The sequence below is a fragment of the Phalangium opilio genome, unplaced genomic scaffold (genome assembly GCF_054372755.1).
Source record: "Phalangium opilio isolate 3A_F unplaced genomic scaffold, DU_Popi_V2 ptg000013l_1, whole genome shotgun sequence".
Classification (NCBI taxonomy): domain Eukaryota; kingdom Metazoa; phylum Arthropoda; class Arachnida; order Opiliones; family Phalangiidae; genus Phalangium; species Phalangium opilio.
Window position 1 is genome coordinate 12,278,213 of NW_028324148.1, and position 69,899 is coordinate 12,348,111.

The following is a 69,899-nucleotide window of genomic DNA, read 5'->3' on the forward strand; positions in this document are numbered from 1 at the left end:
TAATACAATGAATATCAAGGCACAAGAAAAACACAATTTGAGTATTAATATTAAGTAGATTATTATGCTAGACGAAGAGTTGTAAATATTCACAGGACCATCAACAGTGTAACCCAAAACATTTTATTAAAATTAATTTAACCCTTTGAGCTATCAGTTTTTATGGTGTGCTTTAATGAATCCTTAATTACTGTGTTCACTTATCCTGTATTTATTAGAAGGATTAATGTTTGATATAAATAATAAACTGTACAGAAAAGGCATCTCTGTTGACTTCTAACTGATGCATTTTGTTCTTAGTCTTACCCTGTCTACGAGTCATGACGTTATCTGTTTTTATGTATCAACGGTTTAGAGAAAGATATCAATTCTCGGTATTTTGGTCGTCTTTAAACTAAATTAAGCAAATTCTTTAAAGGTACTGTAAAGCAGGCATTGGCGGGTGGACAAACATCATTTGAAATACGTCAGTCACGTGACAGAGGATAAGCGGGGTTCAAAGAAGCTTAGTTTTATTTCGAAAACAAGCACTTCGATTAATTGGCGCTGCAATCTCGCGAAAAACAAGGACTAAGTGTCCAGTCCCATTCTCTATGGAGTCTTTGTATCTTGTTGTCACGTAGTGCCTGTGACGTATTTCAAATAATTTTTACCCGCCCGCCGATAGTTTCTTCGCAGTCCCTTTAAAGGCCAACTTCCATCGAAAAGAGTTCTAGCGAAATGAAAACCGAGCATCGAGACTAACAATGGAGCGACCGTTCCGATTTTCGAATCCCCGCTGGGTCAAAAGATGGAAGGGTTCTCGCTAACTGAAAGCCGTGCAATGTGGTTCTAGCGAACTGAAGATACACAATAGAGAATTTCCCTCAGGGGAAAGAAAAAAATCGAGAGGAAATAAATTTAAAAGGATTTCTATTGTTCATCTTCAGTTCGCTAGAACCACATTGCACGGCTTTCACTTAGCGAGAACCCTTCCAACTTTTGACCCAGCGGGGATTCGAAAATCGGAACGGTCTCGATGCTCGGTTTTCAGTTCGCTAGAACCCTTTTCGCTGGAAGTCGGCCTTTAAACGTATATTATTAATGAATATCTGACCTTGTCAGTGGTCCAGTAAGCGCCTTTAGTAGTGCAGTTCAAAAACTCATATATCGAGCGCTGTTCCACTTTCCCTCCTTTTTACGTAGCTTTAATTCAACGCAACACGTAAGTCGTTACTTTCTTCAGTTTGTATTTAACTTCTTTAAATCAATATCTATATCAAAGGGAGGATAAATTCAAAATACGAAATGTTACATTCAACAATTTCGAATAATGCTAAAAATTGGGGTTGGAGACAGGTTGGATCTAAACTTATACCAATTGGAACCACCCCTCAACCTGCCTCAGCCGTAGATGATCTCTTGTAAATGCAAAGACGTATGTGATTTGAAATGTGAATATATACAAAAAACAAATATACCAAATAATGCCAAATACTGATTATAATTATATTTCTTAAATTACTTTTATCAGTAGTAAATAAACAAGACATGTTAAAGAGGGTATTCAGACAGTGTGGCGAATGCTCTTGAGTGCAGTATGATCCGCTGTAGCTAGAAGGTAAATCTTCTAGTCGATTCGAAAGGCCATGTACGATATCTGGGAATTGAAATGTTTTTTGATTCACTATCACTTTTTCACTTTCGAAACGACTCTGGTCTTAGTGAAAATATCATAGCAACACCTAAATTGCCATATATCACACGAGGGTTTCGTGTGACTTTCTACGTGGTTAAGGCTGGTTTTCACTGGTCCAAAACGCGAGACAATCGGCGTACCGCGCAGTTTTTTCAGAGGTAACTGGGGGCATTTATTCCATACGAGAAACGTGGGCAATGGCCAAATGCGTGACGTCATAAAAGTGGTTTTGGTTAGCTCGCGAAAAGTTTTTTTCGACGAAATTTTTTGAAGTTTGGGTTGTTGAGTTAAATTTCTAAATGTAAAATCCATATGAATTTGTTGAAGAAGTTCTGTTTAATCGTTATTTGTATGATAACTTAAGATCATGTTAAGACTCAACGTTTTTATAAGGATAATGAAGTAAAACCAAACCGATAGGTTCCTACTGGTGCATTTTCAACGTGAAAGGTGAGCCACAATGATGATCGCGCTTTTCTGTATTACATGTTTTAGTGAAAGCAATTCACCGCCGTTTTTCGGAGCAATTTTTCGCAGAATTATTCACGATCTTTTGTTATTTATCGAATTTTGTTTGTGGGAAACAGCATTAAACTTTAATTAGATCTTGATGAAGTAATATAAGCGTGACGTCCACTTAATGAATAATTACACGCAATAAGAATCATAATAACAGAAGGTATGACCCTTAAAATAAAACCACTCCAATACTGCTATATCACTTAAGCAAGGTTACTTCCCAACTGCCCATCTTAAACATATGTGGGAGTTTTGCGTGAATACAAAATGGACATCGCAATTGTAAAGCCATATTACTCTTTGGTGTTTATAAAAGTTGACTCTGTTTCGCAATTGGTCTCTTTAAAGAAAGTTTTGACAACGGAAATCACGTTTCATTTGGAAACAGGGCTATATATTACTACATTTGACGATCATTCTTAATCTTGTTACGTTACTTATGACTCAGCTACGTGTCCCAGAAAGGAATATGAAGGGCGAGTGTTAGACGTTTTACGGCACGTCGAGTACGCACGTTCAGAGAGAAAAACGATTTTAATATTTTCTGTAGAAACGGTGACTTCAGAAAAGCTGCATTGAAATCAAGAGTTTGAATTAAATTTCTCAAATTTGTTGAAGAATTAGACTGATTTAATTAAATTTATATTAAATTGACTAAGCCGGATTTAAGTGTAGATTATTTAAGAGTGCAGTTTTCGAGACAAAATTAATTCGAAATGATTAAAAGTGCACCATACAGATTGGCAAGTTAAAAACAAATAATAAATACTTTTCCATGATAATTTGTAATGCGTTTCACGTTTTAGGACCTCGGAACAATGTCAGTTCCATGTGTTAATTACGCCAACGACAGGTACTCAAGAATTCCAGCCACTCTTCCATAATTTCATAAATATTAAAATTTTGATCAAGGGTTTTTTTTTTGAAAAAATATTTAAATTAGTCCGTTCACAATAATTAACTTCATTTAATCATTGTGAAGGGAATAAAAGCTGAAAAGGGACCACGGTATGAAAGCTCCCGTTTTAAAATTTTAATTTAAATAAAACCATTTAAGAACTCCACGAAGTAGAGGTGTCAATAAGCGAGATGGTCCAAGTGTTTAGCTTGACTTGGGTAGCTCGGCTTATTTACCGCCAGCCATTGGGCGAGTGCCGCGCGATAACGGCTCAATCCGATGAGCGCCAATACCATCGGACTTTGTTCGATTCTGTTTAATTATCATGTTTGCCTAATAAGCTAAGTTTCCGATTAAGCACAGCTCGGTTTCACCTCGTTTTATGGTGCAACCTAGCTGAATTTGGACTCAGCTCAATCTAACTTGGCCGAATGTAGCTCGAACTCAGAATCTCCGTTCGAACCGAGTGTGACTCACCGAGCCGAGCGAGTGATTTATAAATTACACAGTTACGATGTTTATTTATGTATTTTTACCTCTCCGAGTGACGTATGTCACGGAGAGGTTCTAATTTCGACGTGTGTGTGTGTCTGTCTGTGTGTTTGTCTGTTGTTACACCCACGTGACCGCGTTCGCAGTTTCCAAATTGGAGCAAACGTGTTCGCCATTTCCGAACTGCTTTCACAGTCACGGAAATGGCTCCTTTACTTGAGTTCTCACACCACCATCTTCTCGTCTTTGTCCATCCCACACGGACACCAGTCTGTACTTACTGGCTTCTAATCACCACCATCTTTTGGTCTTCGTCCATCCCACATGGACACCAGTCTGTATTCATTGGCTTCTAATCACCACCATCTTCGGGTCTTCGTCCATTCCACTTGGACACCAGTCTGTACATACTGGCTTCTAATCTCCACTATCTTTTGGTCTTCGTCCATCCCACATGGACACCAGTCTGTACATACTGGCTTCTAATCACCACCATCTTCTGGTCTTCGTCCATCCCACTTGGACACCAGTCTGTACATACTGGCTTCTAAACACCACCATCTACTGGTCTTCCGTCTATTCCACATAGACACCAATCTGTCTTATTGGCTTCTAACTCCATAGTCATCGTTTGGTTTAAGACATTCGCGGCGATCAGCTAGGGTTACGAGAAACGTCTAGCCTCCCTAGGGTGGGTTGTCCACCAAAGGTTTTCGCAATTGCGGTTGTTCTTGCTTTTAGCTGTAGTTCGACACCCTTATATACTACCTATTTGAGTAAGGTAATGCAACCGGCGTATGCTTCATTTCAAACGCCAAAATTAGTCAAGTCTCTCAAGAATGTCTAATTGTTCTTTATCAACGCGATGTAACGCTCTATAAGGCGAACAACTAACGAAGAAAATATTTAATATTAATTATATTTATTTTAATATTTAAGATAATCTAGTTTCTCAACTCAAAATTAAAACGGAAAGAGTTAAAAAGCAGCCTATGTTTTAGTCTGTGTGTGTCCGTCCGTTAGTGCACCGCGTTAGCAGTTCGCTTTGTTTTGTGGAAAGAAATCCTACAAAACCTTAATATTTGGTTTTCTCATAATATATTATTAATATATGGAAATATTTTTCGTAATTTCGATGCCTTTAGTGGTTTTGTAGCTATAAAGCTCTGTTTCATTCTGATATCCCAAGAATATTTTTTATTATTATTATTTGAAATCGATGTTTATATATTACTTAAGCTATACTACATCTGTTTATAGCATAATTCTTTCTAAAGTGATTTCAAGAAGAACGCAACTATATTGGGCAAATGAACTTTTATTTGTCATTAGGCCTAGTGAACCAAAAAGTAAACGCTTGGGTTTGGTTTTCGTTTCTGTAATACAGAGACATTAACGGTTCAGAGTGAGCCGAAAGTTAAATACACTTTTAAATAATTAGGCTTAGACTTTATAATCATGGTGGAAATCTGGGCCGCGTTCAGCAGAGCTCAGCGCTGTCAGGCGCTGTTAGCAGTGTCATCCAGAACGGGATTTTGTTATTGAATTTTGACGTCACGGTGCTCAGTGAGCCAGCGCGGTCTTCAAGGAAAATAGTCGGGTTTTTGGATAACGTGACGTAAAACGCGTAGTTCTCAGCTTGGCGAAAAAGCATGGAGGAATTAATACAAATAGCTCTTGCTGATTCTGATGGGACTATAGCTATTTAATTGGCGTGAAACAAGTTGATCACGCGAGAGCGGCGAGAAGTTTAAGAGACATGTTAGTTTCTATGTTTAATTATAAAAGTTGTTCTTATCTATCTCCATAAATATGTTATCATACAATTTTTGTTAAGCCTTTGTACCTTGCACGCTTTATTGCGCTAGCTTCATTTTTAAAAGACCGATGACCGGAGAAAAGCTATGACGACAGATCTCACCAGAAAACGTTTTCCAAAATCCGCTGTCTTTTTTGGTGAGCTCTGCTGAACGCAGCCCAGATCAGTGAAAGGTCTGATCGTAATCGGATTATAGCTTCGTGTGTTCATGCTTTTTATGGTGCGCATTTACCTTCAGTGTGTGTAGCCACAAATTAGCTTTGGTGTTATGTAACTTTAATCGTCATGTTGACAAACTAAGAAAATTGTTGAGGTGAAAGGAGAGGATAGTGTTTACATGGCAACCCTGTTGTGAATATGGCTTTGAACATAGAGGGTATACAGTTGAGGAGTAGCAAATTGGGCCTTTACAAATACGTAAAGGTAATATCCCTCCAAAGTTTTATCTCTTCATTTCCCGTTTTTCCCCCATCGGATGATTTTAATGTGTACAAGTATATCCTTATTGGATGTAAAATGTCGTCTGATTTACAGTATATTTGCTATGCTTTGTATACTGCTTTAATATTTCATAAATTTTAACTTCAGTATTTGTTCATAAAAAAAAGAAACATTTCCATAACTGGGTAAATAAGTTTGTAGGTAGTCCTTCTCTTGACTCGGAGAGGTAATATTTTGGTTTTCCCAACTTGTTATTTCATACTCTCAACTGTGGCGGTGAGGAATAATTTCCTCACCTCCGCTTGCGACCTTTTAAGCCAGTATTTTAGACAGATACATTGTTTTATGGTAGACGGAAGCATTTTCTGTCGTTTTGGTTCTAAAAGACTTGGCCCAAAGGAAAAAAAGGATTCAACTGGCACACCTGTGCCACTTACTGCGAGAACGTCCCTCGCCATTTTCGACAAATTAGGAAACCTGCTTTCGTGATCCTAGGGACATTCATGGTTTTTATCGCAATGTAACTATTGAAAAGGTTGCCCAATATCACCTTCCACCAGCCTAAGGCGCCGTCTTTTAAGGTGTCATGCTTAACTACCGGTTCGCTTAAATATATGTTCAACTCATCACTGTTGAGGACGCCAGGTGCACCTGATAATTGTAAAAAGAGGTCCAGGGGCTCGCTGTTTGTAATGTTACAACCTTTTTCTTTAGAAGCAGGTTCTTGCAGGGGTTTGTAGTGTTCCTCCCATTGTTTTTTGACCTTTCTATAATCGGTAAAATTATTTGTAAATTTTATATAGTCACGTTAATAAGACAATGCCAATTGCTGATAGTAAATGCCTCAAGACATCTTTCATTCCATTTAAAGACGTCTTTAGGCACTCTTCAACAAAATGCGAGACGACCGGCTTCGCGAAACGAAATTAGGATAACATTTTAATAAGACCTTAGATAGCTTTCAACAGTGACCTCAGGGTACTTCGCCAAACGGTACCAGCTCATCTTGCATCTTGGATCTAACACTGAAATAACATTCTCAATAATCAGAGTAGTTATAAGAGTACTTAATTTAGCACATGACATACCAGTGGCCAATACATAAGCCAAACCATCTGTTGATGGAAAATATTTGTTAAATTTTGCAAGACCCTTGGATACAGGCTCTTTCAGGTATAACAAGGTCTCTAAACTTGTACTTGAAGCTTCGTTGACCACGGTAGTAACATCTGGTATATATTTTTGCAAATGACAATAAATATGATTATAAACTAACGAACAAAAAGAAATGTTCGGATAGTCCTGCTTAGACATGAGTTCTGTCATGTCATCAAACGGCTGTAAAGTCAACAAAAGCTATTTACTCTCGTCCATGTAGGAAGGTTAGGTTAAGTTCCCGTTATTAATACCTGAAGTAGCACAATGATATGGTTAATGTGATGCCATTCCTCTTCTGTAAGAATCAACTTGGTTAATGCTTTTTCACTTCTCAGAGTCGAATCCAAAGGCTAAACATTTCAAAAAACATAGATGTACTTGTTATTTGTAAAACAGAAAATATATTTATGACCCTTCAAGACAATGTTCATTGGAACCATAACTAACGGCTGCTACACATTTCATAGTCATACCTTGCAAAGTATTACGGAGCTAAGCATACTGACTGAAAGTTACTCGCCTTATCCTATCACACGCTCGAAATAAATGCATGTATTTGACAAGGTCATGATGGCGTTCAATTATTTGTCATGTATTGGTGACATTTCGGACCCAAAATCCTTTACGCTGCGGAATATCATTGAAAGGCAGAGACGGAAATCCTTCTGGAAATTCTCTATGTATATTAAATGCAGCGACCCTCAAAATCAATATCAGTCTCTTTTTTTCTATGACACTCCGCGGCGGATTGGCTTTTACAATATAAATGAGATATCTTGCAAAATACCATTATATACGATTACGTCGTTGAATTTGCATGCCCTATGAACTAAGCTGTCGTACTGTATTTGGACTGGATATGTTGTAAAACGTGTTACATACGTCAAAGTACCATTTAAAGCGGTATAAATCATCTCATCTCAGCTCCTTCATGAATGTCACACATTGATATATATAACATAAACATAAATAGTTTGCAAAAAGTGAACTTGTAACCTCCTTTAAGGTATTTCCAAACGCTGTTTTGAAGGATCATTTTATGACATTACTTGTCTCATTTGAACAGCGCGTTTCAGCATGTTTAAGGTGGAATTCCACCGTATCTTAATGTCCCTAATTAGTTCACGATAATCAATTTCATATACTTCGCATTGCCGCTTGTATAACTGTCGTCTTTGTGGTGACGATCGAACACTTATAATGGCCTTGCGAAGCTAAATTAACATTTTATTTTACGTCCAAATTTATATCATAATATATCGGGTGAAAAGAAACGTACCCTTCCTAATATGCCGACAGGCTTTACACCTGATCTTCCGTAGGTCTTTTTACCCGTTTTTTTCAAGGTTTCATCAGGCTTGTGCTTACAATTGTTTGGTAATCTTCCATCGTCGGATTCTTCCCCTGAACTTTCATTGTCTGAATAATGTATGTTCTTGTCCTCTTCGTCAAAAGCATCAATAATTGTTTGACAAATTAAATTTAACACATGTGCCAAACATCTAACTCTATACTGAGATTGCGGTGCTTTTAAATCCTTGAGAACTGGATTATGTTTGAATGAGGAAAAAAATGTGTCCATATTGGACGCGTTGTCTGTTGTAACAGCAACTATTTTGCTTGCGGGGATTTCAAATTGCGTTAAAACATCCGCGAACGCTGCTGCTAGGTTTTTGCCAGAGTGTGATCCTTCCAGAAAGGTCAAGTCTAGTGCTATAGTGTATAACTGCCAACTTTCAGTAATCCATTGAACTATAACTCCTTGAAAAGGGTGCTGATTACTTGATGTCCAACAATCAACCACAAAAGCCAACTTCCCGGGGACCATCTAGTATGTAATACGTTAGAAAATACCGGAGTGCAGTGCACACTGAGGCAAACCTTTAGTTTTACTTTAAGATCATTCATCTCCTTGTCATACAAATCGTGAACATAGCGTGTAATCGAATTACGTGATGGGAGATTTGTATTTGGTCGTAAGTAACGAATAATATCGAGAAAGTGATCGTCTTCCGTTACATTAAACGGTTGGTCCTTTACGATTATGAATTTTACCACCCTGTCATTTAAGCCATCTTGTGCGAAGCTCTAAAAAGTACCAATGTAGATGATTTTCTTTCTGATAAATGTAAGTAGTGTAGTAAAGTGTATCAAGATACACGTTTCATCAAGCCCCCAAGAAAGACCTGAGAAAGTTCGAAGATAGCATTGAACTGTACTGGCGTAATACCCCTGCTATTTTTGATTCACAATTTCATCGCCACTATACTGGTAGACATATAAGGATGCAGTGCTTGCAATGACTATGCATACTTACTCAGATCTTATTTGGGCTCTTGGCTTCATATAATCTCGGTCAAGATTTAGTTCAAAGTAAGTTACACCCCTCCCCAATTAACGCACTGTTTCCAAATATCAAACGTGTTACCATCGATTCGTCAGTGACACACTTCGTTGTAGTGCCAGTAAGCAGTTTGTGTGCGGAGCGAACATGTCGTAACATGGAACTAGTGGTTCCATCTTTAGATTTCCTATATATCTTTCTGAAAATAACAATGATAAAACTAGTCTATAAAGAAAGAAGATGGATGCTTATATGGGGTAGAAGGGCACATTTTGGCACAATAATTATCTTATCTGAAAAGTATTTGACTTTGTTTGGCAAGAAGATTGTCACTAAAGCCTTACGTTATGCAGGAAAAAAACCCAATCGCCTGCTCTTTAAACAAAATTAAACCATCCAGTAAATCTACACACTATTACTGATATTGATCAAAAATTTGTTGAAGGTGTACGTTGACGTCATCGGGTAATGGTCTAAAAGTGACGTCATGCTCACCCTGAAAATCTAAGTCGTTGTCACTTGTAACAAGACAACAGGTGAATGCTATTCGCCAAAACCGAACCCCTTAGGGGAATTTTTATAATTTTTGAGTAACATCTTAAAAAATTCCGTCTGAAATAAGTAACCTAGGCCTTAAAAGACGGTGAATACTTATGTCTTAAAACAGTACTTGCTTGGGGGGTGATAGTTCCAACTGACGAATAATTGTGTCGGGGATATTTCGAGTTTAAAACTTCCGGCTAATAGTTAGGGGAATCTGTACCAAACTAGGCGAGACTGGTCAGTACACTTAAAGGGAGGGTGAAGTTGAAAATCAAGTGATTTTTAATCGATTCTTCTTCTAATTATAAGACCAGTCTGCATAGTGAAACATTCAGAAAATACTTCCGAATGATTTTAAAATTCAAATTTGGTTCCGATTTTAAGAATAATTTGAAGTATCCCCCTCCGACCAATCGCGTAACGCCCTGCCTTTTCGTTAACAAAATTCTCGTGGCACGCTCCATGTCTCGCGCCACGATTGTCACATCGCTCGCAAATTTTATCAAATATCGCGATAAATTCCATTCGACACGGAGCGTGCCACGAGAATTTTATTAATAAAAAGGCAGGGCGTTACGCAATTGGTCGGAGGGGGATGCTTCAAATTATTCTTAAAAAAGTAACCTAATTTGAATTTTAAAATCATTCGGAAGTATTTCTGAATGTTTCACTATGCAGACTGGTCTTATAATTAGAAGAAGAATCGATAAAAAATCACTTGATTTTCAACTTCACCCTCCCTTTAACCAATTTTTTTTGCATAAGAAAGTCTTTTAAAAACGGATTATCACGGTGATCGCATAACCAAATCTTTAACTGTTCAGTACAGAGACCCCTATTGTCGCGTGCAAGCTTGACTTCCGCCCCAATTTGTTTTTATTAGGCGTTGGTAAAAACAGTGTATTCTTGCAATATAAATAACAATGCTTCGCGTCTTTTACGTTACGAAATATTAAATTCGGTTCCGTATTCCAGAAAGGACTATTACAGACCACGTAGTGAATTTTGTTGCTTTACAAGTACCAATCGGAGTCAGACTGAATTAGTGTCGAAAATGCTTTAGTCATAGCGATGGGAAAAATTTGAAGAGCCATATTTTTGGTTATATTATTACTTATGGTATTTGAACAGAGCCATAAACGGTACTAAAATAATCTAAACCATCTGCTTTGCCTTGACGGCACTAAAGCGGATTATTTGCAGAATATTTGTTAAACAAGGTAATATGAGAGAAAAGCTAAACCATCCACTATCAAGCCCGGTTTCTGCTCCCTTAAAGAGAAAGGCCTCGACTAGTGACTTATTGGGGATGAACAGGAATAGGCCTGTATTTAGTATAAGGAATTTTAAATTGCGCCTAAGCAAATGGTATCAACAATTGAATAACCCTACTTAATTGTTATACGCTTTTACAAACGTCATTTTATATCTGACTAAGATATGTAGAATTGTCACTCACCCACACATTGTACAGGCAAATGTACACGCACTTCCGTTATATGTGAAATAGTTGTACACTTGCGAGGAACACTTTCTCTTTTTGTAGGGCAGAGAGAGTGAAGCATTTGACCCTGAAGAAACAGTAGATTGAATGTCATACTCGTAGTCTTGACCTTCACTAGCGATTGTTTCAGGTGTATCGCAATTCAAGTAACTTGCTGAAGCTTCTTCGACGTCCATGTTGACTTCACAGTATTAACTTATAAGCCACACTAATGGAAACATCAGTCGTTGACGCGTGTCGAAAGATATAAACGTTAATAATACTTCGCCAAAAATGTAACCACCGTAGTACGGGCAACTTGTAATAAATTATAATTAAACTCTGCCAATATTTGACCTCTATTACGCAGCAAATAGGTATAAGGCCTACATCACCTATTTTTAGTCAATGGAAATCATACAAAAGGTCTGGGTGACAGAGTCCAATGAGCTTAAAAATAGTACTTTGCTTACAATGCAGGGGTGCAAAATATAACACGTCATTGTAGTTAACGATTAATCCTAGTGGTAGGACCCCGCAAGCGTATTTTGTCTATAATTGACGGAAGGTTTTTTAATCGAGCGCTCGGGGGTCTCGCTCGAAAAAAACAACTCGACCTGAAACAGCTCGAAAGCAATAGGCCTACGTGCTGATTGTGTTTGCCAACACGAGATTGTTTCACCTCAATGGAAAGTTTCCGACACGCGGCTCGTCCGAATAAGAAACAGCCCAGCTAGTGAACCGGATCACTTTGCCGAAGTTTTATGAACCGGCTCATGAGCTGATCTTAGGTTTACGTAGCCCGAACTGAAACACGTTTCGTTGCTTTTGGTTCGGATTGATCCGGCAGCTCGCTCGGCTCGTGACGAGCGGTTCCGAACTGGTTCGACTTATTGACACCTCTAACTGGAACCGCCGAACTCCGAATTCAGATACATACCGCTTTCGAGTCTCACGAACGACACCACCAAGATGGAACTTCTTCGAAAAGTGTTAGTTTCGTTATTCTAAATTTATTCAGTTATTGAAATTGAATTAGTCAAATTTTCAGTGTGTTATTTAATTGGGAACACCTATACTTTCGCTGGACGACGCCTGAATCGAAGGCGCTGTTGGACCTCATTACTTGGAAAAAACCCGATCCGAAAGTCAAGTCGTTGAACTTCAGCACCGTTTCTCTGCCTTTCGAATATTGGGTCAAGGGGTTAGTCGTCTCTTGTGTCGTTGTGGCATTGGAGATTTTGTCAGCGTGCATGATCAAAGGAAAGGAAAAGAAGAAAATTAGCCCAAGCGTTCTGAATGATCAGTTCATTATGTAGTCAGGTTAAACAACGCTAGCTGTTCCCAATATCTGTTTAAATACGCATTGTGTTGAGAAATTGTAGAACTAAAACGTATTCATGGGAAACTGACCTTTCGATTCACCTTTTCGGGTGTATCTTGTATGAGCAATTTCCAGAAGAACAGTTTCAGTAATAGCAACCGCGATCCCATAAAATAGCAATGTTGCTCAAACCTGCTGTTTTAAAAAAAACGGCCGCTGTTTAAGAAATATCGGCTGTTGTTTTAGGAAATAGCAATTTTTAGCTAGAGCTTTGAACAATTTTTAAAACCTATACAGTTTACCTTATCTACAACAAGATCAAAGTACGCTAAACTAACCTTACCTGACCTAATACTATTCGGCTTGGAATATCAATACCTAGACTTACAATAATACTACAGGGGTTCAAATAACCTAACCTAACCAACTCAAACAAAACATCACCTATCCTCATGTAACCTAACGCAACCAAACCTACACCTTAAACGACTATCGTTTTTTCACTTCGCGGTTGTACTGCTCTTTTTGGAACTGCTATAACGGTACGCCGTGTTTACGAGAACCGCTGTTTAGGGAACTGCCGTTACGTAACGGGTTAACTACGTTTTCGGGAAACCGCTATTTGGGGAATCGCGGTTATGAGGACCGCTGCTATGAGATCCGATCATACGGGAATGCATACATAAGCCCCCACCCCTTAACAGGGAAAATGCACCACGCTTCTCAATCTATATCTATATAAATCAAAGTCCTGACTGACTGACTGATAATCAACGCCCTGCCCAAACCGCTTGCCCTAGAAGGCTGAAAATTTGCAGGAACATTACTCATTAGTAGTAGGCGCGTACTAAGAAAGATTTTTCTAATCCCCTGCCATCTTAAAAAATGGTGCCCAGAAATGCAAAAAATCTTCTCTATGCAACAAAGTCCATGCGTTTCAATCGATTTAGCAAAAATTTAGTACACTGGTTTCCTTTAACCTATAGACGGGCTGAATGGTCTTTTGGGTTCGATTTGTTGCCATCTTTTTAGATGGCGGCCAATAACCCTTCTTTATGGACTAATGTCCGCGTGAAAAGTAATAAAAAATGTCCCGACGGGCTGACGGGCAACGCCGAGTGTCTTCGCTCCAAGGGTGCTACAAAAATATTAGGCACCAATAAAATCTACCCATTCTTTATATAATTTTGATGGAGGTTTTTATTACACGCGAGCGAAACCGCGGGTAACAGCTAGTGGACCTATAAGTGGACAGTTTTTTTATTGAAAGTCTGAACACTGATGATTTTTAGCCACATCGTGTGATGACAGGGGTACTTTTGGTACCGGTGCACGACGCGGCAGCGCGTCTCCCCCTTGAATAACGTAATAATGGATATCAACATTGAGGCAAAAAAGTATGTCCGTGGCGAAGTATAAATTCAGCGGAAACTAATAGTGTTGAATCCAATTATACTAGCTAGCTGATAAACAGTTGTAAATATTCACAACATTACATTTTAAACATTTTATAAAAATTAATCAAACCTGTTTAACTTAATATCTTCGATTCTTATTTAACAAGCGTAGTTTATATGGAAATAAATATACTCTAATCTTAATATTAATGCTGGCAAATAATTGTTTTAATCATTCTATACGAAATAAGACAGGCCCATTATATTTACTATAAATATCAAGGCACAGGAAAAACATTAATTAATTATTATAAGATTTTTCCATACTATTATCTGGATTATTATATTAACCGATCAGTAGTAGCAAATATTCACAAAACCATCAACAGTGAAACAGTTTAATAAAATTAATCTAACCCCTTAATTAGATTCCTAGTTTAAATTTAAATGGAAGTTTAATAGATGTATTGGATGATGTTAATATTAATTCAATCATTTTATTCACAAGAAAAGCACTTACAATTTGAGTTAAAATTCATAATTACAAGTATTTTATTTTTTCAATAATATTAACTCTTATATTAATTATAATATCTTATAAACATACGGGAACAGGAATTCTGACAGATAATTGTTTTAATCACTTTATTTAAGATAAAGTACTAACTAACTATAAATATCAATTCATAAGAAAAGCACTTACAATTTGAGTGATAATTCACTAATATAAGCATTTACAATTTGAGTGATAATTCACTAATATAAGCATTTACAATTTGGGTGATAATTCACTAATATAAGCATTTACAATTTGAGTGATAATTCACTAATATAAGCATTTACAATTTGAGTGATAATTCACTAATATAAGCATTTACAATTTGAGTGATAATTCACTAATATAAGCATTTACAATTTGAGTGATAATTCACTAATATAAGCATTTACAATTTGAGTGATAATTCACTAATATAGGCATTTACAATTTGAGTGATAATTCACTAATATAAGCATTTTACATTTTTCAATTATATTATCTGGATTATTATCAGATCCGATCAAGACTTGTAAATATTCACAGGACCATCAACAGTGTAACCTTAAACATTTTATTAAAATTAATTTAACCCTTTAACTTCAATTGAGTTATCAGTTTATAATAGCATGATCAAAACTATATAATTTTTAAACTCTATTAACACAATAAAGTTAACACTATGCAATAATAACAACCCAATATATTATTACTTTTTCCCTTCAGTTTCTAGATGCTTAATTACTGTGTTCATTTACTCTGTAAGTATTTACTTAAACATTCATTACTTGATATAAAAATAATCTACGGATGAGGAATGTTTGTCGGCTCCTTCTAACTCTACATATTTGGTCTTAGTCTTACCCTGCTTAGGAGTCATGACATTATCGGTTTTTATGTAACAACAGTTTTGGGAAAGACATCAATTTTGGTTCTTTTTTAAACTAAATAAAGCAAATCCTTTTTAATTTATCTGAGGTTTGTCTATTCTAGCCCTGTCAATGGTCCAGTAAGCGCTCTTAATAATGCAGTTGAGAAATCCATATATCGAGCAACGTTTCCCTTTTCCCTCCCATTTACGAAGATTTAATGTCACGCAAGGCACATACGTCCTTGTTTTCATCAGTGTGCATTTAACATTTTTAAATCGATATGTATATTACAGGGAGGACTGCTTCAATAATTTCGAATTATGCTACAGAATTGGGTTGAATGCAGATAGTGTCTGAACCATTCTTCAACCTGCCTCAGATGAACTTCCGCCAATGATCTCTTGTAAATTTAAGACGTATGAGATTTGAAATGTTAATGCCGAAAAACTGCTCTAGTCTGTTCTTAAATATTTAGACAATGCAAGAGAAAAACTTGATCAAATGAACATAGACATTTTGAAGCTCAACTTGAAGAAGACTAATTTTTGTTAATTTTATTGAAACACAAATAAAATATCTGTTGTTAATTAAGTATTTTATATATAAAATATAGTTCCTTATGACGTTTCATAAGGTTTCACAAGAGAAAAAGAAAATCATTTTTGCGATATATTCAAGGACATATTGCGAACTTTTGGTTGTTTTTGAAAAAAATGTCTTAAGAAGTGAATGTTGAGATTTTTGTAACTTCCATATTCAAACTTAAAGGGTGTGTAAAGAAGATGGAGGACCGTTGAAATTTTCATTTTTGGAAAAGTCGTTTTATAATAATTTCTTAACTTGATTTGAAAACTATAGTTTCAGCGGAAAAGCGGTTTGGTCTGGTCTTGATTATATAAATATGGATTATATTTAAGGGTAAAATCATTTATTAGTAATGAGCGTGCTATTTATTCCACTTATGTTTCTATTCAAAAAAGCCAATACTGGATATAATTATATTTCTTAAATTACTTTTATCAAGAGTAAATCTACAAGGCGTGTTAAAGAGACAGTGTGGCGAATGATCTTAAGTACAGCTTGATATCGGTAATTAGAAGGTAAATCTATTAATCGATTTAGAAAGGCCTTGTACGATATCTGGGAATTATACTGCTTCTTGATTCACTCTCGCATTTTTACTTTCGAAACAATTCTGGTCTTAGTTAGTATATTACAAATATACCTCGTTTGCCATATATCACACGAAGGCTTCGTGTGATTTCCTACGTAGTTAAAGGGAGGGTGAAGTGGAAAATCAAGTGATATTTTATCGATTCTTCCACATATTATAAGACCAGTCTGCATAGTGAAGCATCCAGGAAATATCTCCTAATGATTTTAAAATTAAAATTAGGTTTAGATTTTATGGATAATTTGAAATAAACCCCTCGGACCAATGGCTTAACGCCCTGCCTTATTGTTAACAAAATTCTCGTGACACGCTCCATTCCTAATGAAATTTATCGCGAGATTTGATAAAAATTCCGCGTGATGTGATAATCGTGGCGCGAGGCTCATTCGATGATTTTGTTTTTTCTTTCTAGTTTAGGTTGTCGAGTGTATAATCGCAATAAATTTGTTGAAGAAGTTCGAATCTATCTTTATATATATGTGATAAAACTGAACGTTTTTAAGAAGACAATAAAGTTAAACCAAATTGATGTGTACCTACTGGTGAATTTTAACTTGAAAAGTAAAACTTGGTCTTCACAATGGAGATCGAGCTCTTTTGTATTACAGTGAAAACAGTTTACCCCCGGTTTTGGGGGACTGTTTCGCAAAATTATTTATGATTCTGTGTAGTTTATCGATTTTCCGTTTTCGTAATAATGAGAAACGTTAATTAAAAATGGAGAATATTAAAAAGGTAATACGAGCGTGACAGTCATTTTATAAAGAATTCCACGTAATATGTATCATAATAACAGTAAGTATCACCCTTTCAATACAACCACTCCAATACTGTTATATTACTTCCCAACTGCCCACGGGAGTTTTGCGTGAATATGAATTAGACAGCGCAACTCTAAAGCCATATTACTAATTCGTGTTTATAACTCGGCTTCGCAATTGGTCACTTCTTCGAAGGTTTTGACAATGGATTCACGATTTATTTGGAAACACTGCTAAATATTTCTGTTTTTGAATTTCATTCTTAGTCTTGTTACGTTACTTATGACTCAAGTACCCGTCGAACAAATGAGTTGGAAACGCCAATGTTAGAATTTTTAGGCACATCAAGTGCGCACGTTCAGAGAGGAAAACGGTTTCCCATATTTTCTGTAGAAAGGTTGATTTAAGAAAAAAACTACTGAAATTAATTGTTTCTAGGGGTAAAGAGCTAACTTTCTCAAATTTGTAGACATAATTCTAGTAGACAATCCTAACAATTAGCCTGATTTAATTAAGTTGGGATTAAATTGACTGAACTGGATTTGTTTCCCATTTTTTATCAGACTTTAAGTGTACAATTTTATATTATTTTAGTTTAGAGCAGTTTTTAAGACAAAATTTATTCGAAATGATGATTAAAAGTGCACCATACAATTTGGCAAGTTAAAGAAAAATAATAATTACTTTTCTATGATAATACGTAATTTTTTCCACAATTTAGGATCTTGAAAACATCTCGTGCCCTTGTTTCAATTACTCCAACGATAGGTACTCAATCGCTAGTCAAGTCCGGCAATTTATTTCATGATTTCATAAATATCAAAATTCTGATCCATGGTTTTTTTAAATTATTTAAATTTATCCGTTTCCGTTCACAATAATTAACTTCCGTTAACCATGCGAACGGAATAACGGCTGAAAAGGGCTCTCGGTCTGAAAACTCCCGTGTTGAAGTTTTAATTTAAATACAAAAATTTAGAAGTAACAATGCTCATTTAAATTTAGAAAAATAAAACTTGTTGTGTTTTCTCTTTATAACAGAAATGAGGGCTATAATGGGTCCTTAATTACGGTGTTCACCTACGATGTAAGTATTTCTAAAACGTAGATTTTCCAAATACACGTTTGTCAACAATTTATAGGTCCATACAGTATATCCCCGATACCAAGAACGGATTCATGCTCATAAGAACATAGGGCACGAGATATTCTGTCCCCGTACTAGCATACTTGGTGTAGGTTCGCGTCACTTCATTCCGCCATCTATGACGATCTGCAGCAACTATACAGATTTTAGAAATGTATGCTTTTAGACACGTGACATAAATATTAGCAGACGAATCTTCTCAATCAAGTATGCGAGGATGGTACCAGAGGATAAAGCTATTGCCCTTTGTTCTTATCAGCATGAATCCGTTCTTGCCGATACCCATTTTCCTTCACTTTGTTGAAACTTTAATAAGCTCGGCATTTGACTGCCCTTAAGTTTCTAACGTGTTCATTTGAATTCTTTTAATCTTCAAATTTCAGAACGGAATTGCTGATGTTTGGGGAGGAAGAAACGAGATATTCGATTACATAACCAAAAAGTAAAATACACTTGTCAATTTATAAAACTTAAATACGACGCAGATAATTCTCGCGATGGCAGGAGTTCGCTAGAGAAAGCATGTAGCTGCTTTTATTTATTCCTGTCATAAAGACCAATAACAGGAAATTATATAGGAAATTGGGGAGACGGGTTTGACTTGGAACCCATTCGCCTGCTTGATCGATACTATTTTGTTTAATATAAGTACTTTTGATATTATCATTTACTTCCATAAAGGCAAACTTTTGGAGAGTATTATTAGCACGTTACTAGTTAGCGAGACTTATTATTTGATTATTAGCTTGAAAATATGTTCAATTGCACCGAATCTGCTTGATACAATATGATTTTTGCTAGAAACAAATTTGCTTCTGATTTTAAGCAGAAGTAAGATGAGACTAGACGTACTGATCTAACCCAATTCTTCACTTGGCGAAAGTGAATATTCTTGATAACACACCAACGGTTGGCCCTCTAGTAGAGGTTTCTGAATTTTCCCTTGAAAACGTGAGACGCTCGTGGCGGTAGACGTCCGAATTGGATTGAAGCACCCGCGTCTGTGTTCCGCGGCTTTAGGTTGAGGCTAAAGGGGTAGGAAATTTTATGGAACTCGACCAATTTTTTCTCTCTAGTGTAGGCGCGATGAAGCGGCATAAAATCCTCAAATTTGTTCACTAGTGCCAGGATCTACTACCAATGCTAGAGCTCTTTACTTCTAGTCTCATCTTACTTCTGTTTTAAGTAATAGCCAAAATACAATTAATGAAGTTATATCTTTAACATTATTCATATCGGGGTGGGGGCAATTTACAAAGTACGAATTAAAACATTTTCCAATTTCTTTTCAGAAATTTCGTCATAAGACTTTGCGAGATAAGCAACAAAGTTTACACGCTTTGGGCTAATGTACGTTTAAAATCTCACGTGCAGATTTGAAATTTTAGTTCCATTTCGTAACAAAAGTTGAAAATTAGCAACAATTAAATCTCATTCTTCTTTCCGTGTACGTTATAACACATAACTCAATTCAAAATTTCAGGTCATAGATATGTATTGGATGATGAAAGATGCGCGTTACCATTACAATGATTTTATATCAAAGTTTTACCCAAGTTATTTCTATTGCGAAAAGGTCATTACAGTTTCTTCGAAACCAGAACGGGAAATTACAAAAGTATCTCAAGTGTTAGAAATGGATGGCAATGTAAGCTTATGAACAAATTGGATGAATAATATTTCAATTAACTGATCAATAATAGAAATATTCTCTCACACATTTTTATTTCATTACAGACCGTTATTCTCTTGGTGGTTTCCATTGGCATCATATCTTGTTCTTTGTCGCTAAGAAAATCTGTCCACTTGTATTTGGTAAATTTAAAAGCAAGAAGGCCAAAGTTACCAAATGTTATAACGAAAATAGTCGCTAATTCTTTCAACAATGTCTGGAACTTGATATCAACGTTATTCTATGAAGGTAAATTTTTTGGTTGTTATGTTAAAAAAATTTAATAGCTTCTTGAACCTTATTGAATCGCGATATTTACTCAAGAAGTATCTTTTGATAAAGCGGCGTTAATATGGTAATTAAAAACCTTTCAAAGGAGAAGTTGCGAAACCAAAAAAAAACCCTCTCCGAAGGGAGACGAGGGCTTGAAAAAAATCTAATTAATGACAGTTTTTTAGTTTTGCTAAGTAAATTAAAAAATTACCCTCTTGTAAACTCACTTCACAATATTTTTCAGCTTATCCGAGGAAAAAACAAGGGAAACCGTTTGAAGAAATAATATTGGCAGCTTGGTTATTAGCGTCTACAGTGATCCTCATGTATATGGGCGCTACCATGCGAGGTCAATTTTCTGAAATAAAGTACATAACCCTGGATAAGTTTACGGATATTTTTGCTAAAGATGGAAATGGACCGAAGCTACAAGGTTATTTTCATAACCGATCATTTGAACACGCTTTTTACCGTCAATGGGTAAAATTTTATCTTGTGTAGGCTCTCTATTTACCTTATTTTCAATGTTCAATTATTGGACAGGTAGAGAAAAACCCCTTGCCTAAGGGGGTCCCGGAAGCGATACCAATTCCTACTAACACCAAATGTATTGTGAAATTATTGGACGAAGTGCGAGGAGCCTACATCCTCAATGAAATGTTCTTTAAAATAAACTTGGACAGTTTCCCAACGACAAACAAATGGCTTTACTCCAAGTCGGTTCACGTTAAACAAGAACCGCCGTACTCTGAATTCAGATACATGCCGCTTTCAAGCCTCATGAACGACACCACGAAGATTGAACTTCTTCGAAAAGTGTTAGTTCCGCTATTCTAAACTTATTAAGTTTCAGAAATTGACTTAGCCAAATTTCAGTGTGTTATTTGAACGGGAACACCAATTCCATCGCTGGACCTCGCCTGAATCGGATGCGCAGTTGGACCTCGTTACTTGGAATAAACCCGAACCGAAAGTCAAGTCGTTAGACGTCAGCACTGTTTCTCTGCCTTTCGAATTCTGGCTCAAGGGTATAGTCGTCTCTTGCGTCGTTGTGGCTCTGGAGATTTTGTCAGCTTGCATGATCCAAAGAAAGGAAAAGAAGAAAATTAACCCAAGCACTCTGAATGACTAGCTTATCATGTAGTCAGTTCGTTAACCAACGCTAGCTATTACCAATCTCTGTTATTACGAGGGCTTTAAAAATCTATATAAATACTCAGCGTGTTGAAAAATCTTGACTCAATTTTTCTGTACTTGTCCCTATGATACAAATATATCAGTAATATATTTCATTGGAAACATTTTCCAAACTATATTGAAATAATTGGAAAATTATATATGCAATTTTTAAAAACGTTCTTGTGTTTTATCGAGCTTTCACTTCAAATACTCGTAATTTAAGCCCTATTGTATTTACTGAAAATATCACATCAAACGAATATCAGATATTTTTATTCTGATAAATAGTTGTGTATGATTTTAAAGACATTGTTCGACATAAAGCACAGTTTAAATTCAATGGAAACTATTAATGCTGAATCCAATTATATTCACCGATCAACAATTGTAAATATTCAAAAAACTATCAACAGTTGAACCTTCAACATTTTATTAAAATCAATTTAACCCATCAACTTCAATTGAGCTATCAGTTAATAATAGCATGATCAAAACTATATAATTTTGAAACTCTATTAACACAATAAAGTTAACACTATACAATTATAACAACCCGATATATTAGCATTATTATTATTTTAATATTTTTCCTTGAGTTTCTAAATGCTAAATTACTGTGTTCATTTAATCTGTAAGTATTTACTTAAACATTCATTACTTGGTATAAAAAATAATCTATGATAGAGGAATGTTTGTCGACTCCTTCTAACTCTACATATTTGGTATTTTGGTCGTTTTTTAATCTAAATAAAGCAAATCCTTTTTAATTTATTATTAATAAATATCTGAGGTTTGTCTATTCTAGCCCTGTAAGTGGTACATACAGTAAGCGCTCTTAATAATGCAGTTGAAAAATCCATATATCGAGCAACGTTTCCCTTTTCCCTCCTATTCACGAAGATTTAATGTCACGCACGGCACATAAGTCCTTGTTTTCATCAGTGTGCATTTAACATTTTTAAATCGATATGTATATTACAGGGAGGATTACTTCAGGATAAGAAATGTTACTTTCAACTATTTCCAATTATGCTACAGAATTGGATTGAATGCATGCAGATAGTGTCTGAAAAACTCTTCAACCTGCCTCAGATAAACTTCCGGCGATGATCTCATGTAAATTTAAGACGTATAAGATTTAAAATGTTAATGCCGAAAAACTGGTCTAGTCTGTTCCTCAATTTTTAGACAGTGCAAGGGAATAACTTGATTACATGAACATAGAGATTTTGAAGCTCAACTTGTAGCAGACTAATTTTTGTTAATTTTATTGAAACACGAATAAAAAATCTGTTGTTAATGAAGCATTTTATATATAAAATATAGTTCCTACCCTACCTATGACGTTTCATAAGGTTCCACAAGAGAAAAAAAATTAATTTTTGCGATATATTCAAGGACATATATCTCAAATTATGTATATGTGAATGCTGAGATTTTTGTGACTTCCATATTCAAACTTAAAGCGTGTTTAAAGAATATGGGGGACCGTTGAAATTTTCATTTTTGGAAAAGTCGTTTTTGACGTCACAACAACGACGTCATTGTGGGGGGGGGTAAATTCAACAGTCCGCCGACTTCTTTAGAGTCCCTTTAAAAACATTAAACCAGTCGACAGGATAAAGGCAACCCATTGTTAAATATTAATGAAACTGAAAATATGGGCCTAGGTAAAAAAGTCATTCCGCAAGAAACACATTTTGCATTCCTAAAAATTTTCTTAATTTGATTCTGCTATTAAGAGTAACGTTCGTGGGAAACTATAGTTTCAGCGGAAAAGCGGTTTGGTCTGGTCTAGATTATATAAATATGGGTTATATTTGGGGGTAAAATCATTTATAAATAATGAGCGTCCTATTTATTCCACTAATGTTTCTATTCGAAGGCTTCGCGTGATTTCCTACGTAGTTAAGGCTGGTTTTCACTGGGAAATCGACGTGCCGCGCCGTTTTTTTTTTCAGAGGTAACTTGCGGAAAAAAATTTCTAGGAGTCCATGATTTTGGTTAGTTCACAAGGCTAATTCGACGAAATTTTTTTTCTAGTTTAGGTTGTCGAGTGTATAATCCCAATGAATTTGTTGAAGAAGTTCGAATTTATCTAAGAAGAAAATAAAGTTAAACCAGGGATAGATTTATTTTTTTAAGACGGAATGGGTAACAGGGCTATTCGGGTGCGCGTCCAAGTCCATGACCCCCTTACCCGTGACGGAGGGGTATGAAAGAAGAGGCGGGTCTTATTTTCATTATGGCGTTGTATGTATATCGGGGTCAAATAAACGTCATCTGCCCCTTCGTCTGCCAAGTTGGAATGGGCTCGATTGTAATTTTTGAAAGAACATTGTTTAAAAATGGAACTGAAAAAAAAACGGGAAGACCCAAGAAAATTAAAAGTCAGTTAGATTTGAGTAATGAAATCGAAAAGTCTTCATAGATATTACAACACGAACAGGTTTTAACCACTATTAAAAACAATTCCCGAATAATTTCCGGACCCACGCTTTTAGACGGCTCCCTTTTGAACCCCTGTTAAGACGGTTATCTGTACAACTCATGAGGGGTCGTAGTCATAGAGGTAAACAGGAATTACGTATTTTTGGCCCTCCTTGCCAGCAACGTCACCAATAGGTAGTTTTAGTGAGCCAATAAGATAATCTAATTTTCTAGTTACGTGTTGAAGGAAGGGGCTATATACTCGGCTATGAGTCGGACTGAAGTAAAGGCCAAACGTTGTCCATTCCGTCTTAAAAAAATAAATCCATCCCTGGTTAAACCAAATTGATGTGTTGCTACTGGTGCATTTTAACTTGAAAAGTAAAACTTGGTCTTCACAATGGAGATCGAGCTCTTTTGTATTACAGTGAAAACGGTTTTGGGGGACTTTTTCGCAAAATTATTCATGATTCTGTGTCGTTTATCGAGTTTTCGTTTTCGTAATAATGAGAAACAACGTTAATTAAAAAGCGAGAATATAAAATAGGTAATAGGAGCGTGACAGTAATTTTATAAGGAATACCGCGCAATATGTATCATAATAACAGTAAGTATCACCCTTTCAATAAAACCACTCCCATACTGTCATATTACTTCCCAACTGCCCATGGGAGTTTTACGTGAATATGAATTAGACATATTACTCATTCGTGTTTATAACTCGGCTTCGCAATTGCAGGTCACTTCTTCGAAGGTTTTGACAATGGATTCACGTTTTATTTGGAAACACTGCTAAATATTTCTGTATTTGAATTTCATTCTTAGTCTTGTTACATTACTTATGACTCAACTACACGTCGAACAAATGAGTTGGAAACGCGAATGTTAAACTTTTTGAGGCACATCGAGTGTGCGCGTTTTGAGAGGAAAACGGTTTCAGAAAAGCTGCATTGAAATTGAGAGTTTGAATTACTTTTCTAAAATTTGTTGAAGAATTAGACTGATTTAATTAATTTTATATTAAATTGTCTGAACCGGATTTTAGTGTAGATTTATACTATTATTTTACTTAAGATCAGTTTTCAAGGCAATATTAATTCGAAATGATTAAAAGTGCACCATACAGTTTGGCAAGTTAAAGAGAAATAATAATTACTTTTCCATGATAATTCGTAATACTTTCCACGTTTTAGGATCTCGGAACAATGTCAGTTCCATGTGTCAATTACGCCAACGATAGGTACTCAATTTCGAGTTGATTCCGGCCACTCTTTCATAATTTCATAAATATTAAAATTCTGATCCATGGTTTTTTTTTAAAAGTTATTTAAATTGGTCAGTTCACAATAATTAAGTTCAATTAATCATTGTGAAGGGAATAACGGCTGAATTAAATTTTAATTTAAATAAAACCATTAAGAACTCCACGAAGTAACAATACTCATTTAAAGTTTAGAAAAATAATGTTTCTTGTTTTTCTTTAAACCAGAAATTTGGGGTTCAATGGATCCTTAATTTCAGTGTTCACTTACGGGGTAAGCATTAATTTACTCGTTTATTACATCACGTTGGCAATTAATTAGAAGTCATAGATCCCAGAAACCAAGTTTCCTCCATTAGTGACACTTTAATAAGGAGCTGGGCACGCGACTACCCTTAAGTTTCTAACGTGTTCATTTGAATCCTTTAAACATAAATATTTCAGGGCGGAATTGCTGATGTTTGGGGAGGAAGAAACAACGTATTCGATTACATAACCAAAAAGTAAAATACACTTGTCAATTTATGGCAGGAGTTCGCCAGAGAAAGCATGTAGCTGCTTTTATTTATTTCTGTCATAAAAACCAATAGCAGGAAATTAAGTAGTAGGAAATTGGGAACCCTTTCACCTAACTGATCGACACTATTTGTTTATTAAGTGTACTTTTGATATTATCATTTACTTCCTTAAAGGGAGGGTGAAGTAGAAAATCAAGTGATTTTTTATCGATTCTTTTTCTAATTACAAGACCAGTCTGCATAGTGAAACATTCGGGAAATACCTCCGAATGATATTAAAATTCAAATTAGGTTCCTATTTTAAGAATAATTTGAAGTATTCCCCTCCGACCAATCGCGTAACGCCCTGCCTTTTTAATAACAAATTCTCGTGTCGAATGAAATTGATCACGAGATTTGATAAAATTTGCGCGCGATGTGACAATCGTGGCGCGAGACTTCGAGCGTGCCACGAGAATTTTGTTAACAAAAAGGCAGGGCGTTACGCGATTGGTCGGAGGGGGATACTTCAAATTATTCTTAAAATCGGAACCTAATTTGAATTTTAAAATCATTCGGAAGTATTTCCTGAATGTTTCACTATGCAGACTGGTCTAATAATTAGAAGAAGAATCGATAAAAATCACTTGATTTTCCACTTCACCCTCCCTTTAAGGCAAGCTTTGGGAGAGTATTATAAGTAGAGGTGTGCGGTTAACCGTTTCAATCGAATAATTTGATCGAATACCGAACCGAGTAATTCGATCCGGTATTCGATAAGCCCATTTTCACTATTCAATACGAATACCGAATACCGAACTGACTATTGGGTTAAAGTTAGACTACCATAAATTTAGGTCCTTGGCAGTAGAGAGACCCACCCTATTTTAAAAAATATCATCCCAATTTTATTTGTCCCCATCAAAAACTACCAGCAAGTGCCTAGGAGGCTAGGAAAATTTAAAGAAATACTTGGCCACCAACGAGGAGAGGTATTTTGAAATTTAGAAGGCTCTAAATGTTTTCTCCTTGCTTTGTATTAAAGCAAAGCGCGGGTCCAGTGGATCCCCTACAAGTTGACTTTCCTTACGAACTCCAGTTTTGGCTTGGCGAAGGCAGGAGGCATTTGTGGGCGGGATTTATAAGTGCCCATATAAATCCCGCCCACTAGCCTTTGCCAAGCCAGAACGGGAGTACAGGAGGAAAGTCGCCTTGTAGGGGACCCGCTGGACCCGCGCTTTGCTTTAACTATTTGCGAATATTAGGGCTACTACCCGATTAATCACGAATAGTTAAGCCTAGTAATCGTGATTATTACGGTTAACCATTCGCGAATAATAGGCTTAACTATTCGCGATTAATCGGCTAGCAAAAAATTTACCAAGGCCGAACTATTCCGTATTCGATTTGGAATAAACTATTCGTTTCTGTTAGGGTTCGAGTAAGCTTTGAATGAATCGACTACCGTGTCGTCGGTACGAACTGTTAATTACCTCTCCGAGTGACGATGACGTCACGGAGAGGTATTGCACTGGACGTGTCTGTCTGTGTGTGTGTCTGTCTGTGTGTCTGTGTGTCTGTCTGTCTGTCTGTGTGTCTGTCTGTCTGTCAGACCTCACGTGACCGCGTTCGCAGTTTACAAATCGGAGCAAACAAATAACCCATTTCCGGAACGCGTTCGCGGTTCATGGAAATTTGGCCATTCATCTACCAACACCAGTCTTTACTAACTGGCTTCTAAGGACCACAATCTGCTAGTCTTTGTCCATCCCACATGGACACTAGCCTGTAGTTGCAGGCTCGTAAGCACCACCATCTTCCGTTCTTCGTCAATCCCACATTGACACCAGCTTCAAAGCACCACCATCTTCTGTTCTTCGTCAATCCCACATTGACACCAGCTTCTATGCACCACCATCTTCTGTTCTTCGTCAATCCCACATTGACACCAGCTTCTATGCACCACCGTCATCAGGTCTCCGTCCATTCCGGCTTCTTCTCCATCGTTATCGTTTGGTTTTAAGATATACGCGGCGATCGGCTAGGGTTACGAGAAACGTCTAGCCTCCCAATGGCAGGGCTTCCACCATCGGTTCACGCGAATGCGTTTTTATCTATTATTATAATGGAAACGAATCGTATATATACCCCAAAATTTGAAGAAAGCGGGCAAGAGGGGTACCCTTCACTTTAAACGTCAATATTAGCAAAGTTTCGAAAGATAATAGGAACAACTTTATTTTAAACGATTTAACTATTTTTAAAGTTATTTACTGGCGATTAAAATAATTAATATCATTCATATTTAATTAATTATTTAAGATAAACTTATTTCTATGTAATGACACAAGTGAGAGTTTATATAGAACGAGTAATGAAGATTGCATCCGAATCGAAACACTACACGCACATCAAAGTTAATATAAAGCGAGTAGGATGATAAAATCTCTTACAAAACGATAACATTTCCTTTTTGCAGAATATTAAATGGAAATATTTTAAATATTTTTCGGCATTACGATTCTTTAAGTAGTTGTGTAGCTATAAAGCTCTGTTTCATCTTAATATTCCAAGAACATCTTTTGATATTAACATTTCAAATTTGGTGTTTACTTTTTAATTCAGCTTTACTATATTTATATATATAGTGTAATCGCATTTCTTATATTCATTAGATAATATGGGTGTTAATACTTCATCTATCCACAAGTGCTGAAACGATTGGGTCTGTGAAATAAGATACCCTAGATTTAAACTGGAAATGACTTTGTTTCGCCTCCTCTTATAGGAGGTGTTAACGGTTCAGAGTGAGCCGAAAGTAAAATACACCCTTCAGTGATACATTTTAGGTCCTCATTAGAATAATTGAGGATACAAAGGAAATTGTTAAACGCTTAAGCCTTTGCTAAAGATCTTGGCAATATTTCGCCAATTTGAACTATGTATTTCCGGTTTTTCTCATATGCTGGTGGACCTGTGTTTAGAAAGTAAATTCGTCTCGGCTCGGAGAGGTTTATTTTGGTTTCCCAACTTGTTTTATTATTTAACACCGTGATACATGCTACACTAGCCGCCAAGATAATGACGCCTTTTTAATACAGAGGATAGATTATATATGTTACTTGGTCTATAAAAAATAGGTGTGAGTTTAGATAAAAACCAACTAAAAAACTAATGTACATTTTTATACTCTACAGTTTCGGTATTTGATAAGGAATTTTTTTTACTATTCGCGCACCCCTAATTATAAGCACGTTACTAGTTAGCGAAATTTACTTTTTGATTATTAGCTGGAAAAGATGTTCAGTTGCACCGAATATGTTTGGTACAATAGGATTTTTGCTAGAAACCAATTTGCTTCAGATTTTAAGTGAAGCTGCATTTAGGTATACGTAATAGCCAAAATCATAAGTTTGCCAAAATGTAATTAATGTTGTATCTTTAACATTATTCATATTGGGGTGGGGGCAATTTACAAAGCACGAAGTTGATCTACTATTAAAAAATATTGCAATTTATTTTTAGGAATTTCGTCGTAAGATTTTGCGAAATAGGCAGCGACGTTTACAAGCTTTGGGCTAATGTAAGTTTAAAATATCACGTGTAGATATGAAATTCCAGTTCCATTTCGTAACAAAAGTTGAAAATTAGCAACAATTAAATCTCATTCATCTTTCCGTGTACGTTATAACACATAGCTCATTTCAAAATTTCAGGTCATAGATATGTATTGGATGATGAAAGATGCGCGTTACCATTACAATGATTTTATATCAAAGTTTTACCCAAGTTATTTCTATTGCGAAAAAGTCATTACAGTTTCTTCGAAACCAGAACAGGAAAATAAAAAAGTATCTCAAGTATTAGAAATGGATGGCAATGTAAGCTTATGAACAAATTGGATGACTAATATTTCAATTAACTCATCATTGATAGAAATATTCTGTCACACATTTTTATTTCATTACAGACCGTATTTCTCTTGGTGGTTTCCATTATCATCACCGCTTGTTCTTTGTCGCTACGAAAATCTGTCCATTTGTATTTGGCGAATTTAAAACGAAGAAGGCCAAAATTACCAAATGTTATCACGAAAATCTTCACTAATTCTTTCGACAATGTCTGGAGCGTGATATCAACATTTTTCTCTGAAGGTAAGGTATTGGTATTTATGGTTAGCTTCTTGCATTTACCCAGTAAATCAAAAAATATCGGGATGTGTTATAAGGTAAATGTTTAGTTTTTCATGTTATAAAAAATTTAATAACTTATTGAACCTTATTGAATCGCGATATTTACTCAAATAGGCCTAGTATAATTTATAATAACCTTGTATTAGATAGGAGACCTAGGATTTTGATAAAGTAAGGTAATTAAAAACCTTTCAAAGGAGAAGTTGGGAAACCAAAAAAAAACCTCTATAACCATCTTAACACAAAAATAAAATTAGCAGATAAAGGCTTATACCTCTCCGAAGGGAGACGAGGGCTTTGAAAAAATCTAATTAATGACAGTTTTTTAACTTTTCGCTAAATACATTTCAAAATTACCATCTTGTACACTCAATTTACAATATTTTTCAGCTTATCCGAGGAAAAAACAAGGGAAACCGTTTGAAGAAATAATTCTGGCAACTTGGTTATTAGCGTCTACAGTGGTCCTTGCATATGTTGGCGCGACCATGCGAGGTCAATTTTCTGAAATAAAGTACGTAGCCCTGGATAAGTTTACGGATATTTTTGCTAAAGATGGAAATGGACCGAAGCTACAAGGTTATTTCCATAAGTACTCATTTGAAAACGCTTTTTACCAGCAATGGGTAAAGTTTTATCTTGTGTAATTCCTCTATTTACTCTTTTTTAAATGTTCACTTATTGGACAGGTAGAGAAAAACCCCTTGCCTGAGGGGGTCCCGGATCCGATACCAATTCCTTCTAACACCAAATGTATTGTGAAATTATTGGACGAAGTGCGAGGAGCCTACATCCTCAATGAAATGTTCTTTAAAATAAACTTGGACCGTTTCCCAACAACAAACAAATGGCTTTACTCCAAGTCGGTTCACGTTAAACAAGAACCGCCGTACTCTGAATTCAGATACATGCCGCTTTCAAGCCTCATGAACGACACCACGAAGATTGAACTTCTTCGAAAAGTGTTAGTTCCGCTATTCTAAACTTGTTAAGTTTCAGAAATTGAATTAGCCAAATTTCAGTGTGTTATTTGACGCGGAACACCAATTCTATCGCTGGACGTCGCCTGAATCGGATGCGCTGTCTGACCTCGTTACTTGGAAAAAACCCGAACCGAAAGTCAAGTCGTTAGACGTCAGCACTGTTTCTCTGCCTTTCGAATTCTGGCTCAAGGGTATAGTCGTCTCTTGCGTCGTTGTGGCTCTGGAGATTTTGTCAGCTTGCATGATCAAAAGAAAGGAAAAGAAGAAAATTAACCCAAGCACTCTCAATGACTAGCTTATCATGTAGTCAGTTCGTTAACCAAGGCTAGCTATTACCAATCTCTGTTATTACGAGGGCTTTGAAAATCTATTTAAATACTCAGCGTGTTGAAAAATCGTAGAACTAGAACGGTTTCTCGAGAAACTAGCTTTACGATTCTCCTTTTCAAACTTAACAGTGAAATTAGCTCTTCGCTCAAATTTTCTGTCTGTGTCGCTATATTGCAATTATATCAGTAATATATATTTTGTAGTAAAGATATTTTTCGCTAGATTAAAATAGGTTGAATTACGCTTTGTTTTTGATAGAATAGAATGGTTAATATGAACTGCAGTATGGCTTTAATATCGACTATCTTGTTATCTTTAGAAGCCCTTGTCTGATCCATTATAGGTGGAGTGGTGAAGTGGTTAGCACTTTCGCCTCGCAGCAAGAGAGTCCCAAGTTCGATCCCGGACTGTGGCACCGAGTGAAAAACCTGGGAACACACCCTTCTGCGTAGAGTTTGCAAGTTCTCTCCCCATTTCTTGAAGGAGTTTTCCTCCGTGGTCTTACCCGGTTTCTCCTTTCCATCAAAACTTGCCGAGGTTAATGTAATAGTCAGTATAGGGCGCTGTCGGTTAGCTGTGGCATAGGGGCTAGCCACCACCTCTCTATGCATTGAAATCGTGACCACACGAAATAAAGCTAGATTATTATTATTTTTGTCACAAAAAGTGATCACCAACATTATAATCATCGCGAATAGCTGTTTTTATTAGATGTGTGGATTGTCTTAGAAACACAATAAATAGTAAAATTCTATTTTGAAAAAATTCGAAACATATTCTAAACTATATTGAAATAATTTGAAAACTATATAAGCAATTTTTAAAAACGTTCTTGTGTTTTACCGAGCTTCCACTTGAAATACTCGTAATTTAAGCACTTGTATTTACTGTAAAAATCACATCAAAAAGAATATACTTATATTATGATAAATAGTTGTGTAACATTTTAAAGACATTGTTTGTTATAAAGCGCAGTTTTATTCAATGGAAACTATTAATGTTGAATCCAAATATGTAAGCCGATCAACAATTGTAAATATTCACAAGACTATCAACAGTTGAACCTTAAACATTTTATTAATATTAAACTAATTAAAAATTCAATTCAATTCGTATTTAAGAAGCGTAGTTTAAACTTAAATGAAAGTTAAAATAGATATATTGGATGATGTTAACCCTAATCGAAATATTAATGCTTACAGATAATTGTATTAATCATTTTATGAGAATTAAGATATAGCACTAACTATAAATATCAAGGCACTTATAACTCATTATTTAAGCAGCTTACATTTTTCACTACTATTAACTGGACTATAAGATAAGGCGAAACCATTTTGTAAATATTAGAAACATTGGTTGAAATGGTACTGTCGCGACTAATGATAATTTATAGGAAAATTTAAGTTTAGTTTATTGTTTGAAAGTATTTAAAATTAATTTTTAATGGAACGTTTAAAAACTTACTTTGAAATATTAACGTTGAAAACTGTAAAAATCTGACCATAAAAAGGCTTACAAGGCTAAGGTTACAAAGCGGTTTGATCTGGGCTTGATTATATAAATATGGATTATATTTAAGAGTTAAAAGATTTATAAATAAATAGCGTATGATTTATATGACCAGTTAAGTAAAATAAGGGACTAGAAGTGAAGGGCTCCAGCATTGGTAATAGATCCTGGCACTAGTGAACAAATTTGAGGATTTTATGCCGCTTCCCACGCGCTCAAACTAGAGAGAAAAAAATTGGTCGAGTTCCAAAAACATTTCCTACCCCCTTCCTCTCAACCTAAAGCCGCGGAACACGGACGCGGGTCCTTGAATCTAGTTCAGTCGTCTACCACCGCGAGGGTCTCCAGAGGGCCAATTGTTGGTGTGTTATCAAGAATATTGACTTTCGCCAAGTGAAGAATTTGGTTTCCTCGATACTTCTAGTCCCTTATCTTACATCTGATATGACTAATGTTTCTATTCAAATAATGCTAATACTGGCTTTAGTTATATTTCTAAAATTACTTTTATCAAGGGTAAATCAACATAGCGTGTTAAAGAGCTATTCGGGCACTGCCAGGCCCTGTGGCGAAATGACTCTGGTCTTAATGAAAATATCATAGAAACACCGCGTTTGAAGTATATTACACATATGTAATATTGCTATTACTGGCTCAGAGCGCGGGGAAGTGGGCGTGCCGAGCCGTATTTTAACAGGTATCTTACCGCAGAATTTCGCGTTTTCTAGACAACAACCACGGAATTGTTTTTCTATTTTTCCGCAAATTTTTACGGAAAGCAAAGCGGTGGCTAATGGGAAGCGACAAATGCGTGGTTAGCTTGCGAGAAGAGTTTTCGACGAAATTTTTTAAGTGAAGGCCTTTGCGTTGTCGAGTTAAATTTCTAAATGCATAATACCGATTAATTTGATGAAAAATTTCGGCTTAATCGTTATTTATCTGATAAAACTGAACGTTTTTACAAAAATGAAGTTAATCAAAAGCGATTGGTTGCTACTGGTGCATTTTCAACATGAAAAGAAAGCCTTGCTCTCCACAAACAGAGCTCGCACTTTTTTGTATTACAAGTTTCAGTGAAAACTTTTTGATGGTGGTGTTTTGACGAATTTTCCGCGATATTATACGAGATACTAATTACAGTTTCGTGAAACTTTGGAAGCAAATTTTATTTTCCGTGGAAGTGAGAAACAAAGTAAAACTATAATTGCGATATGAGGCGTGACCCACATTCAACGACAAATTACACGCAATAAGTATCATAATAACAGTAAGTATGACCCTCTTAATATAACCTTTCCAATACTGCTGTATCACTTAAAGCCTGGTTTTCACTGCCGAAAATTTCACGGAACAGCAAAAAAAAATCCGCAAAATTTTGCAGAATATTCCTGAAAAAAACGGCGGAAAAACGTTTTCACTAAAACTTGTAATATGAAAGAGTGCGAGCTCGTGGAGACCTAGGCTTACGAATTCGCAACCTATCGATTTTCTTAGAATTTATTGTCTTTGTAAAAACGTTCATTTATATCATATAAATAACGATAAACAATTCCGTGCTTGCCGCCCAGAAAACGCGAAGAATCGCGGCAAGTTACCTCTGAAAAACGGCGCGGAAAGCGGGTTTTTTCCTGCGTTTTGAGCCAGTTAAAACTAGGCTTAAGCAAGGTTACTTCCCAACAGCCCATCTTTTGAGGGACTTTGCGTAAATACGAATTGGACATCGCAGCTCTAAAGCCATCTTACTGTTGTCTCTACTTCGTAATTGGTCACTTCTACGAATGTTTTGACAATGGAATAGGACGTTTTATTTGGAAACAGGGCTATAAATTACTGTATTTAATTATCAAACTTAATCTTGTTACGTTACTTATGGCTCAACTCGGCGTCCAAGAAACGACTTTGTGCTAGACTGTTTGTCTAGACATCGATTGCGCACGTTCAGAGTGGAAAACACATTCCCATATTTTCAGTAGAAAGGATGATTTACTGATTTCAGAAAAATTGTACTGAAATTGATAGTTTCTTCGGGTAAAATATCAATTTTCTCAAAATTTGTAGACAAAATTCTTGTAGAAAAATTTTACCTATAGACTGATTTAATTAAGTTGGAATTAAATTGACTGAAGCGGATTTACTTCCCGATTGTTATCAGACTGTGTAGAATTTTACTATTATTTTGCTTTAGAACAGTTTTCAAGGCAAAATGATTACCAGCGCACCATTCACTTTGGCAAGTTGAAGACAAATAATGATTATTCCTCTATGATAATACGTAATTCTGTCTACATTTTAGGATGTCGAAAACGTCTCAGTTCCATGTTTCTATTACGCCAACGATAGGTAATCAATTGCGTGTGAATTCTGGCCACACTTATTTCTCGATTTCATAAATATTAAAATTCTGATCAGTGGTTTCCTAAAATTGTTTTTTTTTCTTTTCATTTTTAAAATGAGTACTGCTACTTCACGGAGTTCTTTTAAAAGGTTTAAATTAAATTAAATCGGGAGTTTTCGGACCGTGGTCCCTCTTCATCTGTTATTTTGTTAACAATGATTAACTTGCGTTAGCAGTACTCATTTTAATTTTAGAAAAATAATATTTCTGTTTTTTTTCTTTATACCTGCAGAAATGTGGGTTTTAATGGGTCCATAATTTCGGTGTTCACCTACAAAGTAAGTATTTCTTTAGCCGTTTATTACTTCACGTAAAACAAATTTCCCAAAGGAATGTTTGTCATTTAAAATATATATACCCGAAGCCAATTTCTCTGCATTATCGAAACTTTATTAGGAACCTCGGCATGCGACTATCCTTAAGTTTCTAGCGTGTTCATTTGAATTCTTTAAATCTAATTATTTCAGGACGGAATTAATAATTCTTGGGGAGGAAGAGACGAGATATTTGACTACATAACAAAAAAGTAAAATACATTTGTAATTATATACAATCAGGGATAAATTTAATTTTAGAAGTAGGAATGGAGAACGGTTAGTATTTACTTCAGTCCGGTTCATAGCCCAGTATAGAGCCCCTCCCTTCAACACGTAACGAAAAGTTTAAATTTTCCGATTGGCTCACTTAAACTACGTTTCGATGACGTTGCTGACGGGGACGGCGATCCTTTTTACCTCTTTCGCTATGACCCGCCTCTTCTTTCATACCCCCCTTCCCTGGGAAGGGGGTCCGGGACTATGACGCGCGCCCAGATTACTCTTTTCTCCATTCCTACTTCTAAAATTAAATCTATCCTCTATCCCTGATACAATTAAGACTTAAATACTATCCGAGTTCTTAAGATCCGTTTCCACGGCGTGTATGTATGATTTGGTTTCAGTATTCTACGTTTATAGCATAGGCGTATGAACGTTTAGAATATTTCATTTAAAACCAAGTTTTTATGGCCATGTACTTGAAAACTTAGAAGCGACGCGGATTCTTCTCGAGAGAGAAAGTTCGATGCTGCTTTTATTTATTCCTGACACTAGGACCAATAACAGAAGTAGTAAAATAGGTGTACTAAAATAACGTTGCAACCTCTAAATAAAGTATACTAAGTCAAAATTAGGAAATACAGACAATAATACATGACAAACGTTTTTTAAATTACTTTCCAAATGAAAAATAAGACATTTAAAGGAATGGTTCACCCCAGAATTTTTTATTTTTTATTGGAAAGATCATATAAAAATATGTATATTTAAAATTGGAACCATGTATTTATCCACAATATTAAGGAAGATATGAGCATGTAACGTAATACACTGGCCCCTTCGCGTTAGGCCATACTGTGAGGCTCTTTCCTGTATTTTCAAAAATAGCGCCAATTTCCTAGTCTAAAATCTTATTGGCTTTTGCTCACCCTCTGTTGGCCAATAATATAACTTTAAAAAGAGTGAGACGATCCAGAAAACGAAATTTAAGGGAACGTTTCTAGCAGCAGACTACGTGTAAAACGAGCTATCTTACTGGCGGAGTCTATGAGCCAATCATCGTTTGGACTAACACGTCACACAACATACAGAGAAGCTTCATTACAGGGGTCAATGGCGGCGCCCATATAAGTTAATTAATGGTATTTAATTGAAAAGCTGGAATCGTAATTAAAAAATAAAACCCGGATCTTTGCACTTAGGCTACTTATAAATATATCAAGGAGAAAAACAAAGTAGGCTTGTCTATTCCTAGGTTCGGAAAGTGTTCTTAGTGGTTAATGAGTAACCTCAGGAGTAAAATAAGGGACTAGAAGTATCGAGGAAACCAAATTCTTCACTTGCCGAAAGTGAATATTCTTGATAACACACCTACGATTGGCCCTCTGGTAGCGGTTTCTGAATTTTCCCTCCAGAACGTGAGACGCTCGTGGCGGTAGACGGTCGAACTAGATTCAAGCACCCGCGTCCGTGTTCCGCCGCTTTAGGTTGAGGGCAAGGGGGTGGGAAATGTTTTCTCTCTAGTGTAGGCGCGATGGAAGCGGCATAAAATCCTCAAATTTGTTCACTAGTGCCAGGATCTATTACCAATGCTTGAGAACTTTACTTCTAGCCCCTTATCTTACTTCTGATAATAGCAGGAGTGTAATTGATGTACATATTTCAACGGTGGTTATATCTTCAATATTTTTGATATCGTCGATCAATTTATCCAGTATGAAGTTGAACTATTTTTGTAACAATATTGCATTTTATTTTCAGAAATTTCGTCTTAAGACTTTGCGGAATAAACAATTACTATTACAAGTATTGGGCCAATGTACGTTAAAAATCTCAGGAGACGTGTAGATTTGAAATTTTAATTCCTTTTTATATCAAAAGTTGAATATTGGTTAAAATTTAATATCATTCTTGTTTCGGTCTACGTTATGACAAATAGCTTAATTCAATTTCAGATCATAGATATGTATTGGATGATGAAAGAAACGCGTTACCATTACAAAGACTTCACAATGAAGTTTTACCCAAGTTATTTTTATTTCGAAAAGATCGTTACAGTTTCTTCAAAACCCGAACAGGAAATTATAAAAGTATCTCAACTTTTAGAAACGGATGGCAATGTAAGCTTATAGACATTTTAGAAGACTAATAATCCAATTAATTGATGAAATATTCTGTTACACTTTTTAATTTCATTGAAGACCGTATTCCTCTTGGTGGTTTCCATTTTCATCATATCTTGTTGTTTGTCGTTAAGAAAATCTGTCCACTTGTATTTGGATAATACGAAACAAAGAAGACCAAATATACCAAATGTTATCTCGAAAATCTTCACTAATTCTTTCGACAGTGTCTGGAACTTGATATCAACATTATTCTATGAAGGTAAATTTTGGTATTTATGGTAAACATATGGTTAGCCTCTTGAATCTCCCAAGTGGCGGCGCTACATTAAGGCTAACGAGACCGTAGGCTTTTGAGACTGAGGCGTTAATCCGGCACTTACAAACGTTTTAAGTGATGAATATCCATCAATCGAATAAGTAAACTTTTTGGGATTGACTCCCTTCAGTGTCTGGAAAGCAAAAACCCCTTTTCCCGTGCTTTTCTCGAAAGCCAACTAATTACAATATTTTTCAGCTTATCCGAGGAAAAAACAAGGCAAACCGTTTGAAGAAATAATTCTGGCAGTTTGGTTATTAGCTTCTACAGTGATACTTTCATATGTTGGCGCCACCATGCGAGGTCAATTTTCTGAAATAAAGTACATAACCCTGGATAAGTTTACGGATATTTTTGATGGCACTGGACCGAAGCTACAAGGTTATTTCAATAAACGATCATTAGAAGACGCTTTTTACCGTCAATGGGTAAAGTTTCACCTTGTGTGGGTTCTCTATTTACTCTTTTTGATGTTGGCTTAATGGACAGGTAGAGAAATACCCCTTGCACAAAGGAGTTGCGGCTGCGACACAAATTCCTACTAACACCAAATGTATCGTGAAACTATTGAACGAAGATCGAGGAGCCTACATCGTCAGTGAAATGTTCTTTAAAATGAACTTGAACAGTTTCCCAACGACAAACAAATGGTTTTACTCCAAGTCGGTTCACGTTAAACAAGAACCTCCGTACTCCGAATTCAGATACATGCCGCTTTCAAGCCTCATGAACGACACGACGAAGATTGAACTTCTTCGAAAAGTGTTAGTTCCGCTGTTCTAAATTTATTCAGTTTTAGAAATTGATTTTCAATTTTTCAGTGTGTTATTTAACACGGAACACCAATTCTTTCGCTGGACGACGCCTGAATCCAAGGCGCTGTTGGACCTGGTTACTTGGAAAAAACCCGAACCGAAAGTCAAGTCGTTAAACCTCAGCACTGTTTCTCTGCCTTTCGAATTCTGGCTCAAGGGTTTAGTCGTCTCTTGCGTCGTTGTGGCATTGGAGATTTTGTCAGCGTGCATGATCCAAAGAAAGGAAAAGAAGAAAATTAACCCAAGCACTCTCAATGACTAGCTTATCATGTAGTCAGTTCGTTAACCAACGCTAGCTATTACCAATCTCTGTTATTACGAGGGCTTTAAAAATAATTCAAATACTCAGTGTGTTGAAAAATCATAGAACTAGAACGGTTTCTCGAGAAACTACCTTTACGATTCTCCTTTTAAACTTAACAGTGAAATTAGCTCTTCACTCAAATTTTCTGTCCGTGTCGCTATAATACAAATATATCAGTAATATAATAATTTATTCGAGACATGTTCTAAACTATATTGAAATAATTGGAAAAGTATATAAGAAATTTTTAGAAACGTTCTTGTGTTTTATCGAGCTTTCACTTGAAATACTCGTAATTTAAGCCCTATTGTATTTACTGAAAATATCGCATCAAACGAATATCAGATACTTATATTATGATAAATAGTTGTGTAACATTTTAAAGACATTGTTTGTTATAAAGCGCAGTTTTATTCAATGGAAACTATTAATGTTGAATCCAAATATGTAAGCCGATCAACAATTGTAAATATTCACAAGACTATCAACAGTTGAACCTTAAACATTTTATTAATATTAAACTAATTAAAAATTAAATTCAATTCGTATTTAAGAAGCGTAGTTTAAACTTAAATGAAAGTTAAAATAGATATATTGGATGATGTTAACCCTAATCGAAATATTAATGCTTACAGATAATTGTATTAATCATTTTATGAGAATTAAGATATAGCACTAACTATAAATATCAAGGCACTTATAACTCATTATTTAAGCAGCTTACATTTTTCACTACTATTAACTGGACTATAAGATAAGGCGAACCCATTTTGTAAATATTAGAAACATTGGTTGAAATGGTACTGTCGCGACTAATCATAATTTATAGGAAAATTTAAGTTTATTTTATTGTTTGAAAGTATTTAAAATTAATTTTTAATGGAACGTTTAAAAACTTACTTTGAAATATTTGTTTTGTTATGGTCTACTATCTACTTTGATTATATAACTTTCTCGTTACTTCTCTCTTAAATGATGGTCAGTATTAACAATTAACAAATATCTTTATTGAGGTAGTCGGTATCTACATTTCTAATACTTCTTAATCAAGACCTACTCTACTGAGTAGTGGTTAGTTCACTTGCTCTCTCTCTAGTCTTATAGAGAGAGATGACTAGTTCTGTTCAGTTCAGTTTGTTAGTTATCCGATATTAGAACATCCCGTTTGTTTAAACAAAAAGTAATACTATTCCAAAATATCACTATTACTGTAACAATAAAAAAATAGCTTCTCATTAAATATCTTTAGAGCTAATTAATCTTAACTACAATTTTAAGTGGTAGCATAGTCTTTAAGATAGGATGGTTTCTTTAACATTCGGCCAGATCTGGTTTGTCTTTGTGGTGTTGAAAGTGCAGACGGAGATCTTGAGATTTGGTTCCGGTTGTCGGTGGTGATGAGATCGGTTGTGTCAGATACATTATCTGATTCTGTGGTTGACAGCTCCGTATCTCTACAGATAGGAGGTCTCTCCGGTATTCTAGTATTCTCTTGAGTGTGGGGAGACGGTGGTTGCGTTGTGTGGTCGGGTGTGCGTTGGTTGGGAACATACGCGAACGCAGCTCCAGGTATGATGCTAGGTGCTGGTCCAGCCAAAGGCATTGGTTTGCTAAAAGAACGATTTGCAGGTCGCAGATCGATTCTATTTCGGCGATATAGACTTCCTTTGATTTCCACAACGTACGAGCGATTATCGAGTTTGTCTTTAACAAAACCCATAGTCCACGTCGACTTGGTTTCGTTTGGATAGACTTTGACCCAAACGGGCTCTGCGGGACTTAGTTCACACAAAGCTTTTGCATGTTTATCATATCCCTCTTTACAGTGATCTCGTTTCGTTTCAAGCGTAGTCTTGACATTCTTAATGACCTTTGGTGTCAATAGTCTCTGGGTAACTGGCAGAGTGGTCCTTGTTCGTCGAGACATGAGTCTCTGTACTGGACTTGCTTTGACAGCGTCAGTTGGGGTGTTACGCCACTCCAATAGAGCAAGATAGAGATCATCCTTCGATTTGTCAAGTTTCTTTAACATAGTTTTTGCTATTTTAACGGCAGACTCTGCTTTCCCGTTGCCTTGAGGATGGTAGGGAGACGATGGTAGGTGGGTGAATCCCCATAAATCAGCAAACTCGCGAAATTCAAAGCTTTGAAACGGTGGTCCGTTGTCTGTAATAACGGTTTCCGGAATTCCAAAACGTGAGAAATGTTTCTTACACACCTCAACGACGGCGGCAGCAGTAGTAGTTGGCATCAAATCCATTTCCCAATAGTCAGAATAAAAATCAACCATAATCAAATACTTTTTCTTATTGGCTTCCATGGTGAAAAGATCCATGGCGATTTTCTGCCAAGGGAGAGATGGAAGAGGCACAGATAGCATTGGTTCTCTTGTTTGGGATTTTTGATATTCATTACAAGCATGACATTTTCCGACGGTATTCTTTATATCTTCGGAGATTCCAGGCCAGAAAACTACATCTCGTGCCTTCCGTAAACAAGCTTGTATGCCTAAGTGGCTTGTATGGAGAATTTTTAAGATGTCTTCTCGCATACTTGTGGGGATAACAACCCGTTGTCCCTTATAAAGAACTCCGTTGTCCACTGTGAGTTCATCTCGATATGTCCAAAAAGGACGAACGTTACTAGGCGTGGCAGATCTAAGTGGTGGCCAGCCGTGCTTCACCATGTGGATGACGGCTTGCAATGACGAGTCCGTGTCAGTGCCGACTTTAATCTTTTCCAGTCTGCGATCCGAGACGCGTAAATAAGTAGAATGGTCTATTGTTTCCAACAAGGTTTGGTGACTGGTTTCCGAAGTGAGTTGGTACACGGGACGATCTTCATGTGCTTCGTGGGCATTCGGGAGATGTGCCACAAAATTACGAGATAAGCAGTCAGCCACAAACATCTGTGAGCCTTTTATGTATGTGACATCCAAATTATAATTTTGCAGTTTGAGCAGCATGCATTGAAGTCGTTTCGGTGCGTTGAGTAAGGGTTTTTTCCAAATGGTCTCCAGAGGTTTATGATCCGTTTCCACGGTGATTTTGTCGCGACCTCCAAGATACTGATGAAAACGCCCGCATCCAAAAACAATTGCGAGGCATTCTTTCTCAATCTGAGCGTACCTTTGTTCCGTGGGGTTCAGCGCTCGGGAGGCAAAAGCAACGGGTTTTCCCTCCTGAAGTAAAGTAGCTCCGAGACCAACATCACTTGCGTCACATTGGAGAGTGACTGGTTTGTGTACGTCATAGTATCGCAGGACTGGAACACAAGTGACGAGGTTTTTAATGGTCTCAAACGCTTGCTGTTGGTCCGTTGACCAAACCCATGGAACATCTTTATGGATAAGTCTTCTCATTGGCTCGAGACTTTCCGAGAGATGCGGCAAGAATTTCGCTAAGTAGGTCGTGAACCCGATAAAACTCTGTAGTTGTTGAACATTGGTCGGGGTTGGCATATCAACAACAGCTTGCACCTTTTTAGGGTCAGGTGAGACTCCTTCCGCAGATAAGATATGACCAATATACGGTACTTCAGTCAGACGAAGACGCATTTTTTCTTTGTTGAATTTCATATTTATCTGGCGAGCGCGATCCAACACTTGGATCAGTTTCCTGTCGTGATCTGCAATAGCTTCAGCCATAGTGGTTCCACAACCAAAAACAACGTCATCATCTGCGATGACTGCTACTCCCTCAAGCCCCTCAAAAGCTTCATGTTGGCGGCGCTGGTACTCCTCGGGAGCAGTGGCAATTCCGAAAGGCATTCTTAACCAACGGTAACGACCAAAAGGGGTCCAAAAAGTCGTCAACATACTGCTATCGTGATCTAATTGGACTTGCCAAAACCCATCTTTAGCATCCAAGATTGTGAAAACTTTCGCGTTGTTGAGTTTCGGAAGTATATCTTCAATGGTAGGAAGTGGGTACTTTGGTACTTCAAGTGCTTTGTTTAAAGCTTTGGGATCGATACATATTCTTAGATCCTTGGGCTTGACTGGTAGATGTTGTGCTTCTACTGGCTGTGTAGGGTCTACTTGCTTAGTAGGCTTCTTTACTACTACCATGCTGGAAATCCATTCCGTAGGTTCGGTGACTTTCGCTATGACTCCTACTTGTTCAAGTTCAGTTAGCCTTTGTTTTAATGGTTCTTGTAATGCAATTGGTACGTTACGAGGACGGTGCTGGACTGGTGTAACATCTTTATTAAGGACAAGATGACATTCCCCAGGAAGGCGACCCAACCCTTCAAAAACATCAGCATATTCAGTTAAAATTCGCTCTTTAGTGAGAGTACTGGGAACTGATTGTCTTGGGGCGGTGATTGCATGAACATCTGCAGCGGGAACATGCATTGTAATCAAGCCAAGTTGGATACAGGTAGAGCCTGATAGCAATGATGGCTTCTGTCCTTTTACCACTTGAAACTCAATGTCATATGGCTTATTGTTGCAGAGACATCTAACAGTGGCTATTCCCGTAGATGTCATGAGTGAGCCATCATAGCATCTTAGTGAAGTTTTGACCTTTCTGAATGTCTTCTGGTCTGATGGTAGCCGTTTGAAGTCAGCTTCACGTAGACAGTTACACGTTGATCCATTATCCAGTTGACAGATTAGGTCTGAATCGCTATTTTGGCCAGCAACCTTTAACGTGACAAACCATTGTTGACCACGGCAATTTATCGCGGGAATAATGTTCGCTTGTTCAAGGGCGTAAACTTCATCCATCTCATCAGCCTGAGGAGTGCCATCCGAGTCTGTAGCTTCAACATCCTCAGAGTAACTGGTTTGATTGACTTGTGGAGGTTTACGTTTTTTAGAGTTATGCGCCTTGTTTTTAGAATTTCCATTTTTCGACAGCTTGCCCATCCGAAAGAGAGACGGGAGTCGGAGGCGGGATGTGTAAAGACATGTCCGGGACGAGAGAGAGAAAGGGCGGACACAAAGAGCAGCGAAGGATCCCAACAAAGAAAGGCAGGCAAGGCTTAGCAGGAACAGGGTACGGCAGCAAAAAGTCCGCGTTCTGACACCATGTTTTGTTATGGTCTACTATCTACTTTGATTATATAACTTTCTCGTTACTTCTCTCTTAAATGATGGTCAGTATTAACAATTAACAAATATCTTTATTGAGGTAGTCGGTATCTACATTTCTAATACTTCTTAATCAAGACCTACTCTACTGAGTAGTGGTTAGTTCACTTGCTCTCTCTCTAGTCTTATAGAGAGAGATGACTAGTTCAGTTCAGTTCAGTTTGTTAGTTATCCGATATTAGAACAATATTAACGTTGAAAACTGTAAAAATCTGACCATAAAAAGGCTTACAAGGCTAAGGTTACAAAGCGGTTTGATCTGGGCTTGATTATATAAATATGGATTATATTTAAGAGTTAAAAGATTTATAAATAAATAGCGTATGATTTATATGAGCAGTTAAGTAAAATAAGGGACTAGAAGTGAAGTGCTCTAGCATTGGTAATAGATCCTGGCACTAGTGAACAAATTTGAGGATTTTATGCCGCTTCCATCGCGCCTACAATAGAGAGAAAAAATTGGTCGAGTTCCAAAAACATTTCTTACCCCCTTCCCCTCAACCTAAAGCCGCGGAACACGGACGCAGGTGCTGGAATCTAGTTCTGTCGTCTACTACCGCGAGCGTCTCACGTTTTGGAGGTAAAATTCAGAAACCGCTACCAGAGGGCCAATTGTTGGTGTGTTGTCAAGAATATTCACTTTCGCCAAGTGAAGAATTTGGTTTCCTCGATACTTCTAGTCCCTTATCTAACATCTGATATGACTAATGTTTCTATCCAAATAATGCTAATACTGGCTATAGTTATATTTCTAAAATTACTTTAATCAAGGGTAAATCAACATAGCGTGTTAAGCCTGGTTTTCACTGCCGAAAATTTCACGGAACAGTTAAAAACTTTCCGCAAAACTTTGCGGAAAATTCTTTAAAAAAACGGCGGAAAAACGTTTTCACTAAAACTTGTAATATGAAGGAGTGCGAGCTCGTGGAGACCAAGGCTTACCAGTAATGTTGATAGTGCACCAATAGCAACCTATCGATTTTCTTAGAATTTATTGTCTTGTTAAAAACGTTAATTTTTATCATATAAATAACGATTAGGCCAAACGTCGTTAACTAATCGATAACTATACATTTTTATAAATTTAACTCGACAACACGAACGCCTTCAATTAAAAAAAATGGCGTCGAAAAAAACTTCGCGAGCTAACCAAAACCAAGCCTATGACGTCACGCATTCGTCGATTCCTATTGGCCACCGCTTTCCTTTCCGTAAAATTTTGCGGAAAAATAGAAAACCAATTCCGTGCTTGCCGCCCAGAAAACGCGAAATTTTGCGGCAAGTTACCTCTGAAAAAACGGCACGGAACGCGGTTTTTCCTGCGTTTTGGGCCAGTGAAAACCAGGCTTTAAAGAGCTATTCGGGCACTGCCAGGCCCTGTGGCGAAATGACTCTGGTCTTAATGAAAATATCATAGAAACACCGCGTTTGAAGTATATTACACATATGAAATATTGTTATCACTGGCTCAGAGCGCGGGGAAGTGGGCGTGCCGAGCCGTATTTTAACAGGTATCTTACCGCAGAATTTCGCGTTTTCTAGGCAACAACCACGGAATTGTTTTTCTATTTTTCCGCAAACTTTTACGGAAAGGAAAGCGGTGGCTAATGGGAAGCGACAAATGCGTGGTTAGCTTGCGAGAAGAGTTTTCGACGAAATTTCTTAAGTGAAGGCCTTGGCGTTGTCGAGTTAAATTTCTAAATGCATAATACCGATTAATTTGATGAAAAATTTCGGCTTAATCGTTATTTATCTGATAAAACTGAACGTTTTTACAAAAATGAAGTTAATCAAAAGCGATTGGTTGCTACTGGTGCATTTTCAACACGAAAAGAAAGCCTTGCTCTCCACAAACAGAGCTCGCACTTTTTTATTTTGTCAAAATATTTCGTAGCGCCGGTGCTCTAGCGTAGTGGTAGGTTGTAGTAAGTGGGTACGAGCCCTACTGCGGGAGATTTTATTATTTTCTTTAAAAATAGTTATTAAATTATTTAAATATTTACATAATTTCACTAAATAAAAAATTATTTGAATATTCATGTAAATTCACTCATTATTTTACAGAAGAAAAACTATTAAAAAATTAGCAATGTTACTGTATAAAAGTTAAGCATTAATTATACAGGGCCTAAATATAGTTTTTGTAATAATTATCCTTAGCTATTATATCAATAAGGAGTTCATTATACATTGCTAAAATACATTAGAAAGCGCGACAAAATTGTAAGGGTTTCCCTCGGAACCTCTTGTTGTATTACAAGTTTCAGTGAAAACTGGTTGATGCCGGTGTTTTGACGAATTTTCCGCGATATTATACGAGATATAAATTACAGTTTCGTGAAACTTTTAAAACAAATTTTATTTTCACTTCATTATACGAGATATAAATTACAGTTTCGTGAAACTTTTAAAGCAAATTTTATTTTCCGTGGAAGTGAGAAACCAAGTAAAACCATAATTGCGATATGAGGCGTGACCTACATTCAACGACAAATTACACGCAATAAGTATCATAATAACAGTAAGTATGACCCTTTCAATATAACCTTTCCAATACTGCTGTATCACTTAAAGCCTGGTTTTCACTGCCGAAAATTTCACGGAACAGCAAAAAAAAAAAAATCCGCAAAATTTTGCAGAAAATTCCTGAAAAAAACGGCGACAAAACGTTTTCACTAAAACTTGTAATATGAAAGAGTGCGAGCTCGTGGAGACCTAGGCTTACGAATTCGGTTGACAATTCACCAATAGCAACCTATCGATTTTCTTAGAATTTATTATCTTTGTAAAAACGTTCATTTCTATCATATAAATAACGATAAACAATTCCGTGCTTGCCGCCCAGAAAACGCGAAGATTCGCGGCAAGTTACCTCTGAAAAACGGCGCGGAAAGCGTTTTTTTTCCTGCGTTTTGAGCCAGTGAAAACCAGGCTTAAGCAAGGTTACTTCCCAACAGCCCATCTTATGAGGGACTTTGCGTAAATACGAATTGGACATCGCAGCTCTAAAGCCATCTTACTCATTGGTGTTTATAACTGTTGTCTCTACTTCGTAATTGGTCACTTCTACGAATGTTTTGACAATGGAAATGGAAGTTTTATTGGGAAAAAGGACTTTTCTTTACTGTATTTCTTTATCAAACTTAATATTGTTACGTTACTTATGGCTCAATACGCGTTCTAGAAATAAATGAGACTGTCAGAGCTTTTCGCGGCATATTGAGTGCGCAACGTTCACTGTGAAAACGGATTCGAGAATTATCTGTAGAATGGGTGATTTCAGAAAAACTGCACTGAAACTGATAGTTTCTAGGAGTTAAGAATTAATTTTCTCCAATTTGTAGACATAGATCTAGTAGACAATCCTAACAATTAGTCTGATCTAATCAAGTTGGTATTAAATTCAATAAATTGACTGAACCGGATTTGTTTCTAAATTATTGTTAACAGACTTTAAGTGTAGAATTTTACTATTATTTTAGTTTAGAGCGGTTTTCAAGTCAAAATTAATTCGAAATGATTAAAAGTGCACTACATACTTTGGTAAGTTAAAGACAAATAATAATAACTTATCTATGATAATACGTAATGCTTTCCACGCTTTAGGTTTTCGAAAACGTCCTACTTTATTGTGTCAATTACACCAACGATAGGTGCTGATAATTTTTTTAAAATTATTTTTCAAAATGAGTACTTCTACTTCATGTAGTTCATAAAAGTGCTTATTTGAATTAAAACTTTAACACGGTAACTTTCGAACCCAGTGGCGGCTTAAGTCAAGTGGAGGCCCCAAGCGGTAACCATTTTGGGGCCCCCAAACTCAAGATATTAAAATTAAATAGTATAGTTGTAAGAAGGAATTTATATAAGAAGGCCTAAAATAGCGTCCGGTGCGCGGTGAAAGTCGACAATCCCCCCTTAATGGGTGGGGGTGGAAAACGAGCCGGGACTTATTATTTTATCTTATATCGTTTTTTGGGTCTTCTGAGAGCGCTCCGAGATCGCTCCAAATTTACGTGTTACGTCATCGCTCTAGCTCGGAGGACCGAATGTAGTTGCTACGAATGAAAGACAAAAGTTTTTTCAGAGCGGTTTTGTGACGTCTTCAGGCGCTCCGTCTCTAGACTCGGAGCGATTGGGATCAATCCGGGAGGAAACCGGGAGTGAGCGACTGGGGCATTGTAAGACGCGCCTCCGTCTCGGAGCAGCTCGTTTTTACCGCAAAGAAAAACGCTATATGTTTTCCACCATCTATTTCTTTTACCTTTCGTTAAGCCTTGGTTTGGCTTTTTTAACTCCCGAAATCATAGGTACACTTGATTCGATTTAGAAACAATTACAGAACGAACGATTTTCACGTAAAGACACATATTCAAAATCCATCCAGTTATGTATGTTCAAAACCTTTAACTAACTTGTTCATGGTAATTAAAAGCAACCGTCGTAAAGTTTCAGCAAAGAGGAGAGAAAGACGGATAGAGAATCGGTATAGGCAGCCGTGATCCATGGGTGGTGAAAACGGGGTTAAATATACGGTACGCCGCGGCGCCTGAGCGCAGCTTTCTCGCGCATACTTGACGTAGGGGATGACAGAGATAAGGCGAGGAGGTCAATCCCCCATGCGCAAAGGATGTGCGTCCTAAAACTAAGCGTACCGAAAAATGTTTTTACTACCCCCCTATTTTCCCATTTTTCGGCGGATTTTATAAAGCGCGTTTCTATCTCCCTCTCTCTCCTCTTTGGTTTCAGCACCGCGGGCAGCCTCCTTTTTCTGTTTTCTTTACTCGAGGTTTGCTTTTTCTCTAGTCGGAATCATTCGCGTCCGTATAACCTATCCCCATGGGATCCAAAGGGAAAGCGCAGAGCAATGACGGGCATGAAAGGGGTGGGGCTTACTTGTCCACTGACACCGGCGTAAGAGTAGAAGCGTAAAATCTCGCGACTTAGGTCTTCTTATATAAATCCCTTCTTGGTATAATACCATAAGGACATCATCTCTCTAAGGGCCCAAGCGCATCTATTAGCAAAAACATTTAGTTCTGCTAGATGTGACGTAGATTTTGTATAGGGGCTTCTTCCGAATTTTTTGTGAAATTCGCGGGAGAGAAAAATAATTTTCAAAATCAGCCACGACCGATATCCTAAGCCGGTCGTGGTCTAGACGCGAGCTCTGAGATAACGCTCCCAAGCGGTTGGGAATCAAACTAAAACAGGCGGGGAGGCGAGAGAGGAAGGACTGAGGGGAAAAAATAAGTAAGAGAATTTCCAGAACCCCCCAGCTTAGTAAAAATCACGAAGAGCTTTCGTGAGAAATCTTTGAAGGAGGGAAAAATGTTCAATGCCGGGTTACTCTGCAGCGAATGCGCTCGGCCTCTGTTTAGGCTATATAATTATTATACCACTTGAGATGAGACGGATGGCTGACCAAATCGGACATACATACATTTCAACCGTAACATAGAATCTTGGGCCCTTAGAGAGAGATGATGTCCATATGATAATACTGAAAGGGAAAATATTCGTCATTTATTTCCATTAAAAACTATTAGTCTCTCCCATTTTTTACTTTAAAAAAAAATGTTAATGGAAGAAAATTAATTCTGCTCAATTCGGGGCCCTATGGCATCCCGGGGCCCCAAGCGGCCTCTTAGTCCGCTTACCGTTAAACCCGCCACTGTTCGAACCGTGATCTCTCTTCAGCCGTTATTCCATTAAAAATGATTAACTTGCATAAGCAGTACTCATTTTAAATTTAAAAACATAACATTATTTTTTTCTATACTAGAAATGAGGTTTTTAATGGGTCATTAATGACAGTGTTCACCTACAGAGTAAGTATTTCATAAGCCATTTATTACTTCACGTAAAACAAATTTCCCAAAGGAATGTTTGTCATTTATTTTATGTCATATATAGCAGACACCCCTTTTCCTACATTAGCGAAACTTTAAGCTCGGCATGCGAATTCTAATGTATTCATTTGGGTTTTTTAAATCTAAATATTTCAGAACGGAATTGAAGAAGCTTGGGGTGGAAGAAACGAGATATTTGATTACATAACCAAAAAGTAAAATACACCTGTCATTATATACAACTAGGATTTAAAGACAAATGCTTTAGCTATTAACACTGTCCGAGTTAACGACGTGTGTGTTTTGGTTTCAATATTGTACGTTTATAGGTGTATGAATGGGTAGGATAAAATCCTTTTCAGCTCTTTAGTTCAAAATAAAATTTGCTTGGCAATGTACCTGAAAACTTAGAAGCGACGCGGATAATTCTCGTGGTGGCAGGTTGATTATCGATATGAGCATATCCATTTACTACGTCACTATGGCCCGAGTACGCTAGAGCAGTTAGCACGTATAATATCGATATTCACTGACTGCACGTGACTAGAGCACTCGTTTTCATCCGCCACTGGAAACTCGCGTGCAACACTCGCACAAAAACTGCCCAAGAATTGCTCTCTCTCGGTCTGAAAACTTCGGCGGTGAAATATAGGAAATTATACTTCCTGAAAGTTAAACTTTTGAGACAGTATTATTAGCACGTTACCAGTAGCGAGACTTACTATTTGATTATTAGCTGGTAAGAATATTTAATTGCACCGAGTCTGCTTAGTGCTACTAACAAACGTAAATAAATGCAAAGAATTTGCTTCAAATTTTGAGTAGAACTGCATTGATTTATCAGTAATAGCAAGAATGTAATTGATATATGCCTACAAATACTTTAATAAAGATGAAGACTCAAAGCCATTAAATGATGGAACCTACATCACCTTAAAAAATATGTGTTTTCAAAAAATGGGATCTCAACCCTACAATAAGTTTTGCCATTTTTCGCTACATTCGTTGATTTCCAATTCTTTCCAACGGTGGTTATTCTCTAACATTACTGATATCGGCGGTCAATTTATCCAGCACGATGTTTAACTACTTTTATAAAAATATTGCATTTTATTTTCAGAAATTTCGTCATAAGACTTTGCGAAACGCCCAGCATATCTTACACGTTTTGGGCTAATGTACGTTAAAAATCTCATGAGAAGTGTAGATTTAAAATTTTAGTTCCAAAAGTTTAGACGAAAAGTTTAGGTAACATCAAGAAGGAATTTATTATAAGAAGGCCTAAAAAGGCGTCCTGTTGGCGCATGATAGTCGACAATCCCCCCTCATGGGTGGGGGGAGGCTGGAAACGGAGGCGGGACTTAATAATGTTTTCCACTCTTTTACCTTCTCGTTAAGCCTTGGTTTGGTTTTTGGAACCCACGAAATCATAAGTATAGTACACTTGATTCGATTTAGAAACAATTATAGAACGAACGATTTTCACGTAGAGACACGTACTCAAAATCCATTAAGTTAGGTTCGAAACCTTTAACTAACTTGTTAATGGCAATTAAAAACCATTCCGAACAGTTTCAGCACCGCTGGCAGCCTCCATTTTTTGTTTATTTTTCTCGAGGTTTCTTATCTAGTCGGAATACGTCATTTGCGTCTGTATGACCTATCCAAACGGGATCCAATAGCGCAGAGCAATGAAGGACATGAAAGGGGCGGGGCTTACTTGTCCACTAGAAGCGTAAAATCGCGCTACTTAGGTCTTCTTATAGTAAATTCCTTTTTGGTAACATACCTTAAAAAATAAAATGCGACTTTTTCTAAGCTTAAACCGAAAAGTATAAAAAATTATTACAAAATAATTACTATTTAATTAGTCAAAAAAGAGGACTACTGTGACGTTATTGCTTTAAGGCCCGGTCACACGATAGCGATTTGCCTTAACGGTACAGATTGTGCAGAAACACGGAACACACCTCCAACGTCCAAACGATAGTAATAAAGCTTGTGCAAACGGCATAAAAACATGTGCAAATCGACGGAGCACACGGCTTGGCCCCCGTCTACAGACACCAGCTTTGTTGTACACAAAGAGATTGCACGTGCTAACCCTTCGGAAGTGCGTTGCTTACGCATGCGCGAGTGCTAGTTTGCACGCTCTACTCTCGTCTTGGTCACACGCTCATTTTTAACCGCAAACGTCCTTGAACAAACCTAGTTGTGTCGGGAAACCCGAGCGTGTGGACGGAATGACGTTGGCTTGTGCAAATCGATTAGCGCGATTTGCGTAAACATTGCACTGCTGAAGAATTTGTTCGTGCAAACTCGGTTTGCACCGCGGCCAAACGACAGCGACCCTGACATATGTATAATTTGCGCAATACAACTGAAACACCCTTCTTGCGTCCACACGATGCTAATGTTTGTGCAAACGTCATTATTGGCTTTTCTGTTGCAGAGGTGCCATAACGTCCATGATCGCAAAATGTGCCCTAGTGATATGTTCTTATTATATGGTTTTCTCTATTCTTTATTATTGAAACGCAAGAGCCAGAAACGCCCACGAAGTAAATGGTGTAAAACATGGCTGCTACGTCGAAAAAGACATTCACATATACATTTAATGAACGATTTAAGAGAAGATCCTGATGACTGGCGTAGTTATCTCAGAATGGATGTCAACGCATATACTAAATTACTTCGTTTGGTGACACCTAAAATACAACGCCAAGATACTGTGATGCGCGAAGCCATATCTCCGCATGAAAGATTGAGCAGTACTTTACGCTTTCTAGCTACTGGAAGATCATACCGAGATCTACGATTTTCTACCGCGATTTCCCATCAGTCGTTATCTGCTATTATCCCGGACACATGTCGAGCCATCTTTATGGTTTTCCGAAAGCAATACATGAAGGTAAAACAACGTTTTAAGTTTGTTAAATCTTTATTTATTACATAGGCCTTGTGTGCAACATAGTAATCCAATTATTGTTCTGGGTGGTAATTAGTCACATAATCACCAATAGTTGCATGAGCAGCAACATAAGTTTCAATGCTATTCATAGTAGTCGCGGTTGTGGTATGGGTGTCTTGGGAGGGTGTTGCATGGATATCCATGTTCGACGGTATAGCGTTCACGAAGATTGGCTGAGTAGGGATTTGTAATGGCGTAGTATTGGTAGTTGGAATGTGAATGCAACAATTCCGCGACAGGGTTCCTAGGTCTCCTTCGAACAAAGCGTCGTTAATTAACTTTTCAGCAAATATACGTTGTTCCTTGGGCATGTTTCGAAGCTTATGTGCCACATTGCGTCCAAACACGTCATGCTGGTCCTCGGTTCTTGCTTCTGACAGCTTTTTACCAACCGTAGCTATAACATTGTCAATCTCTCGACCCCTTTTGTTATTATTTACGCGTCTGGGTGGTGCTGATGCACATTCGCTACTTGGAGTAGGGGGTAACAAGTCCAGGTCTTGCGGTGACGGATCCGTTGTGCAACTGCTGTTATTAGAGGATTGTGATGGCGGCCGATATTCCTGGTCTTGAGGCGATACCACTGACTCAATGGAGTTCTCATCCTGAAACATTTTAATTTCATTTTAGGTACCAACATCACAGGAAGAATGGAAGCAAATAGCGCACGACTTTGAAAGAAAGTGGAATTTTCCCCATTGCCTGGGTGCCGTAGATGGCAAACACGTTAAAATTATACCACCACCGCAAAGCGGTTCATACTTTTATAACTATAAAGGGTTCCATAGTATGGTGTTGATGGCAGTGGTTAATGCAAACTACGAGTTCATCATAGCAGAATTTGGTGTAAATGGCAGAATCTCGGATGGAGGTGTAATTGAGCAGACAATATTCCACAGAAAATTGAAAGCGAACTCGTTACACATTCCGGACCCAGAACAGCTAAATAACTCGAATAAAATACTCAATTATGTGTTCATAGGCGACGAAGCATTTGCTTTAACCCCTAACTTTTTGAAACCCTATAATCAAAGAGAGATTACAAATGAACGTACAATATATAACTATCGCCTATCAAGAGCAAGGCGTGTCGTCGAAAATGCTTTTGGTATATTAGCTGCTCGATTTCGTCTGTTTCATACTAGCATTAAATTACAACTTGAAAATATAGACGTTGCTGTTATGGCATGTTGTGTGCTTCATAACTTTCTAATAAGACATAATTCAACAAGCTACATGCCGGCTGGGAGCACAGATAAGGAAGACACTATTCGAGGGTCACTATCATTAGGTTTACGGACCACTGATGACAATCTTACTGACCTTCAGAGAGGACACTATAGAGCGATTGCTAATGATGCCAAGCAGAACAGAGAACAGTTCTTATTGTATGTTAACAATGAAGGAAGTGTTCCCTGGCAAAATTCGATTTGTAACATAACCAATTAAACAATGTAACAATGACATTACGAAAATAAATACTGGGTGCAAACAACACAACCCTGTTCCTTCTCTTACATGTGAAAGGGATTCTTCAAAGTTTGACACTGAAGGTCGAGCTATTTCTTGGTCGTCCAAAAAGTTGAATAACGAGTAATACCACAGCGTGGGTACATGTACTTCATCCGCGCCAGCTCCTGACTTTTGCGACTCCAAAACCTTCTTCTTTTCTTTGCGGTAAGAACTACGCAGTGAATTTATTTTCCTGATTACTGCGTCCCTGTCAGCGTCAGCCTCCACCTTTCATAAGTGCATTCAATCATAGTCACCGTTTTGAACAACATAATGCCATAATCATTATTTGAAACCACAATTCCCATTACTTATGTATTACGTACCTCCTTTAATTTGTTGACCATTGTAAGGTATGCTGCATGTTTCTTATTGCGGTCCGAATATTCTTTTGATTTTATTTTCCAAAGACATGGCAATGATTGGTATAATTCTATAAAGTCTGCTATAAATTGTTTTGATAAATTGCGTATATCAGACATATTTGAGCATTTGCGCAATAGTCCTCCACTTCGGCAAAAGGAAAAACCGACGATAATATTGCTACAACACTGCTACGGTGATACAAATCTGCCACCATGGAGCAATATTAACGAAAGCTATTTTCACTCCCACTCCAGTAATATTATTCGATGCGAAAATTAATGGCAATTGATCACTGTGTTTGCTTATTTCCGTTCCTGCTGAAGATACAACTTGTACAGTGTAACAAAGTACAGTTGATACTGTCCATATGCACACTCTTTACCGTGCAAGCCCATGTGCAAGCCGAGTTTGCACGTACTAATTCTTTGGTTACTCAAGCCGAGCTTGGCGGTTTGCACGACTATCCGTCGTCCCGTCTACACGCTTGGGCCTCCCGATACAAACCGGTTTGCACGACGAAGCGCGCGTTGAAGTGTGAGTGTGTGACCAGGCCTTTAGTTGCGTCTGCTAGCCCGAACCTCTTATCCCTACTTTTAGCCTTACCTCTTTCAGCCTGTGAGAATTCAGACATTCCCGTAAGAGTAAAAGGTTAGTTTTAACAGACGCCAAAAACCCAATGGCGGCACAGTAGTCCTCGTTTCTAAGACTAATTAAATGCTAATTATTTTGTGATGAGAAAATTTATTTTTTTTTTAATATTTTTCCGTTCTTTCAAGGTATAATGTTACCTTACCCGAACTTTTCTTTCAAAATTAGATATAATTAAATCTCGTACGTGTTTCGGTCTACGTTATAATGTATAGCTAAAATAAATTTCAGATCATGGATATGTATTGGATGATGAAAGATGCGCGTTACCATTACAAAGAATTTTCAGCGATGATTTACCCGAGTTATATCCATTTTGAAAAGATCGTCACAGCTTCTTCGAAACCAGAACAGGAAATAAAAAAAGTATCTCAACTTTTAGAAATGGATGGCAATGTAAGCTTATGAAATTGGATAACTAATATTTCAATTATTCGAGCAATGAGAGAAATATTCCGCTACACTATTTAATTTCATTGTAGACCGTATTTCTCTTCGTGATTTCCATTTTCATCATTTCATGTTGTTTGTTGCTCAGAAAATCTGTCCACTTATATTCAAAGCAAAGAAGACCAAATGTTTTCTCGAAAATTTTCAGTAATTCTTTCGACAATATCTGGAATTTGATGTCAACATTATTCTCTGAAGGTAAATTTTTAGTATTTATAATAAAAACTATGCATCTCCACATCAAACTCAAAATTAAAACAAAAAAAGTTCTTCGAACTGAAAAACCTTTTAGGGTCCCCTACTATTAAAGCCATTAAGCTACAAATATCAATATAGTTGATTTGCAACAGCATTTCAATCAGTTGTCTCTCATTCTTCCCTCTTACATGTAATGAATTTTCTTCATTACCAGTCATTTAAAAAAAAAATTCAAATAACAACCACCGAATTATATAAATCTGTTATAAACCGTTAAACCACAATGGCGGCTTGCTTATTTTGGCGACAAAAGGTGATTGTGTCAATATTTATTTTAAGCTTTTGTTCTTTCATTGTGTGTTATGAATTCTAATACCACTGACTCTGAACTTAAATCAGCAGAAACAAACTCTACGGATTCGGATTATCGAAATTCGAAAACCATTTTGTACACTCACTTTACAATATTTTTCAGCTTATCCAAGGAAAAAACAAGGTAAACCCTTTGAAGAAATAATTCTGGCAGTTTGGTTATTAGCGTCTACAGTGATCCTTGCGTTTGTTGGCGCCACCATGCGAGGTCAATTTTCTGAAATAAACTACAAAACCCTGGATAAGTTTATGGATATTTTTGCTAAAGATGCCACAAGACTGAAGCTTCAAGGATATGTCGTTAGCAAATCAATTGAACACGCTTATTATCGGAAATGGGTAAGTTTTATCTGGATTAGGTTTTCTTTTTATTCTTTTTTTTTTTCAATGTTCGCTTATTGCACAGGTACTGGAAAACCGCTTGCCTGAAGGGGTTAAGGGAGTGATACCAATTTCTAGTAAAATAATTTGTATTGTGGAATTATTAAACGAAGAACGAGGCGCCTTTCACGTAAAAGAAATCGACTTTATATCAAACATGGAAACTATAAAAACAAAAAACAAATGGTTTTACTCCGAATCGGTTCACGTTAAACAAGAACCACCGTACTCGGAATTCAGATACATACCGGTTTCGAGTCAAACGAACGACACCACCAAGATGGAACTTCTTCGAAAAGTGTTAGTTCCGCTATTATAAACTTATTAAGTTTCAGAAATTGAATTAGCCAAATTTCAGCGTGTTATTTAACACGGAACATCAATTCCATCGCTGGACGACGCCTGAATCGAAGGCGCTGTTGGACCTCGTTACATGGAAAAAACCCGAACCGAAAGTTAAGTCGTTAAATGTCAGCACCGTTTTTCTGCCTTTCGAATTCTGGCTCAAGGGTATAGTCGTCTCTTGCGCCGTTGTGGCATTGGAGATTTTGTCAGCTTGCATGATCAAAGGGAAGGAAAAGAAGAAAATTAACCCAAGCACTCTGAATGACTAGTTTATCATGTAGTCAGTTCGTTAACCAACGATAGTTATTCCCAATCTCTGTTATTACGAGGGCTTTAAAAATAACTCAAATACTCAGTGTTAAAAATCATAGAACTAGAACGGTTTCTCGAGAAACTAGCTTTACGATTCTCCTTTTAAACTTAACAGTGAAATAAGCTCTTCACTCATATTTTCTGTCTGTGTCACTATATTACAATTATATCAGTAATGTATTTTTTGAAGTAAGGATAATTTTCGCTAGATAAAAATAGGTCAAATTACGTTTTGTTTTCGATAGAATAGAATGGCTAATAAGAACTGGAGTATGGCTTTAATATCAACCATCTTGTTATCTTGAGAGGTCATTAGATTTGTTACAAAAAGTGATCACCGACATTAGAATCATCGCGAATAGCTGTTTTGTGGCAGTGGAGATTTTGTTAGCGTGCATGATCAAAAGAAGGGAAAAGAAGAGTAAAGATGAGAAAAGAAGAAGATTTACGCCTAGCACCCTCAATGATCAGTTTCACATGTAGTCAGTTCGTTAACCAACGCTAGCTGTTCCCAATGTCTTTTACTCGGTTTAAATATTAGTTGTGTTGAAAAATCGTAGAACTAAAACGTTTTCTTGAGAAACTAACTTTTCAGAAAAGACGTATTTGTGTCTTATAGAGCTTTCACTAGAAGCATCCGTAATTTAAACATAGTACTTACTGAAAATATCACATTAGATTATGTCAAATGATTATGCAACATTTTAAAGATTTTGTGTAATTGTATCTCCACTGTTTGTATTATTAATTGCAACATATACAGCTGCATTATGCTGTCTAACCTCTCGATAAGGTTTGGGCGGGGCTTAGCGAAAGAAGACATCAGTCATGTGTTAGGAGCGGGAGAAGGGAGGGGGAGTCCGGGAGTGTGTAAATTCGAAACGTCACTTCCTCTTGTCTTGTGATTGGCTATTAGAGCTACGCAAAACCCGTCAAAGCCATTAGGGTAACACCCAAACCAAATCGACATGATAGAAGGGGCATATGTTATAGCTGTATATTCATAGTTATACAGGGTGTTTCTGGAAAGTCTGGCACAAATTTACAGGCATGTTCCTTGGGTCAAAAGGAGACCGAAAGGTCCTATGACGTTTTGGGGTAAAGCGCTCCGTTGCGACGTTATGGGCTCTCAAAAGTAAGCCGAAAATCAAGGAGATTTTGCAGAATTATAGCACTATTATTGTGGTTTTGACCCAATTGTTTTCGATTATTGAGCATAAGGCAATGATCGAAATAATTTCAAACCTAGTGGAAGACAATGAACGTGTTAAACGGCCAAAAGCGTTAATCCCTTTGTTTTTATTAATGATTGTAATTAAAGGTAAGGAAAGTAGCTCAGATATCGGTTACTTGTTCGTTCAGATGTACTGGTAACTGACCAGTCTTTTATTCTTTATTTCAATTACACACATTACTTTTACAATAAATCGAATCGAACCCCTTAAATTTTACAATAAATCGAATCGAACCCCTTAAATTTTACAATAAATCGAATCGAACCCCTTAAATTTTACAATAAATCGAATCGAACCCCTTAAATTTTACAATAAATCGAATCGAACCCCTTAAATTTTACAATAAATCGAATCGAACCCCTTAAATTTTACAATAAATCGAATCGAACCCCTTAAATTTTACAATAATTCGAATCGAACCCCTTAAATTTTACAATAATTCGAATCGAACCCCTGAAATTTTACAATAATTCGAATCGAACCCCTGAAATTTTACAATAATTCGAATCGAACCCCTTAAATTTTACAATAATTCGAATCGAACCCCTGAAATTTTACAATAATTCGAATCGAACCCCTGCAATTTTACAATAATTCGAATCGAACCCCTGAAATTTTACAATAATTCGAATCGAACCCCTTAAATTTTACAATAATTCGAATCGAACCCCTTAAATTTTACAATAATTCGAATCGAACCCCTTAAATTTTACAATAATTCGAATCGAACCCCTTAAATTTTACAATAATTCGAATCGAACCCCTGAAATTTTACAATAATTCGAATCGAACCCCTGAAATTTTACAATAATTCGAATCGAACCCCTTAAATTTTACAATAATTCGAATCGAACCCCTTAAATTTTACAATAATTCGAATCGAACCCCTTAAATTTTACAATAATTCGAATCGAACCCCTTAAATTTTACAATAATTCGAATCGAACCCCTTAAATTTTACAATAATTCGAATCGAACCCCTTAAATTTTACAATAATTCGAATCGAACTCATTAATTTTACAATAATTCGAATCGAAAACATTAATTTTACAAAAATTCGAATCGAACCCATTAATTTTACAATAATTCGAATCGAACCCATTGATTTTACAATAATTCGAATCGAACCCATTAATTTTACAATAATTCGAATCGAACCCATTGATTTTACAATAATTCGAATCGAACCCATTAATTTTACAATAATTCGAATCGAACCCCATTACTTTTACCATAATTCGAATGAAACCCAATTACATTGTTCTACAAAAATTGTTCAAAATGGGCACCATCAACGTTTAAGCAAACTTGCGCGCGTACGGCATGAAGCACGTTAAGGTACACACATTTAAGCCGTCTGTAAAAAAACCTACAACTTCTGGCGTTGAAAACTACCCTAATGTTTAGACCAACACAGCAGGGGGGAAATTCGAATTATTGTAAATGTAATGGGTTCAATTTGAATTATTGTAAATTTAATGGGTTCAATTTGAATTATTGTAAATGTAATGGGTTCGATTCAAATTATTGTAAAATTAATGGTTTCGATTCGATTTATTGTAAAATTAATGGGTTCGATTCGATTTATTGTAAAATTTAAGGGGTTCGATTCGAATTATTGTAAAATTTAAGGGGTTCGATTCGAATTATTGTAAAATTTAAGGGGTTCGATTCGAATTATTGTAAAATTTAAGGGGTTCGATTCGAATTATTGTAAAATTTAAGGGGTTCGATTCGAATTATTGTAAAATTTAAGGGGTTCGATTCGAATTATTGTAAAATTTAAGGGGTTCGATTCGAATTATTGTAAAATTAATGGGTTCGATTCGATTTATTGTAAAATTTAAGGGGTTCGATTCGAATTATTGTAAAATTTAAGGGGTTCGATTCGAATTATTGTAAAATTTAAGGGGTTCGATTCGAATTATTGTAAAATTTAAGGGGTTCGATTCGAATTATTGTAAAGTTTAAAGGGTTCATTCGAATTATTGTAAAGGTTAAGGGATTGTAAAGTAATGGGGTTCATTCAAATTATTGTAAAAGTAATGTGTCTAATTCAAATAAAGAATAAAAGACTGGTCAGTTACCAGTACATCTGAACGAACAAGTAACCGATATCTGAGCTACTTTCCTTACCTTTAATTACAATCATCAATAAAAACAAAGGGATTAACGCTTTTGCCCGTTTAACACGTTCACGGTCTTCCACTAGGTTTGAACTTATTTCGACCATTGCCTTATGCTCAATAATCGAAAACAATTGGGTCCAAACCACAATACTATTGCTATAATTCTGCAAAATCCCCTTGTTTTTCGGCCTACTTTTGAGAGTCCATAACGTCGCAACGGAGCGCTTTACCCCAAAACGTCATAGGACCTTTCGGACTCCTTTTGACCCAAGGAACATGCCTGCTAATTTGTGCCAGACTTTCCAGAAACACCCTGTATAGAATAGATTCATGATTGTAATATATATATAATTAAAAAAGCGTCTGTTGTCTGTAGAAGTGAAAATAGTATTTTCAACTCGCACCTGGGAGAATTTATAAGTTTCAAGCTGGCACTACGAACTGCCTACTCGTGAGAATCTTGGTAATTAAAAAAGCGTCTGTTGGCTGTAGAAGTGAAAATAGTATCATAACAAAACATTAACGTGGGAAAATATGCCTAACTTCGCTCTTTAACTGCTACACCATAAGAAAGTAGTGAGATCCAATGTACAGCCAAGTTTTAAGCATACAATTTTAACGTAACATAAATATATAGCATTATATAATAACATTAATAATGATAGTTTTTGGACCCAGTTTTTTATTTAAAAAAACAATCTTCTCCTAGCTCTTTGCAGCAGTGACTAATTATTCTTTCATTCTTTGTGAAGTCGGCGAATTGAGAGTATAATTGGTATAATTGATTTTCTTGTACATGTCAAAAATCGAGTTGATGGTCCACAGTTGGCCTTACATTGAATGTGCCAATCCCAAAAGTTACATATTTCAAATATGTTATTTGTTTCACTTTTGCTTTTATTTATTAATTGAAAATGAACAATGACATCATTCTCCAGTTTAATGAATGTGTAGACAGAATCCCGCGAGTGGCGTCTTCAGTCTCCTAAATTGGCAATGCACTACTTTTTCATGAATTGCACCATGCAAATTGCGTTTGCTCTCCCTGCCAAGATTGGTTAATTTCTACAGTCGGTAGCATCTTAACAGCATTACAGGCCCGCGGCAATGCAGTACAATGTATGAATCACGGGGGCCCTTCATAGGCCATGTTTGAGGGACCCCTGGGCCCGTGTTAATCTAGGCCCAAAGGATAAGACATCTGCTATGTGCAGTTTATGTAATGCTCCAATATCAGCTACACCACTGGGGGGCTATTCTGTAATTTATTTCGATTTCGATTTCGAATTCGATGTCGACCGCTGTCGTATCGTTCGAGATAGAAAAATAGAATTCTCTAAGACAGTTTTGTCGAAATCGAAAGCGCAGTTCTCGCATATCGAAATCGATTTTCCCCGACACGCGTTACACCGTTCAAATTCGCACTCGTAGCGGCGTTATTCGTCAAATTTCGAACCAATTGCTGCTGTTTTTCTAATTCAGCTTCAATTCGAAGATTTTCCATTTCGTCCATCTACAAAAATCGCCAACAAAGAGTCTTTGAGGTTGAAAACCAATCTACGGAACAGCAACACTTGTTTCTGTAGGAAGGGCCAGGAATCATTGTGCCCCTATAACTCTACGCGGTTTCTGTGGGCTGGGCTTGAGACAGCGTTGCCAGATAAAAATTACCAAACTATCGTACCAAAGCCAAAAAATTATCGATTTTCAACCAAAATTATCGTACGCTCTGAGCGCCTCAAAAATAGCGGTAAAACCAGGGATTCTAGATGCATCTAGAATCCCTGGCTACCGCTCCATCGCTGGCGATCTTTAAACGGAAGCTCCGACTACACCTGATCTAACTACAAAATTCTGGCTATATGGCACCAAGCCCTAGCCCTGTCCCGGACCCAGAGCAAAAAAAAAAAAAATCATTGATCACCGACTAAATTCCTCTTAGCCACCAGCACCATGTAAACCTTTAACGTTGTTTTCCAGCTCTGCCATCTAAATCCCAGCAGCCTGCAATCGTCAAGCGCGTGATCGAGTGGGCTACATTCCTGAAGACAAGGCTTGCTAGTCCATTTTGACCATTGATGAATATTCTGAATCATAGCCTATTTTATAGTTTATGGAGTATTATTTATCTACGATAAGTAAATTACGGATTTTATGCAATAAGTCGATTTTTTAGCGAAATTATATTACTTGAATTATACACTATGTGTAAAAATCCAATTTATTCTGATTTTCATTCTTCTAATGTTTAACATTTAATTTTTTAAACGCTTTTCTTAAATCATGGAAAAGCCAGATTAAGAAGTGGACTCATTACCAAGGCTTAAAAGTTCTACTTGAACTTCCGCCTTTCCCGTACTGTAAATAATAATATTTAATTATTATACTAATGATTCGGGAAAATACAAATTGATGAATTCGATTAATTTTAATTTTCTTACGGATTATATTCCTTTCGTGTTCTATGTTCATAATATTAGTTTAGTCTGATCAAGCTGTTAGTTAAAAGTCTGTTTTCCGAATTGCGAAGATTGAACGTTCCTATTACGTTACCACGAAGTAATGTTTCGAACAGAGCCAATGGTTTTAGACTCATTTAGATTAATTGCTGTAAAAATTATTGGTACATTGTACGTGAAACATGAGATGTAAATGTAGCGTCGATAGGTTAGTGAGTGGTAAATGGCCTTATCACTGTGTCGAGCCTTACGTGTCTGCGCAAGCAAAAGGTGATAATATTGCTATGGCAGAAGATAAACCGTGTGATGTCGAATTCAGTCTCAGGACTGGAAACAACAAAGATTTGAACGACCTATCGGAAAACAAGGTCAAAAATACCGCTATAACCAAGTTTACTACTGACCAAGAAGCTCTTCAAAATCCTCAGTGGTTTAACGGAGATATCGGACCTATAGGTCTAGAAATGGATGAACCATCTAGACCGGGTAGTCCGTGCAGTTTAACGCGCGATGATGGAAACTGCCGCTCATTAGACTGTGACAAATCAAAAAATTCAACAGACTGTGGTGTAAATAATAGTAAACGTAGTAAAGACTCCAAAATAGAACATCAAAATTGTAATACTGAAATCCCGTCCATTTTCCTACATAACGCTAATAGTAGCTCCGAAGAAATTACCCAGTACCCAAACCTTGAAACCGTAGCAAATGTAACTAAGGAGGAGAATATTTCTAGTACAACTGAAGATTATTTAAGCGATGACTGCACTTCAAGTTCGTACTACGTTCCATCGGCTGCCTCAGTAGCGCTAAGTGACTGTGAGGTTTTAAAATCACCGGGTCCACCAACTAGACCTCCACGTATGGCTCGACTACGCAGAGATAAAACTCAAAGCGAAGCTGACGCTAATCTTAGTGTCAATTCTGACGTTTCTTACAAATCATTGCGGTCTCATAGTGATCCTTCAGCTCATTTCACAACAGTTGTAAAACCCAGAGCTCTTCGGCCCAGTTGTGGTGCCATTAATGTTTCAGAGGCAGAATCAAGTTCTGAACGAAATTCGGGAAGGCAAAATGTTTTACAAGAAGTTCAGCCTGAACACTCTTCCGCCTTTAGAGAGCACTCTGGAAATGGAAGATCGGATGTTCGATCCAGACCACTTTTGTGTAGCAAATCATTGGATATATCCACACCGAGCTCCGAAGAACCAGTTTTTCTAACAAATGGGCCCATTGAGCCACCGTCTCAGTTCAGAAGCGAAAGTTTGAACAATGTCGCTTCAAGAAGTTGGGCCAAAAGCATGAATGATGTTGTTGAAAGTAAAGCGACAAACACCCCGCAAGGAGATGATATCGATGGTGCAATTGCTTTTCATCGCATGGCAAACTCGAGTCAGTCTACTTCGAAGCTTTGCGACGATAAAACCATAACGAGTCAGCCGAACGGACACGTTAGTCGAGTCAGAAGCTGGGACGATTCAGCAGCCGCTGCGGATCAAAACGGTGAACCTATTCACATGACTTTAGAGGAGGTGAAAGCAAACACTTCAAGGTTCAGTGACGAAGGCAAGGATTTGGATCAGTCTAGTCCCGAAGAAGACCTTAAGAAATCGCCTTGCAGACAATTTTTTAGGGTTTATTTTAGACCACGAAAATCCAAGAAATGTGGATCGACTAAGAGAAAAGATAGTCTGGGAACAAATGAACAACATTATCATCGTCACAGTTTCCCTATTAATATGAAGGCAGCAATATCGAGTTTGTTTGGACTGAAACGAAATTCACCCAAAAAGAAACATTGCTCCAACAACAAAATGGAAGCGTGCGCCTCTTCGGAAACAAGTACTAAAACTGCGGGGGAAGCTTTGAGCCAGTCCACTTCCGAAGTAGGCGAGGGTGATCCCACTGACAAACCTAGTCCCAATACGAGCCCTTTCACAAACAGAGCATTGCCACCGCTACCCGTTGACGAGAATGGTTCTCTTCATGAACCAACTGTTTGTGTCAGGGATGACGACGATTCAAGTTCCTTAAGCGCTCTCTCCACACTATCTGATAATTATATCAGCACTCATAGCAGAACGCGAAGCATGGACTACGCCGCGAGTATAGAGAAAGTCAAGGATGTATGTACGACACGGTTCTTCGATGGAAATGTATACTTATATTAGATTCTTTCAGTGTGGCTGGTATTGGGGACCAATCAGTGGAGAGACTGCTGAAAAACTACTCTCAAGTGAACCAGATGGGGCTTTCGTGGTTCGAGACAGCTCAGACGAACATTACATATTCAGTCTAACGTTTAAACTGAATGGTTGGGTTAGACACGTTCGCATCGAACATGACCATGGTAAATTATACACATATCCTCTTGAAAACAACATATCTTATGCGTAAGTTGTAATTTTTTTTAGGCAACTTTAGTTTCGGATGTCAACAAAAGTTTCGAAGCAACACTATAGTAGATTTCATAGAAAACGCTGTTGAGCATTCTAGAAGTGGCAGGTATCTATTTTTCTTGCATCGAAGGCCTGTACTGGGTCCTATGAGGGTACAATTACTACATCCTGTATCGAGATTTAAGCAAGTGCAATCCCTTCAACACATGTGCAGGTAAGATAATGTCCTACTTTGATTGGTTCCTTAAGAGTAGCCAGAAATGTTTGGGGCGCAGTGTTACCAGACATTTGCCCGAGGGGGTAGACACTTGAGAACTCAGGTGTATTATATGTCTTGAACTCAATGTACTGTCAAAACTGAATTGTGAGTTTCGAAGGCTTTGAACTTAATGCACTGTCAAAGCTGAATTGTGAGTTCCACCACAGCCCACTCGATCACGCAAGTTTCACACGCTATAGAAGCCCGTTCAAAGAATTCAAAACCCATGTATTTTCGAGAATCGAGAGGGTGTAGTGGAAAAGCTAGTAAAATCATGAACGAGTCTCGATTTTTGAGACAAAAAGCACTGAAATGTTAGGGGGAATTGTCGAGTTGATGAACAAACTTTTATAGGAAAGTGAAAAATCTAAGCTCTAGCTTCCTGATTTTTTTACTATTTGTAAATTAAAGTACACTAAAAATTTAGAAAATATTTTGAAAGGCTTAGGACTGATAGTTATTTTTCTAAAAATTATCAAACTTTCAGTTTGTGGGTTTTTCAACTCTGGATGACTTCTAGCCATTTTAAAACGCGCTGGGCACATTATTCAAATAAATAATTTTTCCCCCAATACTTGTAGTACTTGGTTTTCACATATTTGACAATAAGTTTTAACGACTAGTTAATTGTAATAATAAATAAAATATAAGCCCTTAAATACAGTATTTTGATGAAGAACATTATCGGCGGGATTGTTTGGGCCTAGTGTTTAATTTTTAACTGAAAAACTATTCACGCTTGAAACTTCAAAATTTGTAGGACTTAAGAAAACGTTACTACGCACCTCTCCTTAAAATTTCACAACATTTGATCGACAAAAAGCGAAATTACGCCCATTTTACCCCAAAAAACGGCATTTTCCCATAGACATAATGCTAATTCTTAGACTGCTTTGACGAACGTTATCGGTTGGGCCTAGTGTTTATTTTTTAACTGAAAAACAATTCACGCTTGAAACTTCAAAATTTGTAGGCCTTTAGAAAACGTTACTACGCACCTCTCCTTAAATTTTCACGACATTTGATCCACAAAAAGCGAAATTACGCCCATTTTACTCCAAAAAACGGCATTTTCCCCATAGACATAATGCTAATTCTTAGACTCGTTTGACCAAGGAGTACTAATCGGTCATATTCTTGACTTTTGGCTGTTTGAAGGGGCTTCCATAGCGCGTGCAACGTGCGTGATCGAGTGGGCTGTGGTTCCACAAAGGCTTTGAACTCAATGCACTGTCAAAGCTGAACTCTACACAGAGATCCAGAGCGTCTACCCCCTCGCATTTGCCTTAGGATGCGGAACCATTTTGCGTTCTTGTCGTTTGCTTAAAATCTCGCGGCTGTCATTTGTCATTTCAGATTTGTTATCCTAAAGTCTGTTCGAAGAGATCTGATTGATTCTTTACCATTACCAAGAACACTTAGAGATTATCTAAACACGCCACATTACTATTCCGAGGAGTTGTCACACTTATCTACTTTGGCTACGGCAGCCTTAACGGCTTCGTCAAATAACGCAGCCGCAGCTCCTTTGGCAGTTTCTAGTCTAAACAATGTCGGAACTGAGCCATCTTGAAAACCAACCGCTGTTATATGAATTACAATTACAAAAAAAGGGCTTGTTAGTTTTGTTCTGGAATCCATTTTGTCAATCTGTTGCCCCCGTCAAAACGATGTATTTAATTATTTGTCGATAGTTAAAATACAAGGAGTTAACCACTTTTGTAATGATCAAGTGGTGAACCCCTCGTGAATAAACTAGTTGATTGAATATTTTGGAATGACAATCTTACTACCGATGTCTTGAAATGTCTTGGTAGATAAAGGCAAGTAAATCCCGGTAGATTGAATGAGAATGGTTGGTACGCGTGATTCATTATTATATCGATGATCAGTGTTGCTAGTATTAAACATTTTTCGCAATTTTTCTTTAGAATGATAAAATATATTTTTACGCGCGCTTTGAGTGTAATATAAATTTATATAACGACAAAAGCCACTATTTACGTGTAATCTTAAAGATGTACAAGTTTTAGAGAAAATAAATAATTCATATGCGTTTACATATTGCCCCCGGTTTAACATCAAGAGGAATTATTGGAACTACGAAATCTGAAGTTGAACTGCTGCTATGCGAGTACTTCTTTAAATCAATTCAAGTACTCAGGGTTCGTACGGAACCTGGATAACCTGGATAAGTCAGGGATATGAAAAATAGGGCAGAAAATCAGGGATAAGTCAGGGATTTGAAACATTTTCCTAAAAAGTCAGGGATATGTCAGGGATTTTGGTGGCATATCAAACCAATGCTAAATATGAGCCAGGTGTGATGAAGTTGCTCTGGTAAACACCTTAAAATGGTCAGGGATATAGGCAACATTTGGTCAGGGATAACCTGGAAAAGTCAGGGATTTTCAATGTAAAAATATCGTAAGAACCCTGATACTTCATTTTACCGGGTTCATACAACTTTTGGAAAACAAATTTCTCTGAGTTTTCCTGGTTTTTCCCCATATACTTCTCTGAGTTTTCCAGGTTTTTCCCGTATAGGGAGCATCCTATGGAGCAAATATTAACGAAGGAGGGGGGGGGGCAAATAGGACTATTACATACTCAAAGGACATCCCCATATCTCTAGTAGAACTAGAGCTATGAGCCTCCAAAGTTTAGTGTAATGTTAATCCTATGTTTATGATCATTTTGTTTAATTACTCGGCCACTGTTTGATGCAAATTTCCCTGAGGTTTTTGTCAACTATTTCCCTGATTTTTCCAGGTTTGTATGAATTTTAGTAGTCGTGATTATCGACATTTATATTCAGGAGATTTAAGATTGAAGAAAGTGTCGGCTGTGGTTTAAATGCCACTACATACTCCAATGGTTAAGGGCCCCCTAAGCTTAGCAAAGACTAGTAATACTAGTATGGATAAGTGATGCGTGTGAGGAGATGGTTTGCACGCTATAGGAATAGGCAATTCCCTATCAATGACCGAAGCTTATTCGATAGACACTCTGTTCCAGCTTCGGTTGTCAGCATGTGCTAAGCTAGGTCTCAATACTTTGTGCGTGCTGAGAGCCGAAGCTGGAACAGAGTATATATATAGAATAATCTTTAAGTAGTAGCAGAAGTATATAATACTTCTCTTCGAGAGAAGTGTACAAGCACAAAACTGGGTAAGTGTAACGTCACTCTTCCCAACATCGGATCATTTAGAGCAAGGTTACTAAACCGAATCACATACACGATAAATAGTTCCCTCATCATTACTCTATTAGCGTTTAAATATTTGGCAAGACGCATGCGCTTGTGCATTTTTGTCCCACGTCAAGACAATCAAGGTTTGTGGGATGATTGCTGGGGATTTAGTGCCAAACAACTATAGAATTCACCTTACGGTGCGATGCCTATTTGTAGTCTGATGAGCGGGGAAAGCAAACTAAAAGGGTGAGCCTCCGAAGAATGACGTTACATAACTAAAGCATTAAGAGGATACAGAGTGTCATCCTT

At 37.0% G+C, this 69,899-nt stretch overlaps 7 protein-coding genes and 4 long non-coding RNA genes across 15 annotated transcripts in view; 8 read left to right on the forward strand and 3 right to left on the reverse strand.

The window, feature by feature from the left end:
• The window catches only part of LOC149709183 (uncharacterized), a 15,098-nt gene extending 14,907 nt beyond the window's left edge, over window positions 1-191 (forward strand). Inside the window, exon 10 of the mRNA XM_089864570.1 lies at window positions 1-191. This exon is cut by the window's left edge and continues 2,097 nt beyond it. The gene's annotated coding sequence lies outside the window, so the exon portion shown is untranslated.
• A 12,081-nt stretch (window positions 192-12,272) lies between these two features.
• Window positions 12,273-12,819, forward strand: LOC149709184 (uncharacterized). Its single transcript, XR_016381322.1, has 2 exons — window positions 12,273-12,367; window positions 12,427-12,819. It is a non-coding gene; the product is annotated as an uncharacterized LOC149709184 (long non-coding RNA).
• Window positions 12,820-20,077: 7,258 nt separating this feature from the next.
• LOC149709185 (uncharacterized) lies at window positions 20,078-22,491 on the forward strand. The gene is made up of 5 exons (XM_089864571.1): window positions 20,078-20,233; window positions 20,323-20,506; window positions 20,775-21,010; window positions 21,074-21,348; window positions 21,407-22,491. The coding sequence occupies exons 1-5, from the start codon at window positions 20,078-20,080 to the stop codon at window positions 21,660-21,662; spliced, it is 1,107 nt and encodes a 368-aa protein (XP_089720697.1). The 3' UTR covers window positions 21,663-22,491.
• On the reverse strand, window positions 20,365-20,888 carry LOC149709186 (uncharacterized). The gene is made up of 3 exons (XR_016381323.1): window positions 20,758-20,888; window positions 20,577-20,693; window positions 20,365-20,498 (listed from the first exon to the last, which is right to left on the reverse strand). It is a non-coding gene; the product is annotated as an uncharacterized LOC149709186 (long non-coding RNA).
• A 7,361-nt stretch (window positions 22,492-29,852) lies between the features above and the next one.
• Window positions 29,853-30,722, forward strand: LOC149709187 (uncharacterized). Its single transcript, XR_016380197.1, has 2 exons — window positions 29,853-30,051; window positions 30,481-30,722. It is a non-coding gene; the product is annotated as an uncharacterized LOC149709187 (long non-coding RNA).
• Window positions 30,723-30,784: 62 nt separating this feature from the next.
• Window positions 30,785-31,569, forward strand: LOC149709188 (uncharacterized). Its single transcript, XM_089863273.1, has 2 exons — window positions 30,785-31,054; window positions 31,113-31,569. The coding sequence occupies exons 1-2, from the start codon at window positions 30,894-30,896 to the stop codon at window positions 31,366-31,368; spliced, it is 417 nt and encodes a 138-aa protein (XP_089719399.1). The 5' UTR covers window positions 30,785-30,893; the 3' UTR covers window positions 31,369-31,569.
• A 3,957-nt stretch (window positions 31,570-35,526) lies between these two features.
• On the forward strand, window positions 35,527-40,252 carry LOC149709189 (uncharacterized). Its single transcript, XM_089864572.1, has 8 exons — window positions 35,527-35,588; window positions 35,778-35,836; window positions 37,608-37,665; window positions 37,802-37,966; window positions 38,048-38,231; window positions 38,487-38,716; window positions 38,778-39,052; window positions 39,110-40,252. Exons 4-8 carry the CDS (start codon window positions 37,811-37,813, stop codon window positions 39,363-39,365), a joined length of 1,101 nt encoding a protein of 366 aa, XP_089720698.1. The 5' UTR covers window positions 35,527-35,588; window positions 35,778-35,836; window positions 37,608-37,665; window positions 37,802-37,810; the 3' UTR covers window positions 39,366-40,252.
• Window positions 40,253-47,633: 7,381 nt separating this feature from the next.
• LOC149709190 (uncharacterized) lies at window positions 47,634-57,869 on the forward strand. Of its 4 annotated transcripts, XM_089864573.1 has the most exons (10): window positions 47,634-48,048; window positions 48,112-48,158; window positions 50,291-50,336; window positions 50,514-50,572; window positions 51,478-51,535; window positions 56,086-56,250; window positions 56,337-56,502; window positions 56,978-57,213; window positions 57,281-57,555; window positions 57,614-57,869. In XM_089864573.1, exons 1-10 carry the CDS (start codon window positions 48,022-48,024, stop codon window positions 57,867-57,869), a joined length of 1,335 nt encoding a protein of 444 aa, XP_089720699.1. In that variant the 5' UTR covers window positions 47,634-48,021. The 4 variants fall into 4 exon arrangements, with proteins under 4 accessions (XP_089720699.1, XP_089720702.1, XP_089720701.1 ...); XM_089864576.1 differs by lacking the exons at window positions 47,634-48,048; window positions 50,514-50,572 and having other exon boundaries at window positions 48,140-48,158; XM_089864575.1 differs by lacking the exons at window positions 47,634-48,048; window positions 48,112-48,158; window positions 50,291-50,336; window positions 50,514-50,572; window positions 51,478-51,535 and adding an exon at window positions 51,564-52,189.
• On the reverse strand, window positions 53,280-55,758 carry LOC149709191 (uncharacterized). 2 transcript variants are annotated; one of them, XM_089864577.1, is made up of 4 exons: window positions 55,589-55,758; window positions 55,167-55,520; window positions 54,847-55,068; window positions 53,280-53,933 (listed from the first exon to the last, which is right to left on the reverse strand). In XM_089864577.1, the coding sequence occupies exons 2-4, from the start codon at window positions 55,320-55,322 to the stop codon at window positions 53,340-53,342; spliced, it is 972 nt and encodes a 323-aa protein (XP_089720703.1). In that variant the 5' UTR covers window positions 55,323-55,520; window positions 55,589-55,758; the 3' UTR covers window positions 53,280-53,339. The 2 variants fall into 2 exon arrangements, with proteins under 2 accessions (XP_089720703.1, XP_089720704.1); XM_089864578.1 differs by having other exon boundaries at window positions 55,167-55,523.
• Window positions 56,224-57,663, reverse strand: LOC149709192 (uncharacterized). The gene is made up of 3 exons (XR_016381324.1): window positions 57,504-57,663; window positions 56,961-57,419; window positions 56,224-56,470 (listed from the first exon to the last, which is right to left on the reverse strand). It is a non-coding gene; the product is annotated as an uncharacterized LOC149709192 (long non-coding RNA).
• A 5,516-nt stretch (window positions 57,870-63,385) lies between the features above and the next one.
• Socs16D (Suppressor of Cytokine Signaling at 16D) lies at window positions 63,386-68,454 on the forward strand. The gene is made up of 4 exons (XM_089864579.1): window positions 63,386-65,862; window positions 65,918-66,086; window positions 66,151-66,349; window positions 67,751-68,454. Exons 1-4 carry the CDS (start codon window positions 63,919-63,921, stop codon window positions 67,965-67,967), a joined length of 2,529 nt encoding a protein of 842 aa, XP_089720705.1. The 5' UTR covers window positions 63,386-63,918; the 3' UTR covers window positions 67,968-68,454.
• Window positions 68,455-69,899: the final 1,445 nt, after the last annotated feature.

Coding starts and splice junctions, on each gene's coding strand:
- LOC149709190 (XM_089864573.1), top strand. CDS start 48,022: ATGATTAAAAGTGCACTACATACTTTG. Junction 48,049..48,111: donor AAAGTGCACTACATACTTTG/GTAAGTTAAAGA, acceptor TCCACGCTTTAG/GTTTTCGAAAACGTCCTACT. Junction 51,536..56,085: donor CTTACACGTTTTGGGCTAAT/GTACGTTAAAAA, acceptor AATAAATTTCAG/ATCATGGATATGTATTGGAT.
- LOC149709189 (XM_089864572.1), top strand. CDS start 37,811: ATGTATTGGATGATGAAAGAAACGCGTTACCATTACAAAGACTTCACA. Junction 38,717..38,777: donor ACGCTTTTTACCGTCAATGG/GTAAAGTTTCAC, acceptor CTTAATGGACAG/GTAGAGAAATACCCCTTGCA. Junction 39,053..39,109: donor ATTGAACTTCTTCGAAAAGT/GTTAGTTCCGCT, acceptor TCAATTTTTCAG/TGTGTTATTTAACACGGAAC.
- LOC149709191 (XM_089864577.1), bottom strand. CDS start 55,322: ATGTCTGATATACGCAATTTATCAAAACAATTTATAGCAGACTTTATA. Junction 55,069..55,166: donor TGGTCAACAAATTAAAGGAG/GTACGTAATACA, acceptor CACTTATGAAAG/GTGGAGGCTGACGCTGACAG. Junction 53,934..54,846: donor TTGAAGAATCCCTTTCACAT/GTAAGAGAAGGA, acceptor AAAATGTTTCAG/GATGAGAACTCCATTGAGTC.
- LOC149709185 (XM_089864571.1), top strand. CDS start 20,078: ATGTATTGGATGATGAAAGATGCGCGTTACCATTACAATGATTTTATA. Junction 20,234..20,322: donor TGTTAGAAATGGATGGCAAT/GTAAGCTTATGA, acceptor ATTTCATTACAG/ACCGTTATTCTCTTGGTGGT. Junction 21,011..21,073: donor ACGCTTTTTACCGTCAATGG/GTAAAATTTTAT, acceptor ATTATTGGACAG/GTAGAGAAAAACCCCTTGCC.
- LOC149709188 (XM_089863273.1), top strand. CDS start 30,894: ATGTTCTTTAAAATAAACTTGGACCGTTTCCCAACAACAAACAAATGG. Junction 31,055..31,112: donor ATTGAACTTCTTCGAAAAGT/GTTAGTTCCGCT, acceptor GCCAAATTTCAG/TGTGTTATTTGACGCGGAAC.
- Socs16D (XM_089864579.1), top strand. CDS start 63,919: ATGAGATGTAAATGTAGCGTCGATAGGTTAGTGAGTGGTAAATGGCCT. Junction 65,863..65,917: donor GTATAGAGAAAGTCAAGGAT/GTATGTACGACA, acceptor AGATTCTTTCAG/TGTGGCTGGTATTGGGGACC. Junction 66,087..66,150: donor TCGCATCGAACATGACCATG/GTAAATTATACA, acceptor AATTTTTTTTAG/GCAACTTTAGTTTCGGATGT.